General features: G+C 40.9%; 1 protein-coding gene and 1 pseudogene across 1 annotated transcript; one reads left to right on the forward strand and one right to left on the reverse strand.

Moving 5' to 3' along the window:
* Positions 1–16,274: 16,274 nt before the first annotated feature.
* Positions 16,275–39,208, forward strand: SLC6A14 (solute carrier family 6 member 14). The gene is made up of 14 exons (XM_049644219.1): positions 16,275–16,429; positions 17,382–17,547; positions 21,328–21,459; positions 22,991–23,152; positions 24,178–24,313; positions 25,774–25,906; positions 27,980–28,120; positions 31,315–31,543; positions 32,937–33,062; positions 34,251–34,369; positions 34,797–34,896; positions 35,156–35,265; positions 37,488–37,655; positions 38,599–39,208. Exons 1-14 carry the CDS (start codon positions 16,382–16,384, stop codon positions 38,743–38,745), a joined length of 1,917 nt encoding a protein of 638 aa, XP_049500176.1. The 5' UTR covers positions 16,275–16,381; the 3' UTR covers positions 38,746–39,208.
* A 27,156-nt stretch (positions 39,209–66,364) lies between these two features.
* Positions 66,365–67,559, reverse strand: LOC125931927 (glyceraldehyde-3-phosphate dehydrogenase-like; annotated as a pseudogene).
* Between the last annotated feature and the right edge of the window lie 4,530 nt (positions 67,560–72,089).

Consider the following 72,089-nt stretch of genomic DNA (forward strand, 5'->3'; position numbering starts at 1 on the left):
ACAATTTATTCAAAGAAACAAGAAACAGACACATGAAGAGCCAACCGCGCCTTTTACGGGAAGTGGAAAGACGGAGATGCTCTGAAAGAAGTTGATTCATACATCAGACTAGCTCTGACCTCATATTTAGTAACTTAATCCATGATGTACAGATACTCAAATTCTGCCCCCAGATATTTATGTGGAACTCTTAAGACATCAGCAAGAGTTACAGTAAGGGTGTCTGAGGATAAATCTTCTTTCCAAGCAACATAAAATAAGTAAGTGAACATCTCCGGATAGACTAATAGATGACATTACAGTTGCAGCCACTGGGTTTAAGTCATTCCATCTTACAGGGGTTTCAAGGTCACGTACTTTACATGGCTGTGCTGTGCTATTAGGTGGCTGTATTTAGACTTCTAATGTGCTCCACAATCACTTATTGATTCGTCTTCAGAATGTTCCTGTGGTTGTAACAGCCCATGGTAGGACGTTTGGGCTGGAAATGGAACCGAATGTAGTATGGGGTACTAGGGGGAGGATGAAGAGTAGTGGTGAAGTGGAGACGGCTTTAAACCTGGAAACAAGCATTCCATTGATTTCGAATCACCCTTCTAGGAATCTATCCTGAGGAAATAATCCTTAACGATGTATTTAGACACAGATGCTTACCCAAACATCATTTATAGCAATGAAAACTTGAAAAATTATAAATCACCGAGAATAGGTCAAATAAATTGCCGAACCCATGCGATGGGAGGCTATGGAGCCATTTTACTTTTTATTATTATTATTTTTTAATATGAAATTTATTGTCAACTTGGTTTCCATACAACACCCAGTGCTCATCCTAACAGGTGCCCTCCTCCATGCCCATCACCCACCCTCCCCTTCCTCCCACCCCCCATCCACCCTCAGTTTGTTCTCAGTTTTTAAGAGTCTCTTATGCTTTGGCTCCCTCCCTCTCTAACCTCTTTTTGTTTTCTTCCCCTTCCCCATGGACTTCTGTTAAGTTTCTCAGGATCCACATAAGAGTGAAAACACATGGTATCTGTCTTTCTCTCTATGACTTATTTCACTTAGCATCACACTCTCCAGTTCCATCCACGTCGCTACAAAAGGCCAGATTTCGTTCTTTCTCATTGCCACGTAGTACTCCATTGTGTATATAAACCACAATTTCTGTATCCATTCGTCAGTTGATGGAGCCATTTTAAAAGATGTTAACAGGGGCGCCTGGGTGGCTCGGTGGGTTAAGCGTCTGACTTCGGCTCTGGTCATGATCTCACGGTTCGTGGGTTTGAGCCCCAGGTCGGGCTCTGTGCTGACAGCTCAGAGCCTGGAAACTGCTTTGGATTCAGTGTCTCCCTCTCTCTCTGCCCCTCCCCTGCTCATGATCTCTCTCTCTCTCTCTGTCTCTCAAAAATGGGTAAACATTAAAAAAAATTTAAAACAAAGATGTTAACAGAAGATGCTCAAAATAAAATACAAGGTGCCAAAACTGGCTCTAAAACTTTTTTAAATAATAGCAAACTGATTTTGTTGTATATACATACATATAGACGTATGGACATTTACAGATATATAAAGCATACGATCGAACAACAGTGGTTTCATCTGGGTGGAGGTATTACAGATAATTTTTGTTTTACTCTATACTTTTCTTATTCTGTGATTTTCTTAAACAAAAATATCCCTTTTACAATCAGTAGGTACACTAAATACTATCTGCGGTACAGTTTTGGTGTATTTAACGATGGGGCAATTTTACCTCAACCCTGAGGGGTGGGCCTGCTGGTCCGTCAGGAAAGAAGAGGGCCAAATGTGTGAGCTGTCCAGCCTTGGAGAAAAATCTGGAGCAACAACCTCTTTAAGGGCCTAATTAACAAGTAAGCTGTGTCTAGCTAATTTAAATAATAGGCCTGTGTACCTGCAATTGACCTAAGCTGCGTATAGTTTATAGCTTCAAATTGCCAAGCTCTGTACGTAGTTGTGCAGTTCAGGGGACCGACTGAGCATGTGTGAGCAGTAGATGTGGCCCCGAGGGTGGAGATAAGGGGGAAAGAAAGAGGAAAGACTGTGGGCCATAGGGCACGGAGTTCAGAAAAGAACCACCCTCTCCGGCTGCTACGCAGGCATTGCTTTGGATGATGGCGGCAGAAAGTCCCCAAGCAGGGAACTGCCCGTGTGAGACTTGTAGCCCTATTTCCTGAGATTCATAATTACTGCAAAGTTGGGGGGGGGTGGAGTATAGTAAACAGTGTCAAAACTTCTATATTCTATTTTCTTCATTTTTTAAAGCAAATTTTAGGGGCGCCTGGTGGCTCAGTCAGTTAAGCATCCGACTTCGGCTCAGGTCATGATCTCACCGTTCCTGAGTTCGAGCCCTGCGTTGGGCCCTGTGCTGACAGCTCGGAGCTTGGAGCCTGCTTCGGATTCTGTGTCTCCCTCTCTCTCTGCCCCTCCCCTGCTCATGCTCATGCTTTCTCTCTCTCTCTCTCTCTCTCTCTCTCTCTCTCTCTCAAAAATAAATAAATAAACTTTCAAAAACCCCAAATTTTAGACCAACTTTAAGGACCGGCAGCAGAAGAATGGAGGTTTAGGCTACAGTTCAAAGAGAATCCCAGGCTTAGAGCTACACACACCACTCTCTTTCCTCCCTGCGACCTCACAGAGCAGAGAACCATCTGAATTGAACCGTGTTTTTTTGTTTTTCTTTAAAAGAATTTTTTTTTTTTTGGTTATTTGCATGGGCAGCCATATTGGGGCAAGAACGTGAAGGTAAGGGAGGAATTTGCAGGTTTACTCTGGGAATGGGTTTAGGGTAGTCAGGCAAAGTCCCTAAAGACCCACTGGTATGTTCAGAACTAAACTGCACTGAATTTATTGTTACTTCCATTTCTCTGTCCCTTTCCATTTTTCCATTTGCCTCTGCAGTAGGTACGAGAAGACAAAATCAAAGATAGATTATGAAATAGACTCAGCAAGCGTAGTTTTTCTCTGATTATAAAAAATACACACGATAACTTGGAATATAAGTTATTAATAATCTCGCCGCCTGGAGCAAACACCCTCCACTATTTTAGCATTATTTTTTCCAGACTTATTCCAATCTATTTGGTGGATATGTTTACGTTTTTGTATGTCATTATTCTACGACAGACATTTTCTTGGTTGAATAGTATGAAATTTACTTGAACATTCACAAACGTTTAGGTACTCAGTGCGTTATTAGTTTTTCTCAATTATGCTAAATTTTTGTTTACGTCTTTGTTTCCTTGGGCTCCATTTCTAGAATTAAGAAATACCGAGTCAAAGTATAGGAACGTTCTTCAAACGTTTGATACGTGTTGCCAAACTGCCTTTCAGAAGTTTGCGCAAATTTACAGTCCCATCAACTACGCAAATGAATGTGAATCTGCGTTTTCAAACCACAGGAAGTGACACAAATACCATCAGACCTTCTATTCTGATGACAGCCGAAGAAATAAAAACGGAACCCTACTTTGGTCACTCCTCAGCCTTATTTCGTGGGCGGGGACCGCCGGTTTGCCCTTCTTCACTTGGAGATATCCTTCCGTAGGCTAGAGGTGCGGGATGGTGAAGATTGGATACAAAATGAAACTTGAATTAATTCTCAAAGCACTTTGGAAAATGCTCAAGTGGTTCCGTTCTTGATGATAACGCTGAAGGCTCCCTCTTACCTACAGGATGGAATCCAGATTCAAGGATCTTTACTGGCTCAGCAAGCACTAAATATTCATTGAGCCTGTTACGCTCCAGGCCTCCCGACACACGGGTGGACAAGACAAGGTGCCTCCACGAATTTTGCGGTCTGGAAATTCTACTGAATTGAACCAACCACTTCTTCCACTCTCCCTCCCCAACACAAAATCTTGTGCTCTAGTCAGACCTGCTTTATGCCCCTTCTTGCCTGATGACAGTTCTCTTGTCCCATAAGCACTAATCCTGGCCGTCAAGCCTTATCCCCAGCTATTCCTATCATCTGAGCGCTTAAATCTGTGTTCACAATTGACGGCTCATTGTCTCCTTCAACTCCCTAATACCCTCGTGAGAAAAGACCCCAAGCTCAATTATGCAAGCTTGCCCACAGCACCCAGGGTAGTGGATGCAGTCGGTAACCCTTTCTTTACCAGAACTTGGCTTTCGTCAGCAAGATGAAATCCTGAGTAAGGCTGCTCTATCTTGGACCAACTCTGCCTGAGAGTCTTCGTGTCAGTCTGGCTGCAAGAATAAGGCAGAGCCTCTGAAGTCAGTGTTAGAGTGGGGGGATGGGGGTGGGGGTGGGGGCTCCACCAACTGGCAGGGGCCTGAGAATCAGGGAACCAGAGCCGGTTCCTGGATCTGCCCCTCGCATAGGGGACCTTTGAGAAATTATGTGTATAAAGCTGTATGTATGAAGTGGTATAGTTTTCCCCTTTTCTTTGGATTTCTTTTTTTTTTTAATTCAGATGTAATTGACATATAGCATGTTTGTTTCATGTGTCCAATGTAATGATTTAATATTTGCATATATTGTGAAGTGATCACCACAATAAGACCCCTTTCTTCTTTTTTTTAAAAAAAGTTTTTAATGTTGGTTTACTATTGAGAGAGAGAGAGACAGAGCATGATCACGGGAGGGGCAGAGAGAGGGGGACACATAGAATCCGAAGCAGACCCCAGGCTCCGAGCTGTCAGCACAGAGCCCGACGCAGGGCTCGAACTCACGAACTGTGAGATCACGACCTGAGCCGAAGTCGGAGGCTTAACTGCCTGAGCCACCCAGGTGGCACCCCAAGACCTCTTTCTTCTTAAAGAGGAAGAGGAGGGGAGGCACCTGGGTGGCTCAGTCGGTTGAGCTTCCAACTCTTGGTTTCAACTCTGGTCATGATCCCACAGTTTGTGAGTTCAGGGCCTGCGTCGGGCTCCACGCTGACAGCCCAGAGCCTGCTTGGGATGCTTTCTCTCCCTCTCTCTCTGCCCCTCTCCCCCCACCCTCTCAAAAATAAATAAAATACTTTTTAAAAAAAAAAAAAAAGAAGAGGAGGAGTGTTCCAACGGCAAGGTAGGGTGGAGAAGACTCCGAGATAACTGCTTGCCAGAAATTGCAGGTTTGGCAAAAGGAAGACCTCGCCATGTTGTCTTTTCTTTCAACCTCTGCGTATCTAGTGGACCGTCTCATCTGTCCCTTATGATGCTTTGAGCAGTAGGAGAAGATAACAGAAGAGACATGGCAGGGCAAAGAGAGGAGATGTCAGTGGAACGGCCTGAACTCCCAGTTTGGCATGGAAAGTGTGTATGTGTTTCCCATTGGTCTAATGGATGCCACCAAAGGCAGCCAGGCTGGAGTCATCTTGCCAGGATGCTACCCAAGAGGGCTGCTGGCGGATGAAGGTTTTCCCAGCAGTCAGAGGCTCCGAAGTATGCTACAGACGCTGGCTTGGAAGAGATCGCAAGAGGAGAGTGCAAGGAGGGGCCACACATCCATACAGTTCCAGAAGGGCTCACACACGCCTGCGATTTGGATACCTGCCTCGTAGAGGGCATTGATGGCCAGCCGTTCATAGTGAAGGAAGCGTGGCAGCTAAATACAGAGTATACCAGGAGCTCTTCCCATCTCCAACCCTGCAGGGGAGAAAGGGACTCTGAAAAGAGAGGGGAGGAATAAGAGCCAGTTGTATTTCCTTACTGCTCTAAGTCCCTGAAGCTGAAGTCTGGCTGTTCCTGAGGGGAGAAAGAAGATGAAGAAGAAATTGGCAGTGAATTGCAGTTAGAAAAAAAAAAGTTAACATTTATTTATTTTGGAGAGACAGAGCCATGCGCAGGGAAGGAGCAGAGAGAGAGAGACCCAGAATCCAAAGCAGGCTCCAGCCTCTGAGCTGTCAGCACAGAGCCCGACGCGGGGCTCGAACTCACAAACTGTGGGATCATGACCTGAGCCGAAGTCGGTCGCTTAACCAACTGAGCCACCCAGATGCCCTATGAGTTGGAGCATTAAAATGGGTTGGACTAGGTGGAATTTTTAATACCAAAGTATTAAAGTGACCAAAGAGCTGTGATATATGCCTGAGGAGTCGGGGATTTTTTCCTCGTGTGTCCTTTGCTTTTTTTTGTTTTGTTTTGTTTTGTTTTGTTTTGAGCCATAATTGACACACAGCATGTTAGTTTCAGGTGTACAATATAACGCTTCGATATTTGTATATATTCCCAAATGATGACCGTTGTAAGTCTAGTTAATGTCGGTCACCACACATAGTTAAAATTTTCTGTGCCAGGAACTTTTAAGATTTATTCTCGGCGCAACTTTCAAACATGCAATTCTGTATTATTAACCATAGTCACCATGCTATATATTATATTCCATGAATTATTAATTTTATACCTGAACATTTGTATCTTTGGACTCCCTTCACCCTTTTTGTCTACCCCCTCCACCTCCCAACTTGTAGCGGCCTCCAATCTGTTCTCTGAATCTAGGAGCTTGCTTCGTAGGTTCCACATACAAGTGACGTCATGATGTCATACAGCATTTCTTTTTCTCTGTCTGACTTATTTCACTTAGCATAATGTCTTTGAGGCCTATCCGTGTCCATTTGCGGCAAATGGCACAATTGTATTTTTTTGAAATGTTTCTTTGGTTTTCTTTATTTTTTCGAGAGAGAGGTACAGAGCGATGAGGGGAGCGGCAGAGAGAGAGGAAGACAGAGAATCCCAAGCAGGCTCTGTGCTGTCAGCGCAGAGCCCGATGTGGGGCTTGAATTCCTGAACCTGAGATCATGACCTGGGCTGAAGCCAAGAGGCAGGTGCCTCACTGACTGGGCCACCCATTGACCCCACAATCTCATTCTTTTTATGGCTGAATAACATTCCATTGCATATATATATATATATATATATATATATACACCAGACTTTCATTATCCATTTGTCCACAAGATTGTTGCCAAATCTTGGTGACTATAAATAATGCCACAGTGAACATGAGGGTACAGATATCTTTTTGAGTTAGTTTTTGATTTCTGTGGATAGAGATCCAAAAGTGAAATTGATAGTTTTGTTTTTATCTTTATTTTTTGAATAAACTCCACACTGCTTTCCAAAGTGGCATCACTTTACATTTCCACCAAATAGGTTCTCTTGTCTCCACATCTTTGCCAACACTTATTTCTTGCCTTTTTGACAATAGCCATTCGAATAGGTGTGAGGTGACATCTCACTTCGGTTGTGATTTGCGTTTCCCTGATGATTAATGATGTTGAGCATCTAATCAGGTGTTAGTCATCTGTATGTCTTCTGTGGAAAAATGCCTATTTAGGTTTTCTGTCCATTTGTAAATTGGATTGTTTGATTGTTGGTTGGTTGGTTATTGAGTTGTAGGAGCTCTTTATATATGTTGGATATTAACCCCTTAACAGATGATTTGCAGGTATCTTCTCCCTGTCAGTATGGTGTGTTTTTGCTTTGTTGATGGGTTCCTTTGCCGTGCAGAGGCATTTTAGTCTGATGTAGTCCCACTTGTTTATTTTGCTTTTCTTTGCTTTGCTTTTTCAAAAAATTTTTTCTAAACATTTATTTATTTTTGAGAGACAGAGAGAGAGCGAGCGAGTGGGAGAGGGGCAGAGAGAGAAGAAGACACAGAATCCGGAGCAGGCTTCAGGTTCTGAGCAAGCTGTCAGCAGACAGCCCGACGAGGAGGCTCAAACCCAAGAACCGTGAGATCATGACCTGAGCTGAAGTTGGACGCTCAACCGACTGAGCCACCCAGGTGCCCCTCTTTTGTTTGCTTTTGATGTGAGGTCTAAACTGTCATCACCAAGACCGATGTCAAGCAACTTACCACTTATGTTTTTTCCTTGGAGTTTTCTGGTTTGGGGTCTTATATTCAAGTCTTCAATCTATTTTGAGTTAATTTTCGTGTAGGATATAAGTTAGTGGTCCAGTTTCATTCTTTTGCATGTGGTTGCCCAGTTTTCCCAGCACCGCTTGCTGGAGGGACTGTTTTCTTCCCCCCATCGCATATTCTTGCCTCCTTTGTCATAAATCAGTTGACCACTTATGCACGGGTTTATTTCTGGACTTTCTATTCTGTTGCATCGATCTATGTGTTTATTTTTATATCAATACCATACTATTTTGATTACTATAGCTTTCTTATATAGTTGAAATCAGGGGTTCTGGTGCCTCTAGCTTTGTTTTTCATTCTCAAGATGACTTTGGCTCTTCAGGGTCTTGTGCGGTTCCCCACAAATTCTAGGATGTTTTGTTCTCTTTCTGTGAAAAAATGCCATTGGAATTTTGACAAGGATTGCACTGAATCTGTAGATGATTTCGGGTAGCATGGAGATTTTGGCAATATTCATTCTTCTCATCCATAACCGGGAAATATCTTTCCGTTTGTTTGTATCTTCTTCAATTTTTTTTTTTTTTTAATCAACGTCTTACAGTTTTCAGTGTACAGAACTTGTCCGTCCTTGATTGCATTTATCCCTAGGTATTTTATTCTCTTGGAGGCAATTGTACCTGGGAACTTTTTCTTGGCTTCTCTTTCTGGTAGGATGTCATTAGCATACAGGAAAGCAACAGAGTTTTGGATATTGATTCGTTTATCCTGCAACTGCACTGAAGTGTTTTATTAGTTCTAACAATTCTGAGGGGGAGTCGTTAGGGTTTTTTATATATGATACCATGTCACCTGTAAATGGGGACGGTTTTACTCCTGAGGTGTTTCTAAGGTTCAGGAAATGGAGATTCAACACACCGTGGTTCAAGGGAGTAATCGGGGGGGGGAAGAAAAAGCTACGTGTGTACCCAACACAGTTCAATAAACTGGATAGCAATATGATTATGTGTTCTATGTCTTAAAGGATATGTTAGTCAGAACGGGTAATAGGATTTAGTATCTCTATCAGGAGATGTTGCCATTGTTTCTAGCCCTACGGATTTTTTTTTTTTTTTTTTTTGCAGCACGATGTTCTGAAACTACAACGCGAGAGTTTTTCGGTTAACCGTATAGAAAAATAAGACAAAAAAGAAAAAGAAAAAGAAGGCTAATACGCATAGTACCTACTTCACCCGATACACCTCACTGGCATGAGCAGCTCAAATTGGGAAAATGATTTAAGGGAAAAGCATGACGTAAGAGGTTGTGTTTTCATTTTTCCTGCACTTTTCAATGCTATTTCCCGGTAAGTCTTAATCATATAGCTCTCTTCATTTCTAGACACAAAAGATCTAAACAAGTGAGTCAGTCCGTAACCCACACGGAGGCACTAGCTGGTGTTGGGTAATTACGAAACAGGTGTATCACTGCTCCTAAGCCCCAAAACAACCGCATCCCAAAACACGGGGTCGTGGGCGACCTGAAATCCTGACCACCAGGGGCCGGTTGCTGCGCCCTGATGTTAATAACTGTAAGAAAACTGACGATAGAGCCGGCCTCCATTTTATCTATAAGCCCTTCCTCCCTTGGTATCGGCAGGGGCCTGGTTGCATACTCTGGTCTCTGAATGTAGGTAAGCCCGGGGAACTGATCCAATTGGCTTATGCACTGAGTCACCCCTCCTCTCAGTGATGAATACTGATTAACCTTTTTTTGTGTTTTAAAGAGAGACTGCCTGAGAAGGGAGGGGTCCAGGGAGGGAGACTGCCAAGAGTGAGAATACGATTTATATGAAGGACTGGGTTAGGCGTGAGAAAGGGTGAAGGATGCAGTCACAGAAATAAACAGCAAAAGGGTGGAACGCTGGGAAGAGAGAAAGAAGTTGGTGAACAATCAAGAAAGGCTGCGGTGGGAAGGAGAAGCCTCAAAGAAGGATCGGTGGGGGACAGCTCGGATTTGGTTAACAGAACTGGCGTTTCCCGGCTCCGTGACCCTGGACAAGTGATTTCACCCCTCTGTGCCCGTTTATGAATCTATAATAAAAGTGGGGATAAGAATAGCACCTATTGGGTAGAGTTGTTACAAAGATTGAAAAGCGCGTTCGCAAAGTGCGTGGCGTATGGCAGCTGCTCAAACACGGGGTAGCTGATATTATTACCGTTGTAGGTGGTTATTGTTGTTATTCTTAGAGGCGGCGACGTTGTTAGTGGCGGTATTATCGGACGGTAATACAACATAAACAGATCAGTTGCCATGCTATTCATCAGTAAAAGAGAGTGCACAGGGGCGCCTGCGTGGCTCAGTCAGTTCAGCGGCTGACTCTGGGTTTGGGGCTCCGGTCACGATCTCACAGTCCGTGAGCTCGAGCCCCGCATCGGGCTCTGCGCTAAAAACTCCGAGCCTGCTTGGGATTGCTCTCTCCCTCTCTCTCTCTCTCTCTCTCTGCCCCTCAGCGGCTGGCTCTCTGTCTCGCTCGAAAAATAAATACATACACATTTACAAAAATAAAAGAGAGTGCAGAGACGAAGAGGACCTCAGCTGGCTCTCCAGATGTCAGTTTTAGCAAAAGAAGCTAGAACGTCACTGTGTTGGCGAGGGAGGGAGAGAATGGCATTATGTTGTTCACATATGAGACATTCTATCGCATGTCGCTTTTTAAAATGATTTTTTAATGTTTGTTTATTTATTTTTAATTTTTGTTTTTAACGTTTATTTTTAAGAGACAGAGACGGAGGGCGAGGGGGGGAGGAGCAGAGAGGGAGACACAGAATCCGAAGCAGGCTCCAGCTTCTGAGCTGTTAGCACAGAGCCCGAGTGTGGGCTCGAACTCGGGAACGACGAGATGGTGACCTGAGCCCAGGTCGGACGCTTAACAGGCTGAGCCACCCAGGCGCCCCGTGAAGTGATTTTTTTTTTTTTAAGGCTTGCTTTTATTTAAGAAGTTAACAAGAGCAATTGTTCTGTGGCTTAAATGAAGGGAACGATTTCCTTACGTGGGAAAGCAAAAGATCGGGCACCTGGATCTTTTTATAAAGGGCCTTCATGTGTAAGAGTTATAGCACAGTTTATTATTGTAATAATACAGTTTATCCTTGTAAATGCAAACTGAGAGCAAGCCTAAATATTTCTCTCCTTTAACGCTTCATTACAATAGTATCAGAGAAGTGGCTCAAATTAAAATGTTTGTTCACGGTTGCTAACAATTTAAAGAGTACTTCTGGTGGCTACAGTCAATGTTTCAGGGCGATAGAAAGAATGAATACATCGTATAAAATAAGAATGTTAAAACAATTCACATTAGCTCTATTGCCTAGTTTGATTCACGTATCTCTTACATTAAGGATTGGTTTGGGTAAAGATACATCTTTTTTTTTTTTTTTAATGTTGATTTATTTTTGAGACCGAGAGAGACAGAGCATGAACGGGGGAGTGTCAGAGAGAGAGGGAGACACAGAATCCGAAACAGGCTCGGGGCTCTGAGCTGTCAGCAGAGAGCCCCACGTGGGGCTCGAACTCACGGACCGTGAGATCATGACCTGAGCCAAAGTCGGACGCTCAACCGACTGAGCCACCCATGCGCCCCTAAAGATACATCTTTTTAAAAAGCGGCATTGGTTCCCTAGGCTCCAAATCCTGTGTGTTTGTGACAGCGAGAGCATTGAATGTCTTTCTTTGTCTCGAAGTTCTAGCTACTGAAATCCAGCCCTCAGCCCTGCACACTCAGAACTGATTAGCCTCACTGTGAGTCAGTTGAATGCAAGTGTCCCGATGGTGACTCGTGCAAATTGACAATGTGAGACTCACTTGGGAAGGCGTCACCAATGTCTAAGTCAGACTTCTCTTTCAAGGAGGCCATACGGGAAAAGCTCATTCAATCTTACTGAAAATGGCGTTAAAGAGTTTCCTTCTCTGTGAACCGCTCTACCAGGGTCAAATGATGCCTGATTGTACAACATCAGCATTCATGCTAATGCAGTACGTCGTCCAACGTGGCAGGAGCCCCACGGATAAAGCATCGTCTAACATCTAGTGGTCGTGCTCCTGTGGTAAGGTCGTTTGGGAGCACAGACATCAGAGTCGGAGAGTCTGTGTTCAAATATCAGACCTGTCACTTAGTAGCTGTGTAACTTTGACAAGGACCTTCTTGTTTTCAATCTTCATTTATTTTTGAGAGAGAGAGAGCAGGGGAGGAGCAGAGAGAGAGAGAGAGAGAGAGAGAGGAAGACACAGAATCCGAAGCAGGCCCCAGGCTCTGAGCTGTCAGCACAACTTCGGCTCAGGGCACGATCTCGCAGTCCGTGAGTTCGAGCCCCGCGTCGGGCTCTGTGCTGACGGCTCGGAGCCTGGAGCCTGTTTCGGATTCTGGGTCTCCCTCTCTCTCTCTGCCCCTCCCCCGCTTGTGCTCTGTCCCTCTCTCTCAATTATAAATAAACATTAACAAAAGAAAGCACTCATAGGAAATTGCACATAAGAGCTGTTGTTTCCTTTCAAGGTCCTCTGGCACGGTACCCTCTAATATTCTATAGGAACAGAATGCGTATTTTCTCTGTCCCTCCACTAGTTTTTCCAGCTCGAGAACCATTATCCCCTTGGCTGGCAGCAAGGACGTCTGTGCAATTGTCTTTCCTAAGTAAGTCTTGCTTCCTAGAGTTGAAAAGACCCTTTTCAAAGAAGTAAGTTATTAATTATTTTTTAATTTGTTTCGACGACAGATAGAGTCTGATTTTTTAATGACGTGGTTAATGTCTGAAACTGTAGACTTTAAAGGGATAACTCATATGCACACATTTACTATGATAGGATTTTTTAAAATACAGCTTTATTTCTTTTTCCCGTCAATAGACTAGTAGGGTTCCTTTTCTTCGACTTTCAGCTGGTGAAGTTCAATGTGTGGTTGCTCAATAAGGCATTGGGTTTGTGAGATCATTCGAAGGCCTTGTGAACCGTGCGAATTTTTCACATCCAGAGAGCTAGAAGAAGGCTTTAGGTAATGAGTCTCCTTTGTTCTTCGTGACTAAAAACAATATTGAAGGGACTTCCATGAATAATGACATAAATTGAATCTTAGTCATAAGGGAAAAGAGTGTGGACAAATCAGTTATAAGATGATCTTTAGTTGCTGGTGACTTACTAAATAAATCTTTACATTGCTCTCGGGGCGCCTGGGCAGTTCAGTCAGTTGAGCGCCTGACTTCAGCTCAGGTCATGATCTCAGGGTTCGTGGGTTCAAGCCCCGCGTCGGGCTCTGTGATGACAGCTCGGAGCCTGGAGCCTGCTTCGGATTCAGTGTTTCCCCCTCTCTCTGGCCCTCCCCTGCTTGTGCTCTGTCTGTCTCTGTCTCCCAAAAATAAATGAAAGTTAAAAAAAATTTAAAAGAAATGGCTGTCAATGCTGTTTTTCTTTTTTTAAAGCTAAGCGGATTCGTGGCCGCAGTGTGGGTATCCTTGGAAGAGATGACCCACAGTTAGAAGTCCAGCATCGCACACCTCGGTGCATGGAGATAGTTAAGTATAATTTTGAGGTGTTTTGCACAACTAAAGTAGAGTGTACTATGTGTCATTTGCAAGTTAACAATCACTTTACTATTGCCTACTAGATCATGGCTTTGGCCTAGATCTCAAGGCACATAAATGGCCACACTTTCTCTCTCCAACCCTCTTTCTTATTATCCTATCAATGAACAGAGTCTTTCCATGTTCTCCCGTGAATGCTCGAATAAAAAAAAATCATAAACACAATTTATCAGTTCATAAAGCAGAACCCAAAGAAAAGGAAATGCAGTCCTGATATTTCACGCTCTCTTGGGGATGGGTTGTGGACCAGTTGTCCTTTCCCTTTTTTTTTTTTTTTTTGGCCACGGAGTTATTCCGTGGCCTCCCTGAGTCAAATGTTCTAATAAGCATTTACTGAGTTGCCTGTCTGTGTCAGGTTTTGTGCTAGGTGTTGGGAATACAGGGATGATTAAGACAGGTTCTTTGACCTTCCTCAGAGAAGTGGCAGTCGCAAAGGCTGTAGGCAAATAATTCCACACAGCGTAAATAGAGTATACGGTAGGTAGCGTAGGCCTACCAAGAGGCACCCAAACCCGGTCCGCCGTAACAGAGGTGCAACCATTGTGGAAAGATCTGGAGGAAGTGACATCTAAGCAGAGTCTCAAAGGATGAGTAGTAGTTAGCCAAATGAGGAGGGCGGGAATTTCCAGAAGGAGAAGTAGCATGAGCAAAGGCACAGAGGTGTGAAACAACATGTATGCGCACGCACAGGAAAGGACACACAAGCTTAAGAGTCTGGGGCGGTGGATGGCAAGAGTTGCACGACAATGGAAACATTTCCCCCAAACAAACAAACAAAAACCAAACGATACATTCTCCAAAATACCTTCTGTTTTATTTTTGTAATGTTTGTTTTATTTATTTGTGTGTGTGTGTGTGTGTGTGTGTGTATGTGTGTGAGAGAGACAGAGAGAGAGAGAGAGAGAGAGAGAGAGCATGAGTGGGTTAGGGGCAGAGAGAGAGGGAGACACAGAATCCGAAGCAGGTTCCAGGCTCTGAGCTGTCAGCACAAAGCCCACGCAGGGCTTGAACTCACGAACCTCGAGATCATGACCTGAGCCGAAGTCGGCCGCTTAACCAATTGAGCCCCTAGGCGCCCCTAAAATACTTTATTTTATTTTATTTTATTTTATTTTATTGTAATGTTTATTTATTTTTGAGAGAGAGAGAGCGAGTGGGGGAGGGACAGAGAGAGAGGTCGAGACAGAATCTGAGCCACCCAGTCGCCCCCCCCCTTTTTTTTAAATACCTTCTATTTTAAAGTTTATGCCTTGATGCTCTAAACTGTCATTAGAAGCTCCTCTACTGCATAAGAGGCAGGGAGAATTGGGGGCTACTTCCTCTGCATCCCCCCCTACTCCTGCCTCGATATCCCCATAATGTATCTATCCTTAAGACTCCTATTCTCCTTCTCTTCCCACAGTCGCCATCTGTTTCATTGTCCCTTGCTGGGTGCCTTTAATTTCTACGAGATGTTGATCGTTTGGGAAATGCTATTAGATTTGCCTTTCAGTTCATCCTTTTACAGAGAGGGTTATATGTCCCTTTTCCTCTCCTCTCTTCTATATCTGAGACGGGAGAATAATCCCTTCATTTTAGCCTTTAGGCCACACCTAGTAGCGTGCATATAATAGGTAGTATATAATACTAATAGGTGTGCGCACACGCGTGTGCACACGCGTGCGCGCGCGCGTGCACACACACACACACACACACACACCAGCCTGTGCCACGTTCAAGACAAAGTCAGGTGGAATTCATTGATGGCTTCTCATTACTACCTTCTCGCTTCCCTCGTGAACTTTCCTCTGCTTTACCTGCCCAGATTCCTCAGGGTGTATTTCTGCTGCAAATGGGAAATTCATGTCGGTCAACGGAGGACAAGGAACAAAGGAGCCGCACACACCGTACAGAATCTGACCCTCTGCTGGTTCCTCTGAGGGCACCGATTCACACTGTTCCATGCAACTGCCACCATCTTGTAACCCGAGTCCGATTAAATACTCTACGCGTTTTGATGACGAGGTGCCACGCTGGTAGACAGCACTATGATAATTCTTTTCCTCCCTGGCCAAGCTGGGATGCTTTCTCATAGTTTACTCTCTAAGGCCCTACTCTTGCAGAGTGGAGTCCTTTGTTGGGGCTAGAATTTCCCAGAAACCCGCTTGATAATTTGTTTTTGTTTGGCCTCTTTGAAATACTACACAAAGCCATCCCTGTAAAGGGCAACGCTGTCCCGAAGGCTGAGAAAGGTCCCCGAGACTTCGGCTCCAGGTTGCTCCTTTCAGGCAGAGCCAGCTGAGTAATCTTATCTCAGGTGGCTGCTTTTCAAGGTGCCCGATTCAGGAGCCTTTGCCTCCGGGAGCAGCGTTTGCCCCAGGAGATCAAGTGCTTTCTAGTGAGGGGAAAACTTTGAGAAATCCCAGGGCCCAGGACGATATGGTCTGTTCAGAAGAATCTTGGGGAACAGAATGGGCCCCCAGACGGTGTCCTTCTTCCCCTTCTCTACCCCCACCCCCGCACGCCAGTGGAGATCAGCATGTGGCATCGGGACAGAGACCAGACTAAGAGAGGAGGCTAGGAGGAAGCAGGGAACCCGGGAAAGGAGGTGAGATTGCGAAGGCACCTGCTGGGCTCTGAGTCAAAGGCTGTCAGTCACTTGGGCTCAGGCTGCTCCCTGCTCCGCCGCTCGCTCACAGCCCAGCCCTTTCCCCGGGCCAGGGCAGGGGATTGCTACACGCCAGCTTACCTGGGGAAAAACCAGAGCCTCACTTTGGTCCCTTCCGGTAATTGACACGACAGGGCGCCCTGAAAGGGGAGGGGAGAGCTCCCTCCATAAATGGTCCCACCCCTGGGCAAGGTGGCTCGCTCAGGCAGGTAGCAACGGGGGAGTGTGCACCTGTCAGCAGTCAAGCTCAGCCGCACTGCGAGACGAGGTGGAGCGAGCAGAGGGAGTGAGTCAACCATGGACAAGTTGAAGTGCCCGAGCTTCTTCAAGTGCAGAGGGAAGGAGGTAGGAGTCTGGAAGCGGCGGGAGGTGTGGGGGGCCGGGGAAGGAAAAACTTCAGGGGAAGCAGTCCCTGTATTTGCCGTCTGTGGCTGTTCCTTATTCTCCACGTTTCTCTTCAACTGCCTTCAAGTGTGCCTGAGATGTCCCCATAGAGTACGGGAAAAATAGAACAGGTCTTACTGGGGTCGCCAGAAGACTTAAGATCACCTCAACCTGTGCTTTGGGCACGCCCACAGAATCCTGTTTTCTGTCCCTCTCCGGACTCTGTCCATATGCTGGAGGGAAATGAGGAAATGCACTGTCCTTATCTGACCTGAGGAAACTTCTATACCCTAGAGCAGCTAACAGGTTGGGAGAATTTGTCTAGGAATATTATACTGTGGCTTTCAGAAAAGCACTGATTTTACTCTCCAAGGCAAGGAGAGAAGTTAAACTTCCCTTAACTCCAAACATCCCAAACTATCAGCTCATGGGAAAGAGAGTCTGTAAATTCTTTTCGTTTGTCTGTTTTAGTGGAAGCTAAATTGGATCCTTCTTCTCAAAGATCCCATACAATCTCCAGGGTGTTCATTTTACCTAATTCATCTTTAAGGCTTTTGTATTTGAAACCTTATTGATTCGTCCACCTTCTTTTGCCCTTCATGCTGGGTACCCCGTGTAACCTTTCCATCAACATTTGGATGATCTTACCCCCAAAAGGAGTAAACATCTCCACCTAAAGAGGTTTTTTTTTTTTTTCATTTTAAGAGGTAAATGTTGTAAAGTAAAAACAGCCATTAGCAGAAATGTCCTCAACCTTTGAAAAGTGTTTCCCTCGGCTATGGCTTTCTGGGTTCATCCTGTCTGTCTGTCTGTCTTTGAGTGTGTGTGTGTGTGTGTGTGTGTGTGTGTAATTATGCTTCTGTGGACTTTTAATAGCATAAAGACAAACTCTTGATATCGTCTCTTCTACCAGAAAGTGACAGCTTCATCTGAGAATTTCCATGTTGGTGAAAATGACGAGAATCAGGACCGTGGTAACTGGTCCAAAAAATCGGATTATCTTCTATCTATGGTTGGATATGCAGTGGGCCTGGGAAATGTGTGGAGATTCCCCTATTTGACCTACAACAATGGCGGAGGTATTTCTCACCCCCACCCCCCAACTTCTTTCCCTTCTAGTTTAAATGGGGTGCTGTGTGGCCTCTGAGGCTATTTTGAGAACTGAGGAAAGGCAGGTGATAGTTTGAGTTAGTGGGAAGATGGGGAATAAGCATACTTCATTCATCATCAGACTACGAGTTGCTAGCTCAAGTTGGGCAGGTGGCAACTTCTGAGTTTCTGATTTAAATGTGTTTGGCTTAATGTAAGGCTGAATCTAGACGAAAGGCGGGGAATTCTCATTCTAAAGCAAAGTTCAAATACACTGTTTGCTGGAATAGCGTGAGGCATTCCGTTCTGGAAACACGAGTGTGGAAGGAGTTGGTTAAAAAATAAAGGTTTAGGGGCGTCTGGGTGGCTCAGTCGGTTAAGTGGCCGACTTCGGCTCAGGTCATGATCTCACAGCTTGTGAGTTCGAGCCCCGCGTCGGGCTCTGTGCTGACAGCTCGGAGCCTGGAGCCTGTTTCAGATTCTGTGTCTCCCTCTCTCTGACCCTCCCCCGTTCATGCTCTGTCTCTCTCTCTGTCTCAAAAATAAAATAAAACGTTAAAAAAAATTTTTTAAAAAATAAATAAATAAAAAATAAAGGTTTAGTATTTTAAGTTGCAATATTCAGTTACATGTATTCCAGACTGGATGGGCCATGTAAAAGATCCTTCCAAAATGCAATGAGAATTTAGTTCAAGACCAGATGTTCAATTTCTGCCAAATGATACTGTTTATACCTATAGATCATTAGGGAAGACTCAATTAGAACCGAAAGAATAAAATAACTCTGAGGTGACACACAGAGGGAAACAAAATGAATTGCACAATTCTCTAGTAATGTCGAAACAACTTTTCACTTACACCATATTTTATTTACTTGTAATTACAGGTTCTATTAGAAGTGTAGAGGTTCCATGCCCTTAGATTTCATAATTGGGAACCAGTGAAACTGTGCCACTATAATTATTTTTCTTGGTATAATAGGATTTTGTGTGGTGATGTTTCAATCTCATATTCCTTGTTAATTGGTTGCATTAGAACATTCATATGGGCCTTTGGAGCCTCAAGAAGCAAGGTCTGTTTATCAAACACTTCAAGTGTTGGTGGCATAAACTCCCCTCTCCGGAGCCTACGTTGTTGAGTCACGGGCTTGGTCTAAGTTTGAACTTGAAAATGAGTTAGGAATACAATCATTTTGGCGTCTAAGTCCTCTGGTCACACGTAGTGAAGAGCGTACAGACTCCTGTCTAGCCTCTGGTGTTCAGGTTCAGAAATTCCCCGTGACTTGACATCATACATAGGCCCAGTAGTTGCCATGCATTTCCAGGAACTATGTTAAACAAGGTCAAATAGAGAGTTTTAAACGTAGGCCCCCAAATGCTATTAGTGTATATGCTATCTTCTTCGCCCTCATTTCCTCCAAATATTAATATATCACATCAGCTCTCAGTTTTTAGAGATCGTATCGTTTGGGTAACGGGGATCTAGGCTCTTTCGACTGCTTTTTTGCTCTTCTGTCCAAGGGTAGGAGAGGAACAGGAAATTCAGATTTGTCAGGGATTAATGATCAGAGTTTTACATATGGTCAGGTTTGGAAAACCATTGCTAAAATCTCGACTCATTGTCATCTGTAGATTCTTCTTACCAGTTTATGAAAAAGAGGTATCATACGACCTTAGGGTCTAGGTCAGCAGCGTTAACAATTTGTGGCCACTGTATTTTATTCATAATCTACCAGTTGTGGTTGTTATTAATAAAAAAAATAATATAATAAGTAAAAAGCTATATATACCACTGAGGAAAATAATCCTTTTTTTTTTGAAAAAAATATAATGGGCTAGTAAAATTTACCTTATTATTGTATTTGGACAGGGATATTTTGTATTCCTTCTCTTTATATTTATCATTGGTGGGACTTAAACTTCTATTAGTCATAGTAATGATGCCACGTGCATTGCAACATCTATAAAAACATATTTGTCTCTATGTTCTAGTGACTAGTGACTTGTACATAACAAGTATTTTATTGTCTCATTATTTTTAATAGAATAAATTTTGAGGGTTGGGAAAATGTAATCCCCAGGTATGATGTTACAATATCGTAATATGAAAGATACATGAGGAAAACAGTGTAACATGGGTGCATGAAACGTACATAATTCAAAAACCCATTTTTTTATTCACTGATCCCCATGTTTTCTTACTAAACTTTGTTAAGACTTCTAGAGTGCTTGATCAATAAATTTAATACTTTGTCCCTGCTTCAGCCTACAATCTGGCAAATGTTCAAATGAGCAATATTATGCCCCAGGTGTGGGCAGAATAAAAGTAAAATAATAAAAGTTTTATTTTATTTATTTAAAAAAATTTTTTTTAATGTTTATTTATTTTTGAGACAGAGAGACAGAGCATGGACGGGGGAGGGTCAGAGAGAGAGGGAGACACAGAATCCGAAGCAGGCTCCAGGCTCTGAGCTGTTCGCACAGAGCCCGACGCGGGGCTCGAGCTCACGGAGCGTGAGATCATGACCTGAGCCGAAGTCGGACGCTCAACTGACTGAGCCACCCAGGCGCCCCTAAAATAATAAAAGTTTTAACTTACAGTGCCAAAAAGGATCTGGATACTCTAACGGTAGGAGATTTAGTCTGTATAAAATAAAAAAAGTTGGGGCGTCTGGGTGGCTCAGTCGGTTGAGCATCCAACTTTGGCTCAGTTCATGATCCCACAGTTTGTCTGTTCGAGCCCCACGTCGGGCTCCGTGCTGACAGTTCTGAGCCTGCTTCTGATCCTCTGTCCCCCTCTCTCTGGCCCTCCCCTGCTCATTTTCTCTCTCTCTCTCCCTCCCTCGAAAATGAATGAACATTAAAAGAAATAAGAATAAAATAGAAAAGTTAACTATGAGTAGACCTCAAACCTTCAGAATCTTTTACCAAAAACAGGACATTTCTTATTGAGGAAAGACTCTTACGACTCTCTGGGGAATAATATCCTTAGTTGCAAACACTTCTGCTCTAAAACACATTTAGCATTTGCACCCGAAGTCTTAAAAAAAAAAAATAGACTACTTATTTAGAAAGGACAAAGGAGGGAAACTAACTTTGAACATCTACGATGTGTGTGCCATCTTGCCAAGTGTTTTCACATAGGCTCTGTAATCGAACCCTTGCCACATACTGATGAGTTATTCTTGTCCTCCCCATATATGAGGAACCCAAGGTCCGGAGGTTAGGTAAATTGCCCCAGGTCTCATAACTAGCACATGGTGGAATCAGGGTATAAACCAAGGTGTATCTGGCTCCAAAGCCTGTGATCATTCACCTCCTCTGGATCGCTTTTTATAGGCTATAGTTTTTTATTTTTATTTATTTTTATTTTTAGAGACAGGGAGAAAGAGAGAGAGAGCAAGCTGGGGGAGGGGGGGGAGGGGCAGAGGGGCTCGATCCCCAGCAGTGACATCATGACCTGAGCAGAAATCAAGCGGTGCGGATGCTCAACCCCCTGAGCCACCCAGGCGCCCCTTTAGGCTATTGTTTTTAATGACCCCAGCAGCGTCTTTAGGTAACACTAGACTCCCATTTCGCAGATGAGGAGGTCAAGGTTTAGAGCATCAACTACTCTCTCACAGAGAGTAGTAAATCTGGGGACTAAACCCCGTCAGGACCGATACAGGACCCACTGTATCAGAATGCTTTCAGAGTGTTATGTTGGTTGTCAAACGGTCATCGAGGTTTTCGTGACATAATGGCGCTTTGGTTCTATTTTGCATGTTTCAGGTGCCTTCTTGATACCTTATGCGATCATGCTCGCGCTGGCTGGTTTACCCTTGTTCTTTCTGGAGTGTTCACTGGGACAATTTGCTAGCTTAGGTCCAGTTTCAGTTTGGAGGATTCTTCCATTGTTTCAAGGTTGGTATCACAACGTTTTCCCTATGGTGCTTATTGGCCTATTTGGCGTATAGAGCTGTCCCCACTATGTGGCGTTAAAATGTTTCCAATTTGGACATGGGAAAGGCAAAAGAGGCATCCGTTTTTTTCCCTCTGAACGTTTGCCAGCATAGAATTTACAGACCAAATGTTAATTTGGAGTTCTGTTTCTCTCGGGCTGACGGTATGGAAGGGACCGGGCGGGGGGGGGGGGGGGGGAGGATACTAGAGGGTGTTTAAGGGTGTCATTATTCTCCTATTTTCACCTTTTAAATTCCTCTGGCACACAATTGTAGTCGTGTTGCGTATTAACTTCCCGGGAAGTTTTTCAAAGTGCCTTGATTGTCATTTAGCATCAAACAGCCCTCCTGCCTGAAGATTAGTTTCAATTGCTGCAAACTATTTGCAAAAGCCTCAATGCAGCGTCAAAAATAAATTGATAGTGAGGTGCATAGAACAGTTGTGCTGGAATATTGAGGAAGCCACCGCAGAAGCTAGTCTTGAGCGTTCGAGTTCTATTCAATGTTACACGGCAGTTTGACACCGGAGAGTTCAAGAAACTTCGGAAGTTTAAATTCAGATGGGTACGGAGTTGTTGAATGTTCTTTACATGTACTTGGAGAAATCCTGTGCATTGGTTCGGAGGCTTTGTCTTCCACTTGTTAAAATAGTGTTTGTTGGTTGGTTTTGAATGTTTATTTAATTATTTATTTTTGAGAGAAAGAGAATGAGCAGGGGAGGGGTGGAGAGACAGGGAGACAGAATCCCAAGCAGGCTCCTCGCTGTCAGCCCAGAGCCCGATGTGGGGCTTGAACCCACGAACCGTGAGATCATGACCTGAGCTGAAATCAACAGTCAGATGCTTAACCCAGCCGCCCAGGTGCCTCTGTTTGTTTTTAAGGATAGGACCCACCGTGACAAGAATTTTCTGACTGAATAAGAGAGTCATGGCCATGGGTGATTGCTCATGTGAACTTGATGGATGAATAGAGGTTCTGCCCTTGATCTTAGTACCATTTTCTAATTAACTGAAAAACCGGTCTGAGAAAGCCAATCACCAACATAATTTTAAATTTGAGAAGAAAGCTATTTAGACAGTAGACTGCCTCCCCCCTCCTGCTCAAAACAAGGAAAGGCAAAGAAAATGTCTGAACCAGCCTTCTCATTTTAAAATAGATTTGGGGAGGGGCGCCTGGGTGGCTCAGTCGGTTGAGTGTCTGACTTCAGCTCAGGTCATGATCTCGAGGTCTGTGAGTTCGAGTCCTGCATCGGGCTCTGTGCTGACAGCTCAGAGGCTGGAGCCTGTTTCAGATTCTGTGTCTCCCCCTCTCTGCCCCGTCCCCGCCATGCTCTGTCTCTCTCTGTCTCTCAAAAATGAATAAACGTTAAAAAAATATATAAAATAAAATAAAATAAATAAAATAGATTTGGGGACATTGAGATGCAGTTTTCTTAACGAATTAGCAAAAGAAATTTCACTTTTTTAAAAAATTTTAATTGTTCTCTTTTCCAGGTGTGGGAATTACGATGGTCCTGATATCCATTTTTGTGACAATCTATTACAATGTCATCATTGCCTATAGTCTTTTCTACATGTTTGCTTCTTTTCAAAGTGAGCTACCATGGAAAAATTGTTCGGTTTGGGCAGATGATAACTGTAGCAGGTCGCCTATAGGTAAGCTACATTTATTTTTTAAAAAATTTGTGAACTGAGCGTTGTTCTTCTATATTTTCTAATAAGCTTAAAGGGTTACATTATTTTCTAACCAATTTAGGTGCAATTCAAAGTGAGCCATGGGTTATTGATGAAAGCAGAATAAAGCCTGGATAACTTGAAAATTGATTGGTGCAATCCGTTCATTTCTGAGGGCAGCCAGTAAAAACTAAGCCATCATTTGGAGTGGGCAGGAGAGAAGGAAGAAAATGGGAAAGTGGGAGAGAAAAGCTCTACCCATGATAGCACTATAGTGAAGCCTTGGATTGCGAGTAACTTGTCCTGCGGGCGTTCCACAAGACGAGCAAACATTTCCGATAAGTTTTAACTTGATAAACGAGCGGCGTCTTGCCATACGAGTTGTACGTGGCACCGAGTGTCACGTGATCACAGCTGAGCCAACGGTTCTCGAAATTCGCTCTGGTATACGAGTGCTTGGGATTACAAGCATGTTTCCGGAACGAGTGCTGCTCGCAAACCAAGATTTGTATTGTGTTTCAGCAGCTGGAGAATGTCCGTCGTCTCCATCGTGTGTTGCTGGTCTTTGGGATCACGTGATATTGAGACTGTAGGCTATTACTACTGGGATTGCCTATGTCTATCAAAGAATAAAGTGATAAAGCTTTCATGCTTCTTAGCCATTTAAAGGTATCACTTATCTATATAGGTTCAATAAGTCTACATCCTAAAAATTCCTTAGAGCACTAAATCCCATCTGAAATGATTGTTACTTTATGGCAGTTATTACTATAAACACAATCCTAGTAAAGGGGCAGACATTTTCATACTCACCCCAAGCTTAGTATTAGAGAAGACTTAAGATGCCGAGCACTCAGGGTTTATTCCATTTGTAAGATTTCTCCTCTGCCCTCACCAAGTAACAATCTAAACAGTTTACTTTACCATTCATACTTTTTTTTTCCAGGAAAATACTTTTCTAAAACTAAGTACGTGTGTCTGTGTGTGCTCTTCTTTATAATTTTTAGTTACTCATTGTAATGTGAGTACGATGGGGGACATCATCCGAGTAAATAAAAGCTGGTTAAGCACCCACAATTTGACCTGCATCAATGGAAGTGAGGCTTATCAGCCAGGACAGCTTCCCAGTGAACAATATTGGGAGTAAGTATGTTAGACGATCTACTTTTTTTTTTTTTCAGTGTTGATTTATTTTGAGAGAGAGAGAGAGTGAGCATGAGCAGGGGAGGGGCGGAGAGAGAGGGAGAGAGAATCCCAAGCAGGCTCCGTGCCGCCAGCTTAGAGACCGACGCGGGGCTTGAACTTGCAAACCGTGAGACGGTGACCTGAGCCAAAACCAAAGGCCAGACGCTTAACCGACTGGGTCACCCAGGTGCCCCAGAAGATCTGCTTCTTAAACAGAGGTGACGTAAAATTTTTTGTAAATAACAGTAAAATAGTGATCAGCTCTTTCCTTACCTCATGTTAGTAGGACAAAAAGGGGAATCAGAACAAATTATGCTGCATTTGACTCAAATGCTTACCCAGCCTGTGTGAGAAGTAGTAACCTGCAAAATCAGCTCATAGTCAATAAATGGTCATTTAAAAATTCCTTATTAAATGAGCAGAATACTGTCAGCAATGGTTTATTCATTGCTTTTTAGGTCTAAGTTAGGGCATTGCTTTGAAGAAAAAAATACTCACATTTTGGACTACAATGAGCAAATTCTAATAATAAACAGCTGGGTGATGAGTAATATTTGGAGTAAAATTGCTATTTATTTAAGGCTGAAATTCTTCATTGTCTATTTTACTTATAATTGTCATTACATGGTAAAAATAGATATGTGAGATTATATATATTATTATATATATGTTATGTATATATTATAGAGAAATATATATATATATATTTACTTGTATTAATTTTAAATGATCTCTTCTTACTCTCCTTACTTCTACCTACCTTTGACCCTTACCAAACTTCCTTGAATAACGCTGTAATGAGTTCTTCCTCACCGATGTGTTAATGCTCTGTGGCCCTTTTAAAATTTGGATCTTAAAATGTTCCCAAACATAAAGCAAAGAATTAAAATCCTAGATCCACGCACGTCTCTAACAGAAATCATTGAATGTTACAGAAAGCCTTTGAAAAAGGCATACAAATGGGGACCGGTCTAGGTTTGATGCTAACTAAAAGCGCGATGAATAATTGAATATAATTTTCGGGGTTTTCTTCATCATTTTACTTGGAGAAAAAATACGGTGACGAGTGAAAGAAATAACCTGATGTAAGGTTATTATTATTATTATTTTTTTTTTTTTTTTACATAAAGGAGCTTTGAAATACGAGGGGGGAAACCATAGCTACAGGAACTAGTAGATGTTTTATTCGAGGGTTTGGAACTCTGCACTGGCCACAGTTAACGCTCACATGCACAGCCTAGCTTTTCATTGCACTACGTTTGCCCCTCTTTACAATGGTATCGATAAAAACGTCCCATGACGTTGATGTATTGAGATAGAGTACTCATGGAACATCCTCCTGGGTGACGGATGTTGCAGAATTCGATGTAGTAGGACCAGCGATTCTGTGTTCATAAGAAGGACTTGTGTGCTTTCAGCAAAGTGGCGCTCCAGCGGTCAAGTGGAATGGACGAGACTGGGGTAATTGTGTGGTACTTAGCACTTTGTCTTCTTCTGGCTTGGCTCATAGTCGGAGCAGCGCTATTTAAAGGAATCAAGTCTTCTGGCAAGGTAATTCGGAAAACACATTAGATAGTGATGTAGCTCTTTTCCAACTTCGTTGAAGTTCAGTGGCAAGCATAATCAAATGCATGTTTTTTCTATAACGGGAACAATTCAAATGCGTGAAAAGCTTTCTAAGGAGGCGGCCTGGCTATAAGAAAATACATAAGATCCCCGCTATCGGTATAAATAAAACAAGCAAAAACTAGTACTAGAGTCTGACAATGACAGCTGACCCTTGAACAAGTCTGGGGTGGGGGGCACCAACACCCCCCCCCCGTGCAGTTGAAAATCCTACTATTGTTGACCAGAAGCCTTACTGATAGCGTAGCCAATTAACACCTACTTTTGTACGTTATGTGTATATTTTTAATGTTCATTTATTTTTGAGAGAGAGAGAGAGACAGAGCGTGAGCGGGGGAGGGGCAGAGAGAGGGAGACACAGAATCTGAAACAGGCTCCAGGCTCTGAGCTGTCAGCACAGAGCCCGACGCGGGGCTCGAACTCACCAACGGTGAGATCATGACCTGAGCTGAAGTTGGACCCTTCACCGACTGAGCCACCCGGGCGCCCTGTTACATATATTATATACTGTATTCTTACAATAAAGTAAGCTAGAGAAAAGAAAATGTTCTTAAGAAAATTGCAAGAGAAAATACATTCACGGTACTGGATTTATCGAAAACAATCCTCATATAAGTGGACCCGTGCAGTTCAAACCTGTGTTGTTCAAGGGTCAGCTGTACCCAGAAGTTGGACCCTGCTAGTCAAGACAGCATTCTGAGGCTTGGGCATATATTTTTAAATTGTCTGTCCTATTATATAAATAAGCATCTTGAATGGAATTATGTATTGCAGTGTTGGGTTTGGAAAAGTCTAGATCCTTGTTAGATAGGATTAGCATCAGGAAATTCTACAGCTTCCCCAGAATGACTCAGAACCCTCTTTTTGTCCTCTTCTGAAAAAACCATTAGTGTTGTCCCTCTGTATGGTTTTATGTTTTAAACTTTCAGAGAGCATCTTGGCAACTTCAGGGAACAACGTGAAATTTTCTCCATGAACAGTTGTGCAGCACCCAGAGAAGTGAATATTTATGTGTTTGTAACTGCTAGGCCGAAACCTCCTAAAGATGGACGACAGGCATAACTGTGGACTCTCTCGAGTCCGGAATATCTAGACTATCTAGACTATGTCTAGAATGTCTAGCACGTTCAGTTAACGTAAACTTATAATGAGATGCCACTAGATCACGCAAATACTGTGCCCCTCAGAGAGTCTGAAACCTGTGGCTCCTTTTTGACGTTAGTATTGAAATAATCCCTGAAAGGCCATTTGCCTAGGCAGTTCATTTTTATTGGTCTCGGGCTGGCTTTAAATCGTCTCCCCGGGCCTATTGTCAAACATAGGACATCTATGGATCAAAGAAATCATCCACATTGACGAAAAGCCAGCCTCAGAGGCAATCTGCTCATCTGGAACCATGTGTTATCTAGGCTACGAGCAGCGCACTTGTATCTGTGCTATCAAATCTCTTGATGGCGGCTTTAAGGATAATAATACCAAGGGTTCAGTGTTCGCTCTAATCAGCCTTCATGAGATTTGGCCATCTCGTGGGAGATTATGTTCCTTCTCCTTGGGGAGTGGAACCCCCAAGGGAGAACGGAACCCTTCTCCTTCTCCCATCGCAGGGTTTAAGACCATTTCCCTTCCCATCTCAATGTAGTAATTTACCAAGAAGCAATACTCTGTCTCCTCAGACATTTAAAAAGACATATTTAGGAAAGCAGTCCACCTAGATTCCAAGTTGCTACTGCTGAGGTCTCGTGTATTCACAACGTGAACCCAGGAAATATTGCTTCATACATCGGAGTGTTTTGAAAATGGATCATTTGAGAGCGGGGAGAACAGAAAGACAAAACAATGGCAACTTTGGTATGGCTATCGCCAGATTCATTAGTAACTTACGAAGTCTTTGATACTGTATTTTGCTGATCTCGACTGGCTAATAACTTTGTTTGCATACAATTCAATACCACGGCTGAAAAATCTAACTTCTTAACCTCTGGTTGTTTTTCTTGGTAGGTGGTATATTTTACAGCCATTTTCCCCTATGTCGTCCTACTCATCCTGTTAATTCGAGGTGCGACTCTGGAGGGCGCGTCGAAAGGCATTTCATACTATATTGGAGCACAGTCAAACTTTACCAAACTTCGGGAAGCTGAGGTAAGACTTCACTTGGATTTCAAATTATCCGAGGAGGTAAACCTTAAAAGCAAACACTGAATAGGAGTGTCGTAATGGAGTGGTTGGCAAAAGAGTACGCAGTTAAGATTATTAGTGTTTCCGTCCATAAGGAAGTGCTTTGTTATTGGAAGTGAGATCATCATTTTGAGAGGTAAGATTTTAAAAGCCATTTTATGCATATAGCTGATTCTGTACGACCAGAAGGGTCTGGGGCCTATTGATCTGAAAGGGAACATTTCACGCGAGATGCCTACCTACAAGTTGCCGAGTAGGACCGTGAGACTTCTTGGATACACTAGATTTCAAGATTACAGCCGCGAGTTTAATGGTCTAATGTGCATTTTAATTGTCTTCCAAGTTAATATCCCCAAATTAAAATCGAAGTGTACCTAATGGATTATGCTGTTACAACACAAATTTGAAGTGAACGAAGCATTCCATAAACAAGGCTGTTATAAACCTAAACATGTGCCATGAATGTGAATTGGGTAAACCCTCTTTTAGCTCTCGTCCATTGCCAGAGAGTGGCTGTGTGTACCAGCAGTTTGCTATTTTCTAAATACTTCCAATCTGGATATTTAATTATTTGTTGTAGAATCTTTCTGGTAATCCAGTCAAATTTATCAGTTTTTAGTCATGGAAATCTATGTATCCTTTGCCTTTTTTGAAAATTGAGATGTCAGTCTCTGGCCTTTGGTTTCCTGTGCCCAAATAATTTTCCCTCAATAATTAACCACAACGGCCTTACGTGCTTTTAGAATTATGAACTTTTATTGTTTTAGTCTTGGAGATGTAGCTTGATGTGTCCGCAGGCCATTTGTTTATCTCTTCATTTATCTTGAGTCTCACGTCTTTTAACCTTGTTTGTTAATATCTTCCCAACTCAAGGGCCATTTTTGATGATGAATAAGAAACAAATAAAATGGAAGTTGGTACTCATCATTTTCTCTCTGTTAGGTTGTTAGACAAGATAAAATATTAATTAATGCGCTTTCAAAATGGTAAACTGCTATCTAAACATTGGCAATGATTTTAATCACTGCTGTTAGGTTACATTGTGCTATTATAGATGGCAACATTTTCCCTAAGAAGTGGACCCTCCATTTTCCTTAAGCTTCATAACTTTGAGCACCGATGAAAAGCCCCTTTGATATTCTTTAAGAGACGTTTACAAGCCTGAAAAATGTATGTGATTATTTCATATTGGTCTGTGTTTCATTGTCTCTATTACCTTTAAAATATCAGACCTAAACCTAAAGCTCCTTGTGAAACATACAGTTGAACCCCCCTTCTTCCTCGCCCCCCCATACAAACAGTACCTTCACTCTTTCTTTGGGTTTGCTGGTAACGAGAATTATTTCTTAGATTTTTTTTTTTATTTCTCATAATCTGTATTCTGAGCCTGGGATCACAAATATGCATATTTTTTCCTTTTCTTTGGCCATCTGAACTCTGTTGCAGTCTTTAGGAGAGCAGAGAACCATACACGTCCATAGCTAGAAGACTCTTCTGGTCTTCAGTGATGATTTTGCTAACTCCTTCATTTTATAGTGATGAAATTGAAACCCAGAAAGAGTCACATTTAGTTAAGTTTACACAGCCAGCTGGTGCATCTTGAATTAAGGTTTTCGAATCCCAAAATCAGTAATTTTGTAGATAGCTATGACATTGATAGGTATGATTATAACTATGTTTGGAATTTTGCTTCACTCTTATTTGCAACCTTAGGTACACATCATGGTATATCCTCTGGCATTTTTATAGAACCCAGACCTGCCACACTCATTTCTAAGATCCCCTTAATTCACATATGCATACAAAATGTGTCAAGTAAAAGCAGCTGAGAGATCAACATAACCACGTTGTTCATCTCTTAAAATGTACAGCTGCCTAAGAAATGAGCATTTCGTTTCTAATGATTTTGTTAGAATAAGTGAAATAACCATTATATACCATCTATGTATCTATGTATCTATCTATCTATGTATGTATCTATCTATCATCTATCTGTCTTATCCTGTCTACCCATCCATCTATCCATCCGTCCATCCATCCATCCATCCATCCATTTTGCTTTCTACTGGCTTCCTGCCATTATAAAGTAATTATAATATAATAATAATCTAACATCAAGCTCTATTCTGAAGACCTAGTAATATTTTACTCCCTAACCACTTTTATTCCTATTGGAAATAGATTACATACTTTTCAAGGGGGGAATTAGAGTTTTTAATTTCCATAAAAGAAACCAAGTATCAATTTATGATTATTTTCCTTAATAACAATAATAGCTACCATTGAGCACCCTAATTGCTTTACAGATACTATCTTAGTACATTCTCACACATCATCCCTAGGACATCAATAATAATAATTGTATATATTTTGTTCTTTTGATTTATTTTATCATCATCATCATCATCATCTTCATCACCATCTCCATTTTACCGATGAACAAACAGGCTTAAAAACGTTATATAGGGGCGCCTGGGTGGCTCAGTCGGTTAAGCGTCCGACTTCGGCTCAGGTCATGATCTCACACTCTGTGAGTTCGAGCCCCGTGTCGGGCTCTGTGCTGACGGCTCGGAGCCTGGAGCCTGCTTCGGATTCGGTGTCTCCCTCTCTCTCTGCCCCTCCCCCGCTTGCACTCTGTCTCTCTTTCTCTCTCTCTCTCAAAAATAAACATTAAAAATATGTTTACAAGTGTTCAAAACCATGTACCTTTAACTAAACCATATGAATCTGTCAATATGTTTTCAGTTTTGACTCACAAAATTGAAATTGCATTTGGTTCAAATTGATAATGGAGAAATCTCATACAACACTGAATGAAAAAAGGCAAGTTGTGCAAGTCTCCAAGGCATTAAGAAAACTTTGCTGTAAACTCCGCTAAATACCGTGTTGTTTGGGTAGACACATTTATCTAGTTAAAAAATATAAAGGAGAACAAGTCAGGATAGCAGTTACCACTGGAAGTTGAAGGGTGATGTCAGAAAAGGGTGCTTGGAGGCTTTCGAACACTGGTAACTTTTTCCTTTTTAAGCTGGGCAGTGGGTAGTTGGCGTTTACTTCCTGACTACTCATATTCACTCATTTGTATATATAAACATATTTTACAGAAGTGTAACATTTAAAGTGCATGTTTTGAAATACTAAATTGCTTTTTCTTATAGGTTTGGAAAGACGCGGCCACTCAAATATTTTACTCCCTTTCGGTGGCTTGGGGCGGCTTAGTTGCTCTATCATCTTACAATAAGTTCAATAACAACTGCTTCTCAGATGCTATTGTAGTTTGTTTGACAAATTGCCTCACCAGCGTGTTCGCCGGATTTGCTATTTTTTCTATATTGGGACACATGGCTCATATATCGGGAAAGGAGGTCTCTCAAGTTGTAAAATCAGGTATGTAACGCTATATATTAATAACTTTGATCAATTCAGTGCAGCTCATTTAGGAAACACTAATACATTTTATAGCAATTTACTGAAAGCACTCAAGCAGGATTTAGGGCGTTGCATTTTCTTTCTCATTTCATCTTAGGTAATTTGATTGTTTTAATGATGTGGTACTTCTCGGATGATCTCAGAAAACAGGACTATATTAGGGAACAGTTGTTTAAGAAGACATTTTTATTGAATTCTGTTTAGTCCTTAACATGAACTACTTATTGTACAATTACAAGTATCAGGCATCATGCGTGCCTTTACATGCGTTATCTTCGTGTATGTGTCTGTATATATACATGTGTGTGTTCATATATATAGGACTGTATGAGTGCAAGGACAGTATTGTGTCTGAACTTTTAAGACACATCAGATCTCGTATAGATAGAAACCCAAGTGACTTTGAGTGTCCAGCTTTAAAGGAACCTGATTAATGAACTTCCTAACTTTAAAGCCATTAGCTAGGGATGCTTAATTATCTGGCTGAGATTCTCAGGAAAAGAATTCTAGGGTCCTTAGTAGTAGGAATTCCTCCTTAAATTTTTATTTATGGCTAGCATTTGATGGAGAGGCCAATGCAGGAGAATAGAATGTTAGGACTAGAAGGGACCTTTATGGATAATCTAATGTCCAGCTCCTCACTTCCAGAGGAGGGACGGACAGTGACACAGTACAGGCTCGCAGCTAATTCTCCTGAGTGCAAGGCCAGTCCTCTGGGAGTCTGGAGAAACTCAACATACTTAAAACGAAGTACCACCTACTTGGAAGAAATTTAAAAGCCCCTCTAAAATTAATACACATCAAATATGAAATAAGAGTCAGTTTCTAGTTTAGTTACATACAATCTTGCAAGTGTCCGTATACTAATTAAAATGCCACTACAAATAGTGATTCCGGGTGAACATTTGGAGAGACGGCCGAAGACTAGAAAGGTAGTTCCATAAACATATCTTTCTCGATAGCGTAATTCTTTCAGACTTTCTAGGCTAAGGCGACTTCCTTTAGATTCCTGGAGTGTAAGACCGTCGTTATTCTTCACGAATCTTTAAAAACACGAAATTTGGCTAAACAAAATCGTTGAAATAGTTAAGATTTCTTATGTGAGACATGTGCCGCTTAGAAAATTTTTCTCACTAGCGTAATTCTTGTCACGTGCTCGCGTTATCTCGTCGACTGAACGACCAAGTCAAATATTTTTAAAAGTGGAAATGAAATAGTTGCTCAAGAATGTATACCATGGATCGGGTTGCCAAATTGAAATGAAAGTTTTCTAGTATCTTATGTTGAAAATGTCCAAATATGTGAACTGTTTGGCAACTAATTTAAATTCCACGTCATACATTTTTCTTAGGTTTTGATCTGGCGTTCATTGCTTATCCAGAAGCTCTAGCCCAACTCCCAGGTGGGCCATTTTGGTCCATATTATTTTTCTTCATGCTTTTGACTTTGGGTCTCGACTCTCAGTTTGCATCCATTGGTAAGTAATCCTTCCAGGGTTAGCATATCCCTCTTATATTTTACTCATGTTTCCCCTGCTTGAAAATATCCTTTTCCTATCCTTGTTGTCCTCGTCAGCTTTTACTCTTAGAGTCTGCAAATTCTTTTTAACTTAATTTTAAATACAGAAAAATACGAAGTACTCACGCCGTAGACACCCGAAAGGAACAGGCGTTTAATACCTTATATTTGCTTCAGAAATGAAATTGAAGCTCCCTGTGTTTCTGTCCCGAATACGATTCACATTTCCCAGAAGCTTCCTAGAAGCAACCGTCACCACGGATTATGTGTGGCACTCAGTCCATATTTGTAGACGCTGCATATGTATCCATAAATAACACCTAAATAAAATTTTGTCACATAAACGTGAAGTCTCATAGCATACGTGTCACCCTGACGGCTGTTTTTTTTACATGTATTGTGAACCTTTGTTGACACGTGCTCATGTAGATCTAGTTAATTCACAATCTGTCCCCATAATGATGGCCATTTGGATTATTTCCACTTTTAAAACTCACGCACGCTACTGCAGTGATTACTCTGGCACATGGCTCTGCGTACACATGGGGATTTTCCCTAGGGTACACAGCTAGAAATTCTGGAACAGTCTTCATCGTATCACTCTTACATAAAATATTTTAATAGTCAACTCTGTACAGTATAAAGTCTGGCTTTCTCTAGTTGACTTTCAAAGCCCTTGAACATTTTAAACCTGCATCTTAATCCTTTCGGTCATACAACCTTCTATTTTTAGCCAGGATTGTTTCACGAACCCATTTATTTCTTAAACCTGGAAGGCCTTTCTGTCTCCATGGTATTTATTCAAATATTCACCTTATTTAAAAGTTCTAGAATTCTTCCTTCCCTATAACCCTCTTGCAAACTACTTCAGCCCCAGAGATCTGTTACCTTGTAGTTACCACCAACGAAAAGCCTTAAAAAACAGACTAGAACCAACAAATGAAGAGGGCCGCGTTCGGTTTTTTATCAGAACCAAGTGGTGACTGCAAAGAGAAAGGACACTATGGATTTTTAAAAGCCGGGAGTAGGACCCAGAGTATAGTCTCTTCATATATTTGTAAATGTGATTAATAGAAGTGGAATTCTTGGGTTAAAATTATCGGCAAGTGAGTTGACATTAACCCGCCATTTTTCTCCCCTTCTGAAGAAACGATTACAACAACGATCCAAGATTTATTTCCCAAAGTGATGAAGAAAATGAGGGTTCCTATAACTTTGGGTTGCTGCTTGGTGCTGTTTCTCCTTGGTCTCGTCTGTGTGACTCAGGTATACTATAGTATTTTTACACAGACAAATCATTCGTTGGAATGTACTTCATAATCTACATGAGGAAACAAAGGTTTAAGAGGATGTTCCGTGACAAGTCTAAGTCTGCCTTGGATCAAGGGTTTCTGAGTTTTAGCCCAGTTTTTTTCCCCATTATAGCACAATTTCAATGGTCAGTCTATTTTGAAGAGGGGAGGAGACCCAATAATGGACAACTTCCCCAATTACAATGAAGTCACATATCCCTTTTGAGATATTTAAAGCCACATTTGTCTTTACATTTGAAAATGTTCCTGTTTCACATCTTAGCACAGGTGAAACCAAGGAGCATTTGTGAAAATCAAATGAATAGATTCACTTTAAAGACTTCGTCAGTCATAAAAATAATTAAAATATACTTAGAGGGGATTTGGTATTCTTTTTGTAGGCTGGAATTTACTGGGTTCATCTGATTGACCACTTCTGTGCTGGATGGGGCATTTTGATTGCGGCTATACTGGAAATAATAGGAATCATCTGGATTTACGGTAAACAGTAACTACAGAATTACCTACACATTTCATTACAGTAATTTAGTTTGGTTCCTTTTCATTATGTTTACCGTAATAGTAGAGTATAATATAACTGGGAAAATTGATAATGAAGCAACTTGTAGTTAAAAGCGTATACTCCATTGCTGCAGTATAGGAAAATGTTTAGATAGAAAGATAATTTGGGGCCACAATGATTAAAGGAAGAAAATGTGAGCAAGGGCTGAACGCACTTTTTTTTTTAATTTTTTTTAAGGTGGGAACAGATTCATTGAAGATATAGAAATGATGATTGGAGCAAAAAGGTGGATATTCTGGCTTTGGTGGAGAGCTTGCTGGTTTGTCATTACACCTCTTCTTCTGATTGTAAGTATTAATATGCCATGAATTTGGTATCAATAATATATATATTATTATCTATATAAATGTTATATATATATATATAACATGAATTATATATATAACATATATATAACAATATGAATTATTCTTCAAGTTTATTTCTAATATAAACTTGAAGAATAATTCATATCGGAGACAATAAAGCAAACTAATGTCATAAATTAATGGCTTCCAACTTTTGCTTTATGACTGGCACCTGCAAGCGGCCTAAATTAAAACGCCTTTGCAGTATTGCTTTTGAGGCTATAGGTTTAAACATTTACCATTTGAGAAAAAGAACAGGCTCCTATAGACTTACAGATCTTACATATTTAAAAATTCTCAATAGAATAAGTAAAAATGGTTCATTTGCTCGTTCGCTAAAAATATGCCGAGTCATCTACAATGTTCCTAACCTCTCTGCTAAGACGCAGGCTCTTGTCTTCAAGGAATGCGATCTAAATACACAAATTGCTAAGAAGCAACACTCAGATTTTAATGCATAATTTTTCTCTGTATGGGAAGGTATTTACGATCTGAAATTGCTAAAAGAAACTCACCGCTGTCAACAGAGGCAATGGTTCATGTTAAATTCAACAATGGGTACTATTTAAGAAACCGAGGGAAAGCAAAAGATATCTTACTGGACAGACACGGCATATAAACAGGAAACCTTTGAAGAACAGTTCAGCACAGTAAATGACTGATTGACAAAAACATTTCACAGGATGGAGGATTACTGTCTTGGTAGAGATGGGGAGGTGGCAAAAATTCATAAGGGGACATCTGTTGGTTCTCACTGCCTTCATGCATTCAATAATTTGATCCAGAATTTGCTTCACATCTGAAATATTATGTTTGTTTTAGAGGGTGTTAAGATTTATTTATTTACTTACTTACTTAATTTATTTACATTTCATAAGGTCAGTTTCAAGCAGCGAGAAGTTTGGGACTGGATGTACTGAATCAAGATATTTCAGACGCCCCATATTCTAGCTAAACGATTTGGGCTGTGCTACTAAATATTGTTTTCCTCATTTGACAAGTCTCCATAATCACATAAGCCCTTTATCAATTTAGAAGACCTCACTATACTTTTTAGCCAGCTAGTTTTCATTGATTACACAGCTTTGACAATGGGATTTAATTTCAAATGCAAAAGTATTAATATTAAGGGTTATACATTACCATCTATTTTGTATAAAGTCATGTGAGGTCATGGATACTCTCCAGGATCCCTCATCCATTCTCTTGTAGTTATGTAAAAAATCATGGCAACTGGGAAATACATTTAAATTACTTAAATGAATGGAATTAATCTATTTAATTTTAATATGAAACTTGAATATCTATTTGATAAAGATTCTCACATTCTATTTCTCCACTGCTTTTAGTAAAACAAAGACAGCTAAATCTAGAGAAACTAGGAGGTGACTCTGGCTTTTGTTTATTTAGTTTTGTTTGCTTTACAGATTTCTAAAGAGTTAGATTTAATGTGGCAACATGTCTAGATTTTTTTAAAGGTTTTTTTTTTTTTTTTAACTTGACCTCAACTTCAGTCTTTTCACTGTTAAGATTCCGATTTCACTGTTTTGCCCATACACACATTGAGCTTGTTCTTCTCTGCCAGAGAGGCTGCAGGTGACGTGTGCTTTGGTAAATATGTACCAAATGTGTGTGAATGCGTGTGTGTTTCAGGTGTGGAGCAAGGACTGCCCTGTGCAGTGGGAGATAATAGAAACAATTGCTAAGCAAGGGAGCAAAGCCTGTTCACTAAAGGGTACTCTACATTCTCCTATACGCTGGCTAGCTTATGGCACAGAATAAAACCATACTATTATAAATTAAAGTTAAAAGGTCAAGGACAGAAATGTTCAGGTATTATTTTACTTTCAGCCTGATATATTTCCTGGGCATTGAAAAACATGTGGCACAAGTATTTGCACCTTTTGCACAGATACGGAGGTGCTCGTTTTGGAAGAATCTATTCAAAGTCAAATGCAAGTTACTTAGATTGGTTCATTTAGAATTATCTTCTGGCTGGTTACTGGGTTATTTTAGTCGCTTGAGTGTATCTTCATTGTGATTGCTTTTGATGGATTATTTCCAAGGAAGGGGATCAAATGCCTCACAGTTAGTGCAACAGAAATCACTAGTGCAATAAAGTCTAATCTTTAGCATTGTTTGTTCGTACTTTATTTTCACAGGCAATTTTGATCTGGTCATTGGTGAAATTTCATAGGCCTAATTATGCCAAAATTCCATACCCTGACTGGGGAGTTGCTCTAGGCTGGTGTATGATTATTTTCTGCATTATTTGGATTCCAATTATGGCCGTCGTAAAAATAATTCAAGCTGAAGGAACTATCTTGCAAGTAAGCACATTTATATCATTTATTCTTTAAATAGAGTACTTATGATCCACATGAAGATGACTCATACGGTGGTAAGAGGGGATTATGAGCCTTTAGGCTACTTCTATGCCTGATACAATCATCTGACTACTGTGTACATAACATTGCTTTTTATTTATATACCTGTGTGTCTTGTACTAGATTATAAGCTCCTTTAGGGAGGAGTCCTATGTTGCTTGCTGCTGTATCCTCAGGCCCTATGAAGAGTGTTCGGCACGTACAAGTTATGCCATTTATACTTGTGCTGAGTTGTCCCTGAAGATGACACAAGGCACATGACCTTTTTGCTTTAGATCTACGATCTTCACTTTAAAAGCATTGTCCGGTTATAACGCATGTCCTAATAGCGTGTGCAGACTTGAAAAAGCCTGGTAAATGATCTCGAACCCCATCTAGACCCTGAGTGATCCCTCTTGCACGGAGGCCCAGGGGGATGGGGTTGATTATGACATCTCACTAGGACCATGACTGGGACAAATGTCAGGAGTCAGGTTTTAAATAATTTCCCAAGCCCATCCAGATCAACGGTTTGACCCCGGGGTTCCCTTTCTTTGGTTCCAGGCATACACTGGATTAAATCCTCACCTGACTCTCACTCTCAGGGAAGGACAGCAATGTCAGAGAATTCAGTGGTGGAATAATGGGCTCATACACTTCCTTTTAAAATCATTTGTAGGCTCGGTTATTTTTGTTTTGTAGTCAATGTAATTCTATTCACAACTAGTTAACTTTGAGTATCATTTTTTCTTAGCACACCATATTAAGAATTTTGATGATCGCTTTTGACTTTTCTGCGGTTCCCGTGTCATTTTGCTTAGCGAGGAAACTTAATATTCTGCAAAGGAAATATGGTTTGATATTTGATACGGTCTAAAACGTGCCTTTTTTTTTTTTTTCTTTTCAGCGCATTGTAAGCTGTTGTAGACCAGCTTCTAACTGGGGTCCGTACCTGGAACGACATCGTGGGGAGAGATACAAAGACATGATAGGTCCTAAAAAAGAGACTGGCCATGAAATACCTACTGTCAGCGGCAGTAGAAAACCAGAATGAGATCTAATTTTTTAAACAGACGTGGTCATGTAAAGTGATAGCTTTAGAATCAAGGAAAATTTTATTTATTTGTACGTTAATTGAGTAGAAAAATGTACATACTATGTCCATAATAGTATAAACTTGTTTTCCCACCTAAGCAGGAATGTGATATAATGTGAATCTACTAATACTTAACAATGTGATTATTATATTTCTTTTTAGATCATCTATCTGTATAACACATATGCAGCTGTCTCTATTTCACAATAACACTTTTGTAAATATTACCATAATATTTTTCTAACATGCTGAAGACTTTATTTTGAGCCGGTTATTTAGAAAATTGTTATATTTTCTATTATACAAGTTTTAAAAAATTGTTTGCTATATTTTCTTAGTATACAAGCTTTCTTTTCCATAAAGCTGGGGAAAATAAAATCAGTATATTTAAAAGAAAGTATTAAAGTTGAAGGCCTTATTTAACTATAAATGCTATACATATATGCGAAAAATGGACTGTGTATATGAGCACTGTAGTTTAATACAATGGCTTCGATCAAATCTAAGACCTTACGATTGTAATATATAGTTAAGAGATGAAGCAAAATGATGTTTGTCTTATTTGAGTAAGTTACTATGTACACGTGGTAACTTATTTACATACTTATAGGAGATAAATCTGTCAAACTTGTCAAGAATGAAGGAAGGCAATTAGAAAGTCCTATGTCCCAGTTTCCTTACAGAAGATAATGAAAACAGATCATTGGCAGGTTCATACATCGATCAGGTATTACTGACCCCTGGTTTAAGCCTCACAGCCTGGGATGATGAACATTGCTGAAATATGCAAGAAACTTTTCAGCTATTCTTAAAGGTTCTTAACTAGGGCTTCAGAGAACATTTAAAACTGACATTATACATAGTATCTTTCTACGTGTATGTGTACATGCATTTTTCTGGGGAGAGAATCTACAGCTTTCAACAGAATACCAAAGGGATCTGTGGTTCAAAAAAGTTTAAGAACCGCATCACTATTTCTTCTGGCTTTTTGTTGTTGGCAAGTGAAGAAGGAAAGGAATCATTTTACGCCTTAATTTCGGATACATTTTAAATTCCTTTTCCTCTACTTTTCTACTGAAGATTAAGGGAGGAAGAGATTAAGGTATTAAATTTAGACTGGTAACTTATTTGGGGGGAAGGGGCAGGAAGTAGGTAAACAGATAGGCTTATGATTGAAAAGTCTCAGGGAGCTATGTACAAATATATAACATAAGCTTGTGTTCGGTATTTTAAGGATTTTCTTTGAGGGTACGTCAAGTGCTGTTAGTGAACTTCAACAGGTTAATTCCTCAGTTACACTGGATTTTATAAAATATTGGAAATAGATGGCTGATGAGAGTTTAGAAATACTTTTTCTTATTCTTAGTCCATATTACACTACATGCATCCCATCATCATATTTTGGTGCCATCGGAGGAGTCAATTTTTCACCACATAGAAAAACGCGTGCCATTTTCTATAGGTGAATCTTGCAATTCAGGGAAGCGTTAGGCACATTTCTAAGGAAATGATACCAAATTGGTGGGGGAGAGGGTGATGGGGAGGCAATCCCTTTCAAGAGCTGACTGCAAGGAGTAAAGAGTTTGTGTGACTATCTTTGCAAGTGTATAAAACGAGATCTTAACAGTGCCTGGCAAATTTCAGGGTGCTCAATGACAGCTCCTGTTAACACAGATTCAACAGTGGTGAGGGAGTATCCCATAGAATAGAGTTCCATCAGATCCTACTTCCTTTTTGGTTTTAATTTTTTTTAATGTTTATTTATTTTTGAGAGAGACAGAGTGCGAGCAGGGGTGGGGCAGAGGGAGAGGGACAGAATCCGAAGCAGGCTCCAGGCTCTGAGCTGCACAGAACCCGATGCGGGGCTTGAACTCACGAACCACAAGGTAATGACCTGAGCTGAAGTCCGAGGCTTAACCAACGAGGCTTAACCAAGCCACCCAGGCGCCCCAAGATCCCATTTTCTTTAGTGCAAAAAGACATTTGCAATATTTTCTTGTACACCAAAACTCTTTTTCACATGTGAATGCAATTAAAATCACTATATCTTAACTATATTTTTACGGTAGCTTATTTTTTTTAAAGCAAACCTTTGGAACTGTTATTCTCTATTGTGCTCTCATTCCTTGCCCAGTACAACATTTGTATATTTTATATAAATATATAATAAACATTTATACATATTAAATAACATATTTACATATATATAATATATATATAAATGTATACATATATAAAACATGTAATCAATTCTTTAAATGTCAGTAAAAGCAAATTGATAAATGTCTGGATTTTGTACCTGACTTGGCAACCCCTCCCCTTCTAAACAACAATTCATTTGGTATGAATACATATAATCAAATGAATTCACTCAAAATGCCTTTAATGACTGCCTTCACTCTCATTACATTCTCTAAGCCTGTCAGTGGATTTACAGTTAGCTAATGTACCATTTAAACCCTTGATAATTAGGAAATGTTCCAATTCAGCCAGCTTGTATTCCACGATCCTGAGGTTTATCAATATTCGCTTCTGCATGGCTATCGTGTGTGGGGAATTAATTAAGATACCATGAGAGATGCTGTCGACTGAAAGATTCTTATCAGTATTGCTCTTAGTTGACCCAGTAGAAGAGGTTGCTCTTACTAGTGCAAGAGAAGTCGAATTGGATGACATTTCACCAACGCTGCTCTGTAAGGGAAGGAAATTATACATATGTAGGTTACTGAGTCTAGTAATTTCCAAATACAGCTGATGTTTGAACATGGTGGGAGGTTAAAGACATTGATTCCCTGGGCAGTCAAAAACCCACATGGAACTTTTGACTCCCCCCAAACTTAACTACTAATAGCCTATTGTTGACCAGAAGCCTTACAGACAACGTAGTCGATTAACACGTATTTTGTGTCTGTATTACATACTGTATTTTTACAATAAAGTAAGCTAGAGAAAAGAAAATGTTATTAAGAAATTGTAGGGGGGGCGCCTGGGTGGCTCAGTCAGTTAAGCATCTGCCTTCGGCTCAGGTCATGATCTCACGGTCCGTGAGTTGGAGCCCCACATCTGGCTCTCTGCTGTCGGGGCAGAGCCCCCAATGGATCCTGTGTCCCCCTCTCTTTCTGCCCCTCCTCTGCTTGCTCGCGTGCATCTGCTCTCTCAAAAATAAACAGAAAACTTTTAAAAAATTAAAAAAAAAAGAAAATAGTAAGGAAGGGGAAATACATTTATAGTAGTGTACTGTATCAAAAGAAAATCAGAGTATAAAGACCCACGAAGTTCAAACCTATGTTGTTCAAGGGTCAACTTGAACTATCAAATAAGATGCTTAGTCTTGGGTACCAAAATGAACTGACTGTCCCCCCCTAAGTGATTGAAAATCCGTTGAACAACAACACTGATTTGGAAATACGCTCTTCCCAAAGACTGAAAAAAAAAAAAATTTGTATGAAGTAGCCTGTTAATATCAAAATGTTGTATTTTGGGCTTACATTTCCTGGACAGTCCAGTAGGTTTATACTTGGACCCTGATCCTTATCTCAGAGGACCACTAAAGCCCTAAAGTCATTTGCAACTTTAAATATCACCAGGAAACCCACAGTTTGAACGGAATTATTTGCCAACGCCCAAAAACCTGTCCTAAAGATGGCTGAAACCAGGGGAGAAAGAGGCAAACCAACCTAAGGGGAAGTAGAAGCTAGAGAAGGAATAGATTCTTAAAATAGGAGGCGATGGCGGAGCGTGGGCCCTTTCAGCTCTGCTTTTCAAGTGGATGAAACGCTGACCACGTTACTTAGTGACTTGGGACTTTTTCCAACAGACCACGGCTGTCGAATGGTTGGTCAAGAAGAGGGAAGTGCGGGGGTACACATCCGGGGCTCTTCGAAGAATGAGGCGACCTCCCCTTCCTCTTAGTTTACTGTTTTAGTATCTTTCTATTCACAAACACCTCCCTCCCCCTCCACGGACCACCTGACTGCATCCAATTCCAATTTCTCTTACACGCTTTACCCGAAAGCGGCTCTTCCAGACGACAAGCAGGAAAGCGAACACGATAAAACTCAGTAGAAGCAACAGCATGCTCATGTTTTCTCTTCGGCCTCTCCTCCCCTCTAGGCCACGGAGGCACAAGACTGGCAGTTGGGAAGCAGGGGACCCTAGTCGTCCCCCCGAGTATGGAAGCCGCGGGCCACGATGCTAACTAAGCGTCCCACACCGCCAGGCGCAACTGGGAGTCGCCTCAGCCTTTGGCTTCACGTAGTCTAACCGGCAATTGTGAGTCTGCCGCCCTCACAATTGAGCGCTTCCGCGAGGGCGCTACGTCACAATCTGATGACGTCAAACCCGGAAGCAGGCGGCACCTGCCATGGCCTACCCGGTGGTGGCGTCAGGTTGTTGGCGAGGGCCGCGAGAGGCAACGGGGGGCGTTTGGGATTTCCGGGCAGCTGAAACATGGTAGAAACACAAGACGCCAAACTGATGAAACACGAGTTTTAAACAGTGCTCGTCCCTCCTTTTCTTTCTCGCTTAAGACAGGTTTGTCTCCGCTGCAAGCCACTCCGTTCATTTCAAAAGCGAGTCCGGAAAGATTTGGAGGTACTGTGAGAAGCAGTTACCCACAAACTGTATAAGTCTTTGCCAGAAACCGCCTCCACACTCCCATTGCTATTTTAGGAGTCGTTCCAACCCTAGCCACATTGGGCTAATTATGTGCCCTTGCGTTACCGTACCGTCTAAAAAGTAATTCCAGGGACATCTTCCCATGTAATTCTTACAATAACTTCGTGCTATGGGAATTTTTTCAGACTGTGCCCACTTCAGAAGTGCAGAAGCAGGTTCAGACATGAAGTAAACTCATTGGGAACCAGGAGCGAAAGCAGGACTTGAATCCATAGAGCTGAGTCCTGAGATAGCCACCCCCATTCGCTCGCCCTCATCCGGATCCTCAGGACCTCTGCCCGTACTTGCTGACTTGTGAGCATCAAGTGTTTCATATTTCCCACTCAAGGAATTGAACAGTATATTCCGATTGATATTAGTGCGAGCAGATAGGGAGAGAAATTACCTGACAGGAAATGCACAAGAAATTCGGGTAGATATACAAGATGACAACGAATGAAACACTCAGAGCTAAAGGCAATAGCCGGGGTCATCTCACGATGAGTGTCACCCTCCAACCCCTAACTGCTTGGGGAATAACTCGCATCTTCATATAGATAGGAAGGAGAGGAACTATACACTTTTCACCTTCAACGTATTTCCCAGTTATGGTTTCAAAGCTTTACTTCTTCAAAGCCCATGTCAAGGGTGGGCACCGTGATGTATTCTGGGGAAACGAATAGGAGCAAAAATAAGGTCTCTGTTCACCTGCGTTTCATCAAATAAAATGGAGTGTAGCCCAATAACATTGTCTCTGACCAAAGCATTTTGAATTTTGATCCTACTGGAATCCAAGGGAACGCTTCGAAGCACTTACAAAATATTCCCATAAAGCACATTACAGTCCTGTTGCTAGTCATTGATTTTTTTTTTTCATTTATTTTGTATTGCGGTAAAATATACAAAACAGAGAATTTCACGTTTTAACGAACTTTTTAAATCCTTTTTTTTTTTTTTTTAATGTTTACTTATTCTTGAGAGACAGAAAGACAAGAGCATGAGCAGGGGAGGAGCAGAGAGAGACAGGGAGACACAGACTCCGAAGCAGGCTCCAGACTCCGAGCCGTCAGCACAGAGCCCGACTCGGGACTCAAACTCACAAACCGTGAGATCATGACCTGAGCCGAAGTCAGACGCTCAACCGACTGAGCCACCCACGTGCCTCACGTTTTAAACAATTTTCAGCGTGCACTTCTGTGGCTGTAAGTACACTCGATCCCCACCATCTCTTTTTCATCTTCCCCAACTGAAAATCTATACTCATTAAACGCTAATTGCCTATTGTCCCCTCCATCCAGCCCCTCGAAACCACCATTTTACCTTCTGTCCCTCCAAATTTAGGTAGCATAGCTACCACATGGGAGTAGAGTGAGTAGACGAGTAGAGTGACACAACACTTGTCATGTTGTGCCTGGCTTATTTCACTTAACATAATGTCCTCAAGTTCCATCCATGTTGGGGCATGTGTCAGAATTTCTTTCCATTTAAGGCTGGCGAATGTTTCACAGTTTGTTTACCCATTTATCCACTGATGGACACTATGTCGCCTCCACCTTTTGGTCCTTGTAAATAATGCTGCTATTAACATGGGTTATTTGTATGTTTTAGATAACAGTCCTTCATCAGATACGGCTTTTGCAAATATCCGTCCCCGGTCAAATGGCTTGTATTTTCACTTTTTTTTTGACAAGGTCTTTCACAGAACAGAAATGTTTAGTATTAAGAAAATCCAGCTTATCAATTCTTTCTTTCATGCGTAGGGCCTTTGGGGTTAAATCTAAAAAGTCATCGCCGAATCCAGGGTCATCTAGATCTCTTCAAATTCACAATCCTTGGTTTAGGTTTTTTCCCCCCTATTTTGATATTCTCTACTGCCTTCATTTCTGCTCTAATATCTATTATTTTCATCTTTCTGCCAACATTGAATTTAGTCTGTTCTTTTTCTAGCTCTGTTATAGTTCCTAAGAATAGGTGACGGCATGTTTCTCTCAAGTTCACGTGAAACATTCTTCGGATAGGCCATATATGTCAGGTCACAAAACACGTCTTAATAAATGTAAAAACAACGAATCATACAAAGTATCTTTTCTAATCACAGTGGGTGAAACCGGAAATTAACAGCAGAAGGAAAACCGGCAAATTCACAAACACGTGGCAATTAAACGACAGGCTGTTAAACAACCAATGGGTCAAAGAAGAAATTAGAAAGGAAATCAGGAAATATCTTGGTACAAATGCACATGAAAATACAGTATACCAAAGTTTGCGAGATGCAGCGAAATCAGTGCTGAGCAGGAAATTTATGGGCTTTAGTGCTTTCTTTTTAAAAAAGGACTTAGGGGCACCTGGGTGGCTCAGTTCACGATCTTGTGGCTCGTGAATGCGAACCCCGCCTCGGGCTCGCGGCTGTCAGCCTGTCAGTGCAGAGCCCACTGCAGACCCTCTGTTCCCTTCTCTCTGCCCCTTCCCCACTTGCTCTCTCCCCAAAATAAATAAATATTAGAAAAACAGATTTCAAATACATTTTAAAAAGACTTAAATCAACAACTTAACTTTACACTCCCTTTTGATTACTAGCTGCATGAAATACCTTTTTCCATCTTTTTACTGTCAATCTCTGCATGTGCTTACATCTAAAATTCCTCCCTTTGGGGCGCCTGGGTGGCTCCGTCGGTCGAGCTTCCGACTTCGGCTCAGGTCGTGATCTCACCGTCTGTGAGTTCGAGCCCCGCGTCGGGCTCTGCGCTGACAGCTCGGAGCCTGGAGCCTGCTTCGGATTCTGTCTCCCTTCTCTCTCTGCCCCTAACCCACTCACATTCTGTCTCTGTCTCTCTCAAAAATAAATAAACATCTAAACAAATTAAAAAATAAAATAAAACTGCTCCCTTTTAGGCAACATATACTTGGATTCTGTTTTTAATCCATTCTGCCAATATATAGCTTTTGATTGGGGTGTGTATTTACATTTCAAGTAATTACTGGTGTAAGCATTTACTTCTAGCACTTTATTTATTTTTTTTTGTTTTCTGTATCTCTTAAAGCTTTTTTTGCCCCTCCTTTTCTCCATTATTGCCGACTTATCTTCAGTTCATTTTTTTGTAGCGACACATTTTGATTGTTTTCTTATTTCCTTTTGTAGATATTCAATAGGTATTTTATTGTGGTTATATATAACCACATAGAACATCCTAAAGTTATGATCATCTGTCTTAAATTGATACCAAAATTAATTTCAATTGCATACATAAGCTTCACTCTTTTATAACTCTGCTTCCTGCTGCCGCTTTATGTTATCGATGTCACAAATTACATCTTTAGATGTTGGATACCCACTTACATAGGTGTATAATTACTTTTCACGATTGTGCCTGTGTAAATCCTGTAGAAAATAGCAAAGCAGAATTACAAACCAAAATTGCTATAATACTGTTTTGGTGTGTGTGTGTGTGTGTGTGTGTGTGTGTGTGTGTGTGTTTTACATTTGCCCATGCATTTGCTTTTACCAGAAATCTTTATGTTTTCACGTGGCTTTGAGTTACCATCTAGTGTCCTTTTATTTCAACTTAAGGATTCCTTTTAGTATTTCTTTTTAACATTACTATTGGTGATGAACTCTTTCAGATTTTGTTTGGATATGTTTTCACTTCTCCCTTATTCTTTATTTAAAAAAAAAAACACGTTTATTTTGTTTTTTGAGGGAGATAGAGCATGGCTGGGGGAGGGGCAGAGAGACGAGGAGCACAGAATCTGAAGTAGGCTCTGTGCTAAAAGCAGAAAGCCTGATGTCGGGGCTCAAACTCACGAACCGTGAGATCAGGACCTGAGCCAAAGTTGGATGCTTAACCGACTGAGCCACCCAGGTGCCCCGTTTTTTTGTTGTTGTTGTTTGTTTGTTTGTTTGTTTGTTTTGTCCCTGATTATTGACAGACATCTTTGCTGGATGTGGAATTCTCAGTTGACAGTTCATTTCTTTCAGAAAATATAAAGATTTCTTTTAGAAAATATAAAGATTGAGTCTTTTTTTGAACCCCCCCCGTAAGTTTTTTTTTTTTTTAAGCTTATTTATTTTTGAGACAGAGAGAGACAGAGCATGAACGGGGGAGGGGCAGAAGGAGAGGGAGACACAGAACCAGAAACAGGCTCCAGGCTCCGAGCCATCAGCCCAGAGCCCGACGCGGGGCTCGAACTCACAGACCTCGAGATCGTGACCTGAGCTGAAGTCAGATGCTTAACCGACTGAGCCACCCAGGCGCCCCCCCAGTAAGTTTTTCAATTCAGTTATTGTCTTTTACAGTCTCAGAACCTGATACTTTATTATTTCTATCTTTGTTGATATTCTCATTTTGTTTATATCTTTTCCCCGCATTCCTGTAGGTTTTGTCCATGTTTCTCTTTAGCTCTTTGAACATAGTTAAGATAGGTTTTTAAAAGTCTTTGTGTAGATGCTCCTTCAGGAATGATTACTGTGGATTTACTTTGTTTCTGTGAATTGGCCATGTTTTCTTGTTTCTTTGTATGCTTTTTGATACCTTGTGGAAAATCCGGCATTTTAGAAAAATGCCCACCGCTTCTCATCTTTAAAGACCGACATAGAGGACCTTCACCATTTAGAGCCCCCCCCCCCCCCCCCCCCCCCGCCTCCTCCTCCCTGAGTCTTAGGATCAGCTCAGGGTCTTTTCTGGGCATGTGTTCTTTTGTGGGTCTGTGTGTGTGCTTTTTTAATTTTTGGTTTTTATTTCCCAACTGCTTTTATTATTTATTCATTTAGTTTGTTTATTTATTTATAAAGTTTATTTATTTATTTTAAGAGGGGGGAGGGGCAGAACCTAACACGGCTCGAACTCATGAATCATCGTGAGATCATGACCCGAGCCGAAAACCAAGAGTTGGATGTTACCCAGGCGCCCCTTCCCAGCTGCTTTTAAGTGTCTCAGTTTTCCAAGCTGTCTCCTTCTAGCTTCTCGTTGAGGCCTTAGAAGTTCCACTGTATTCCTCTACTTACAATCTCTTGCTCCCAGGCACGTCGGGTCTGCAGTCCCCCTGTAGTGTTCACGTGCCGAGATAGATACTCTCCATTGTCTTGTATGACTTCCAGACTGAGATCCAAAATTTTCTACTGTTCCTGTTGTAACAGGAATCGGTCTGCTATTTTTCAACCATGCCCCCATCAGGGAGGGGTGAAGCAAGAGTGAGCCAAAAGGCTGCAAAAGGCTGCAGAATTTCCCCCTGTTTTTATTGTGCTTTTTTCTTGATTGGACAATTACTTGGTTGGTATAGATCTTTCAGTGGTTTATAGAGCTTCTATAAAGCTATTTTAGTCAAGCTATCATTGTTTGATAGTTCCATGTGGAAAAGAGGGTAGAAGTCTGGAATTTTCTAGTCCGCTATCTTGTTGATATCACGCACTAACAATTGATTTTTTTTTAAATTTTTTTTAATGTTTTTCTTTTTTTTTTTTTTTTGAGACAGAGAGAGACAGAGCATGAGCAGGGGAGGGGCAGAGAGAGAAGGAGACACAGAATCCGAAGCAGGCTCCAGGCTCTGAGCTGTCAGCACAGAGCCCGACGCGGGGCTCAAACTCACGGACCGTGAGATCATGACTGGAGCCGAAGTCAGACGCCCAACTGACTGAGCCACCCGGGTGCCCCAACAATTGATTTTTAAAATATGACCACCGGTAGAAATAATTAAAAGTATAGAGCCTCTCCACCTGTGAGACACTGACAAAAACAAACTCAAATAATGGAATGAATGAATACATGTGGCCATGTATTATTAACTTTCAATTTTGTTACCTCCTATTCATGACATGCCAAATTTTCTTTTCTTTCCTTTTCCATTCATCATTAGTAACTTAAGAACCACCTCCTTTGTTTCCATACTTCAGCAAATAACTATTTTTCTAAGGTATGAACTTAGAATTGTCACTCATCTGACTTACTGTTTCAACCAGCTATGGTCATTTTTTTGTATGTATGTGTCAAATTGAGGTTTCCTGACTCTTTACCATTTCCCAACCCTGTTAGATTTTTACTGTGGTAATTTTATACATATCTGGAGCGGGCGTTCACTCACTTCTCTCTTTTTTTCTTCCTCTTCTCTTTTTCCCTTTTGGGAAATATTGATGTTTAATTGATCAAAAATTTGTTCTGTCATTATGTGAGCACTACAGAAATATGTGAGATAAACAATCAAGAACCTCCAAACAAAATGTAAATTTAAGCGTATGTCTTTTGTTCCATTGAGTATGTTGGCTTCTGGAGTTTTCCTTTCTTCTCGCTAAAACTGTAAGCCAGATGAAAAAAATTAACTGTGACTTCAGACATTGGCATAGGTTGGTAGGTAACAAAACAAGCTGAAAAATGAGACACTCAGTTTTGGGGATGACTTCAAGAGTAAAGAGTTTTATGAATTGTATCAGAAAATAGTTCATGTTATATTCTAAATAAGTAGATGACACTTTGGACAAATCGCAGTCAGTTCCTTTCAGTTTAATGACAATTTTTTTTGTCTTCTCCCTGATTTCACCATTATGTAAAAATAATAAAGATGTGATATTCTAGATAGTTCAAGAATGTAGTTTATGCAGGTTTAAAATATTTAAATTTGCTGCTTTGTTTTATAGATCAAATAAATTGTTATTATTGTCTCCACAAATACTTTTAAATTACTAATAGATAAAATTTTGCGAACTAAATGAATTTCTAATGATGCGTATATTTTAAAAAGCATATTCTTGTGAATTTTTATGATGCCACAAATTATAAAGACTTAATGTGTTGGCTTAGATTATAAATTCCATAGCTTTAGTGAACTTTATGCCCTTAAATTCATATTAAATCGAGCTAATTAGTAAATATTCTTTGGCTCTCTGAACAATTTCTAAGCAAGAAAAGTGCATAAAGCATTGGTCAGTAAACAGAATTTTTCATTTGCTCTTGTTCCTTATTTCTATAACAGCTATAAATTAATAGGATAAAGAAAGTCTTTGGATAGTATTAATATGTATGTTTATTATTACTTTAAAATTTTATAAGTAATATGAAATGTATGATGGTGATAAAAAGAGCTAGACAGTTCTTGACTTCCTGCCTTCTAGTTTTCTCTGTAAGGAAAGAAGTTTTTGTTTTTGTTTTTGAGAAAGAGAGAGAGAGAGAGAGAGAGAGATAAAGAAAGAGAGAGAGAACATGGGGAGGGGCAAAGGGAGAGAGAGAATCTCAAGCAGTCTCCGCACCCAGCAGAGCCCGACATGGGGCTTGATCTCATGGCCATGAGTCCAGATCAAGAGTTGGACGCATGACTGACTGAGCCACCCAGGCTCCCCAGAAAGAAGTTTTAATGGTTGATTCTAGTAAAGATAAATGGTTGAGTTTAGACTAGGTAGCATGGTTAGAGAGGAATGAACACATATGAGATCATGTATATAATTTATTTATTTATTAGAAAAATTATTACAGTTTTATTAAGATGATAAATTCAACATTCCTTGCACAGTGTTTTATTTAATATGCTTGTAAAGTTAATTAGATTTTAAAAATAAGATCAGAAGTGTCACATTATCATGTAACTATACATTTATATAGGTATAAACACATTCGTATAATGCTATGCTAGGATTAGAAATAAAGGTGGTTTATGAGTCCTTTACTGGAAATTATTACATTAAAATATACAGAAAATAACTAAATCATAATAATAACTAAATAACTAAATCATCTTTTTTTTAAATTTTTTTTAACGTTTATTTTTTATTTTTGAGACAGAGAGAGACAGAGCATGAACAGGGGAGGAGCAGAGAGAGAGGGAGACACAGAATCTGAAACAGGCTCCAGGCTCTGAGCTGTCAGCACAGAGCCCGACGCGGGGCTCGAACCCACAGACCGTGAGATCATGACCTGAGCCGAAGTCGGACGCTTAACCGACCAAGCCACCCAGGCGCCCCTAAATCATCTTTTTAAAAGTTCTTTATTTGGGGAAAAAAGTTAAGTTCTTAATAATTATTGTTGATTATTACTGTGTTTCCAAAATATTAGCTACAAATGTTTCAAGATTTGTACATCTTGTCCATTGGCAGGAATGTGCTTATGCAACGGTCTCTGTTATTTAACTTAATGGTCATATATCTATATGATGACTTCTCTCCCCTTGTAAGCATTTTACTTTTTATGCTAGCATAAATGAAAATCCACCCCAATTCCCCCCCCCCAAAAAAAATCTTGGTTTGTGCTATGAAATGATGTTTCTGACTATTCTGTTATCTTTGAGAACAATTGTGGATGAAAATAAAAATTTGTATTTGCCTGTTTGTGCCTTTTCCTATTTATAGATGCAAGAAGGGTATTATAAACAGTACAGAAAGGTGCCTTCCAGGTCTTTCTGTTTGCTAACGACTATTTCTCCTCTGGGTCCCTAACAACATGAGTTCAGTTTGACACTGTGTAGAACATATGCGTTTCCAAGTAGCTATTCCTTTATAATGAAGATCTCATCCTTTTGGCTATTGTTTAAGTACTGTGACTACCAGAAACTTGGTGAAATGTGAAATATTATTGATTTTCTGGATTTTAAGAAATACGAAAGGTTGGGGCGCCTGGGTGGCTCAGTCAGTTAAGCGTCCAACTTCAGCTCAGGTCATGATCTCGCGGTCTGTGAGTTCGAGCCCCGCGTCAGGCTCTGGGCTGATGGCTCAGAGCCTGGAACCTGTTTCCGATTCTGTGTCTCCCTCTCTCTCTGCCCCTCCCCTGTTCATGCTCTGTCTCTCTCTGTCTCAAAAATAAATAAACGTTAAAAAAAAAAAAGAAAAAAAAAAGAAATACAAAAGGTTACTGATATTTTAGTCCTGTTAGTACTTGTGAAAATATCTCAGAAAGGATACGTTTGATATTATGAAGTGTGATGGTAGGCATTAGACACAGGCAGGTTGTTGGCATTGATACAGATGCATTATACATATAAGGTTTCAATAATGGGATAACTGCCTCTTGGTGTAATGGGAAAATGTAAACCCTTTAGGAGGGAACAAGTCAAGTAAGTGTGGTTTAGAAGGATGGTTGAGAGATGAGAGGTTTTGTGTGTGTGTGTGTGTGTGTGTGTGAGAGAGAGAGAGAGAGAGAGAGGCAGCTCAAATTGTCCCAAATAAGGGAAAGATAGGAAATGAACAACAATACTCTGCTTCTTAGTTAATTACTATTAACAAGCTAACCTGGTGCAGTCTTATAAGTTCTATTTTGTAAAGCTACGTGGTTCAGATAGGAATTACAGAGGACTATCTTATTGTTGGGATATGATGGAAAAAAGTGTGTTTCGATCTTGATTTCCCATCAGAATGAGGCTTATCTCATATGCTTACAGAAGGCGGTTATTTATTTATTTATTTTTAATGTTATTTATATTCAAGTTAGCTAACATACAGTGTAGTCTTGGCTTTAGGAGGAGAACCCAGCAATTCATCTCTTACGTAGGACACCCAGTGCTCATCCCGAAAAGTGTCCTCCTTAATGCCCATCGCTCATTTAGCTCATCTCCCCACCCGCCTCCCCTCCAGCAACCCTCAGTTTGTCTTCTGTCTTTAAGAGTCTCTTCTGGTTTGCCTCCCTCTCTGTTTTTACCTTATTTTTCCTTCCCTTCCCCTGTGTTCATCTGTTGTGTTTCTCAAATTCCACATATGAGTGAAATCATATGATATTTTTCTCTGACTGACTTATTGTGGTTTTAAAGTCCATGGGCTGGTCCTTTGCCACTTCATTTTTACATAGGAGAAGATTAATCCCCCGACCAATGAGCTGAAACCCGTAGGGAAGGAGGTTGTGAAAACTTTTGTTCACTCCGCAGTTTAGAGAGAAGACTTAAAAGTCTTCTCCCTCCTGAGACTTGACTTTATGCTAAGATGTGCTCGACATCAATTTTTTAATACCTGGATTACGTTAGTTACTTGATGGGGTTCTGCAGGTGGAAGGGGGTAAAATGAGAAAATAGGTTTAATAGAGTTGTGTGAGGGTAAAGGAGTAGGAGAGAATGACAGGGGAAAAAAGGATACTGAGGACATTACGTGTAAATTTTATTACAATTATCCCCAAGTCTTGACATATACATCATACAACATTAAACTTGAAAATACCAGATTCCTCGGCCACTCGGACGTTATTGTAAAATATCTGTGGGCAACTTGGTGAGTGTTTCCACGGCCAGTGTTTGAATGTATGCGATTTTTCGTTCGATCATTGACAGGGGAAGCTGGTATCATTTAATTGCTTTGCTTAAGGTCTCAGAATTGGTTCGCTGGGAACCAGGTCTCCTGATTTGGGGTCCTCTCATTTGCTTATCCCCAAATAGAGAAGAATCACGAGTTAGATAGTCTATGGTATGAATTTTCTGTTCCTGCATTGAAAAGATTAACAAATGGTGATATATTGGCAGCTGTTTACTATATACGTTAAATCTATATAATATATATAATGTCAGGTCGAATGACAGATAATTCATTATCTCTCTAGCTGTGAAATTGACAGAGGGAATATCAAATGATACTAAGACATTGTTTATATAATTTAAGTGTTTGCCCCTTTTTAGTTGTACTATGGACATTCTGTCATCGCTCAGGAGTTTCTCTTGGGTATGCTACCATATTTAACCACCTCTGTAACAATGTCATACATTTTATTTTTTTGAGAAAGAGAGACAGAGACAAAGAGAGCAGGGAAGGAGCAGAGAGAGGGAGAGAGAGAATCCCAAGCAGGCCCCACACTGTCAGCACAGAGCCCCACGTGGGGCTTGAACTCACAGACCGTGAGATCATGACCCGAGCCGGTGAAGAGTTGGAGGCTTAACTGACTGAGCCACCTGGGCACCCCAACAATGTCCTACATCTTTCTAAAAAAATATTTTTTAACGTTTATTTATTTTTGAGACAGAGAGAGACAGAGCATGAACGGGGGAGGGTCAGAGAGAGGGAGACACAGAATCTGAAACAGGCTTTGGGCCCCAAGTTGTCAGCAGAGTCCAATGAGGAGCTCGAACTCACCAACCACGAGATCATGATCTGAGCTGAAGTCAGAGGCTTAACCTACTGAGCCCCCCAGGCGCCCCTTCATTTAGGTTTAGATTCAGGTGTAGCTGAGATCCAAAATAATAACTTAGCAAAAATAAAACAGTTGATTAAGAGGCAGGCAGTCCAGGGGCACCTGGGTGGCTCAGTCGGTTACGCGTCCGCCTTCAGCTCGGGTCATGATCTCACTGTCCGTGAGTTCGAGCCCCGCGTCGGGCTCTGTGCTGACAGCTCAGAGCCCGGAGCCTGTTTCGGATTCTGTGTCTCCCTCTCTCTGACCCTCCCCCGTTCATGCTCTGTCTCTCTCTGTCTCAAAAAGAAATAAAAACATTAAAAAGAAATTTTAAAAAAGAGGCAGGCAGTCCAGCATGAGTTGGGGATTCATAAATGTCTTGGGAACCCAAGTTTTTTATATTCTGTTGATTTGTCATCTTCAACATATATTTTCTACATTATGATCCAAGATGGCTGCCGAACTGCTCTGATTTACCAGGCTGGTGGAAAAGGTGTGACAAGACATGTGTCCTCTCTTTTAAAGACATTTTCCCAGGGGCACCTGGGTGACTCAGTTCGTTGAGAGTCCAACTTCAGCTCAGGTCATGATTTTGTGGTTCGTGAGTTCAAGCCCCACATTGGGCTGGCCATGCTAAAGCTACTGTCAACGTGGAACCTGCTTCGGATCCTCTGCCCCCCCCCCTTTCTGCCCCTCCCCCGCTCATGCGTGCGCTCTCACTCTCTCTCTTTCTCTGTCTCTCTGTCTCTCTCCTTCTCTCAAAAATAAACGTTTAAAAAAAAAAAGACATTTTCCCAGAAGTTACACGTGTTACTGCCACTTTCATTTTACTGGCCAGAATGTGGATACATGGCCAAATCTAGCTGCAAAGGTGGCTAAAAAATATAGTCTTTATGTTGGCTACCAATATACTTAACCAAAATTTATGATTATGTTACTAAAGAGAGGGAGAAGAGCTATCAAAGGATGTCTCTCAGTCTCTGAAGAACCTTCTAGAAGAGGGGATTTAGATTTTGTTTCAAGGTACCAACCCATCCTTGCACCCATGAGCCACAAATGAACTCCATCATATGTGAGGACTTGTCTGATATTTGAAGACCAGGTAAAATGAAGGGGAGAATAGCAATCTGACTTGTTCAGAATACCACCCATCCACTTTGCCTTAATTGTCTAGAAATGGCTCTTCCTTCTCTATCGTTCTCCTGGAACAAGGCCAGACTGGATCAGACCTATTCAAGGCCACGTGACTGGAACCTACTGCATTAACTATTTTGATTTTGATTTTTTGAACTTATTTATTTTATTGTGAGAGAGAGAGAGAGGCAGAGAGAATCCCAAGCAGGCTCTGCACCATCAGCAGAGGGCCTGACTCGGGGCTCAAACTCATGACCTGTGAGACTGTGACCTGAGCCCAAATCAAGAGTTGGACGCTGAACCAGCTGAAGCACCCGGGCGCCCCTGATTTTTTTCCTTACTAATATATATAATTCCGTGCTCACTGCTATAAAAGCAGAACATTCATTTGATGAAATTAAGACATACTTTAGAGAAACTAATTTAAACTGATACAAAAATGAACTAAGAAACATACGCTGAATTTTTCCTTTCTGATCATGCATTTTCTAATCACACATTTCATCAACAGAGGGCATTGTAGATTCATTTCATTTTTTGGTTGCTCTATACTTTTCAATCACAGCTTCTTTTCATTTGGAAATGCACCATAATATCCAGGGTCAAATAAATAAGTGGAATGTGGTATTTGCGAAATATTCCACAGATCATTGATCTATGACACCGTAATCCAGAAGTCACTACATAAAAATTACCAGAATATATTTTGCTAGGTCATGGTTGTGAAAATTAATCATATTTGAGTTAAAAGTATTAGACCACCCCTGTTGTTCTAATATAGGCAAAATAAAAAGATTACATAATCTGAGCGACGATGCTGAAATTTGGTATTTAATTTTCAGTGACATCGTTTTACTTTAAGTGACATTTAGAGCTTATTGTGAGTGACCTTTAGATCTGTAATATGTTCTGGAAAGTATTGAGGGACTTGGAAGAGAAATTGCTTTTAGCTTTTTTACTAAGAGAATGAGCTACACATCTATCTCGAATTGAGACTAAAGATTCATTATGTCTATCTCCGAAACTTTGAAATGCCCACTTGAAAGTTTTCTTAAAATATAATTTACAGCCTTGTTATAACTTGTAGTGTTAGAAAAGTGTGGACATTTTTGATAATTGTTCTTAATATCAGTGGGGGATTTAAGTACAACACACTATCTTTCTAGTCACACCTATGCTTCAGTTGTCTAAAATAGACCAGTTTTTTTTTGAGGTGTGTGTGTGTGTGTGTGTGTGTGTGTGTGTTAAGTGATACTCTAGAAGAGCTTTATTGAGCAAAATACAGAATAAATCAGAAAAAAAGAAATTTTCCAAACAATACTATAATAGGTAAGAGGATACTGTTTGTTACATTTATTCAACAAACATTTACTGAATATCTACTCTATGCCAGGGACCATTCTAGACAGTAGAAATCCGGTCATGAACAAAACAGACAAAAATCCTTCTTGCAGCTTATATTCTATTGGGAAGCTATATTCCAAATCCCAGACTCATTATTTATGTTTTCTTTTCATATTTTTATGGAATAGCCAGTCATTTTGTAAAAAAAAAAAAAAAAAAAAAAATCACATCCTGGTAAAAGAGAGAAGTCTCCTGAACACATTTTTTGAAGCTAATCTAACCCTGATACAAAATCTTACCAGATATATAGCACATAGAAATTAAAGACCGATTTACTTAAAAAAAAAAAAAGCTAACATAAAGCACTAGGCCAACAAAATATGGACAGTATTAAAAAGAAAATACTATCATCAAGTACAATTTATTCCTGAAGGTCAGGGTGACAACATCAGGAAATCTCTTACTATGTCATATCCATCGGGCAAAAGAAAACTAAGTTACTAAACTATCTCAATATATGGCCCAAAGGGGCATTTGCTAAATTTCAACGCCCATTTCTGGAGTAACACAGCTAAGCATTACTTTTTTAAAAGCCTATGCATGAAAGAATAGGTTTTAGTATTATGATATTCAGATGAAAACAATAACCATCATCATCTGTAACAGTGACATACTAGAGGCTTTATACTAAAAACTAAGAACAAGACAAGTATGCTTCATCATTACAATTGTTTAGCAATGGCATAGATATTTCAGTGAATGCAGTTAGAAATATCTGCGGAGAAAATCTAGAAGATTCTGCATTAAAACTCTTAAAACTCATGAGAGAGTTTAGTCAAATGCTTGAATACAAAGGAAATGAACAGACTGAAGAGCTTTCTCACATATTGCTAATAACTAGTTAGAAAATATAGTAGAGACAGAAAACCACTTCAAATGGCAACATCATATGCAAAATAACCAGAAACAAACAATTAAAAATTGGCTGGAGAGAATTACAAAACTGCACTGGGAAAGATACAAGATTTACGTAAACGTGGAAGAATAACATGTTCCTGGATAGGAAGACTAAACAGTATAAACACGCCAAGTTTTCCAAAATTCAGATGTAAGTTTATTGTAATTCAGATCAAAATCCCAATAGGATTTTTGAAACTTGAGAAAAGGATTTTAACACTCGTCTGGAAGTTTTAAAACACGAGACAGCCAAGAAAGTTTTGAACAACAAAAATAAAGAAAGGATATTTGCTTACATAAAAATGTATCAAAGAAACACTTTGAAAACAACGTGATGTTCGAACGGGAAGATGTCGACATGGAAAGAGAACTGGGAAACTCTGAACAAAGATGAATATTTTGATAGAAAATTGATAAGGACGTAAAAAAGAAGAGAAACAATTGACCAAAATTTTGTAATAATAGTAATGCCCAACCTAATTAGCAATCAAAGAAACAAAAATTAAAATGAGGTATATATGTTTGACCAATATTTTTAAGATACCAATCCTCAGTGATGAGTGTGGCTACTCATTTTACTGACATGGATGCAAATTAACCCAAATGTTCTGAAAGGCAATATGGCAAAATATGTATCAAAAGCCTTAAAATATTAATATAATTGTAATTCCACACCAGAAATCTATCCTAAGAAGCTATTTAGGGGTGCCTAGTTGGCTTGGTTGGTAGAGCATGTAACTCTTGATCTCACGGTTGTGAGTTTGAGCCCCATGTTGGGTGTAGAGATCACTTAAAATAAAAGCTTTTTTAAAAAAATAGACTATTCAGAGATGGGGCCAAAGATGCACATCAGAAATGGCCACCATTTCTTGTTTATAAGAAATAAATAGTGAATAATAATAGTGATATAATAGTGAATAAATAAGTAGTGAAAAAATTGGAAGGAATTGAAATGTCTATATATCAAATGCCCACATGCTTACTATATGATGTTACATGAAGAAATTAGTAGGTAAAATTTCATGATCCTGATTTGGTACACATACACACACACACACACAAACACACACAGGATAGACAATAAGAACCCAAGGGAGAAAAACAGAGGGACTCTAAGAAATGTGTTACAAGCTTAACAATGGTAAACTCTGGATGATGGGATTAGGAGAGATTTTATGTTCTTTCCAATAATCTGGACCCTGAAAACCCACCACCCAGTTTCTTTTTTTTTAGTGTTTATTTATTATTTTGAGAGAGCGTGAGCGGGGGAGGGGCAGAGAGAGAGGGAGACACAGAATCCAGAGCAGGCTCCGGGCTCCGAGCTGTCGGCACAGAGCCCGACGCGGGGCTCAACCCCACTAACCGCGAGATCGTGACCTGAGCTGAAGTTGGACCCTTAACCCATTGAGCCACCCAGGTGCCCCTTGAGTCTTTTTTAAAGAATAAAGCTTACGGATGCAGTTGCAGCCCAGTTTTTACCCTGAACCTATTCCAATATGCTTTCCTTTCCTAGAATAACCACTATCTTAAAGTTAGTTCCTTCCATGTCTCATTTTATGTTAATACAGCAAAATGTTCCCATATACCATTTATAGTGTATTACTGTTGTGAAAATTAATAAAGCTAACCTAATTCAAAATGGAGTTGGGAAGCAATGAAAGAAGATTTCTCACTCCTATACCATTCCGCACAACTTTCTTTACGTACCCAGCAGGAAGAAGAAAGATTTTCTCTTTGCCTAGCAACAAGGTAGCTAATGAGAAATCACCACAACCCTGAACTTTCCATCTCCTCCAATGAGCTTTTGTTCAAAATAACCCCTCAACTTCCACCTTTACTCTACGAAAACAAGCTCTCCTCCTTAGCTCTTTGAACTTGACTATGGTTTGCCTTAATGTGCATGCCCAGGACAGCAGTTCCCCTGTTATTGCCAATTAAACTCACTTTTGCCAGTTCAATAACTGCCTATTTTCTTTTTAAGATTGATACTCTGTTGTGTGGTTCTCAAAACTTACAAACATTTTACTATTATATATGAATTCTTTCGTAACTTGCTTTATTATTCATTTTGATTAGGGATGGATCCATATTGGCCTCGTTCATTTATTTTACCGTTGAATAGAATTCCATTACGTAAAAAAATTTCTTTCCAGAATTGTTTCAACAACTGCATTCCAACTGCCCAGCATTTGAGAGAACCTGTTTTTCTACATCCTTGCCTAAATTTACACTGTCATATTTAGAGTTTTGTCAACTTGTTGGCTGTGAAAGATATTTATTTAAATTTGTATTTCTTGATTATTATTGAGATTGAACATCCTTTCATATGTTTGTTGATTCTTCATATTTCTGCTCTGTGAATTATTTGTCCATATTCTTTGACCATCTTTTCACTGCTTTTTTCCAAAAACAAATACATAGGAGTTCCTTATGGATTCTTGATCCCCTATGTGATTTTGGCTTATATGTATTGGAAATGTCTTCTCCCAGTCATACATTCTAATTTACCCTTGACTTTGGTCATACAGAAAAATGTAAATTATTACATATTCAAATTTTGGTCTTTTACTTTATACTTTTAGCTTTGGTTTCTTGTATTAGAAAGCCATTGACATCTCCAAGTCATAAAGATATTCTCCTACATTTTGTCTAAAAGTTTTGTTTTTTTCGATATTTCAGTCTTCCTCCCCTCCTTTCTTCCTTCCTTTCTTCCTCCCTTCCTTCCTCCCTCCCTCCCTTCCTCCCTTCCTTCTTTCCTTCCTTCTTTCCTTCCTTCCTCCCTTCCTTCCTTCTTTCCTTCCTTCTTTCCTTCCTTCCTCCCTTCCTTCCTTCTTTCCTTCCTTCTTTCCTTCCTTCCTTCCTCCCTTCCTTCCTCCCTCCCTTCCTCCCTCCCTTCCTTCCTCCCTTCCTTCCTTCTTTCCTTCCTTCTTTCCTTCCTTCCTTCCTTCCTTCTTCCCTTCCTTCCTCCTTTCCTTCCTTCTTTCCTTCCTTCCTTCCTTCCTTCCTTCCTTCCTTCCTTCTTCCAAGGTTTTATTTAAATTCAAGCTAGTTAACATACAATGTAGCACATTTAGGTCTTTAAATCCACCTGGAATTGGTTTTTATTATTATGTGATGTAGAGATCCAATTTTATTTTTCTTCCTATATATACTCAATTGATACCAAGGCAATTTATTTTTTTTAATTTTTTTAATGTTTATTTATTTATTTTTTATAACAGAGAGAGACAGAGCATGAACGGGGGAGGGTCAGAGAGAGGGAGACACAGAATCCGAAGCAGGCTCCAGGCTCTGAGCTGTCAGCACAGAGCCCGACGCAGGGCTTAAACTCATGGACCACGAGATCATGACCTGAGCCGAAGTCAGACGCTCAACCGACTGAGCCACCCAGGCGCCCGGATACCAAGGCAATTTATTAAAACCTTATACTCTTCTAACTAATTTTAATGTCATCTCTATTACATACTAAATTGTACGTGCACATACATTTGGCTTCATTCGGTTTCATTGGTCTGATCTCTTCATTTTGCCAATATCACACTATTTAATTACTGTAACTTTATAGCAAATTCCTATATGTAGTATTTTTGTGATTATTCAATTACAATATATATAACCATTTCCTTTATCTTTTCTTTGAATCATCCATTAAGAAAAAATGTAAATTCTATTTTTTTATTTTTACAAATCTGGTTTTTAAAGAGCATTCTGTGCTTTTTTTCATGGTTTTTATTTATTTTGAGAGAGAGACAGAGAGCCAGCAGGGGAGGGGCAGAGAGAGAGGGAGACACAGAATCCCAAGCAGGTTCCAAGTACAGAACCCAATGCGGGCCTTGAACTCACAAACTGCGAGATATGACCTGAGCCGAAGTCAGATGCTTAACAGACTGAGCCACCCAGGCGCCCCTTTAAAGGAAACTTTTCATTTTATTTATTAATTTTTAAGTTTTTACTTATTTATTTTTTGAGAGAAGGAGAGTGAGAGAGTGAGCACGAGTGGGGGAGGGGCAGAAAAAGGAGAGAGAGAATCCCAACCAGGCTCTTTGCTCTCAGCACACAGCCTGATGGGGAGCTCGAACCCATGAACTGTAAGATCATGACCTGAGCCAAAACCAAGAGTCAGATGCTTAACTGACTGAGCTACCCAGGTACTCTCTTCTATTACCATTCTGAGGGAAGTGTAGAAATCTTACCTCATTTGAGGTGCCTGGGTGGCTCAGTCAGTTGAACATCCAACTTCAGTTTGGTCGTGATCTTGAGGTCCGTGAGTTTGAGCCCTGCGTCGGGCTCTGTGCTGACAGCTCAGAGCCTGGAGCCTGCTTCAGATTCTGTGTCTCCCTCTCTCTCTGACCCTCCCCCATTCATGCTCTGTCTCTCTCACTCTCAAAAATGAATAAATGTTAAAAAATATTTTAAATAAAAAAGAAATCTCACCTCACTTTATGTCCCAGTTCTGTCCCCGTTTTATAATATAGTTGTCTTAAATATTTCTACTGCATACATTTAGTTTTTTTTTTAATGTTTATTTATGAGTGAGAGAGAGAGAGAGCACCAGCCAGGGAGAGGAAGAGAGAAAGAGAGAGAGGGACAGAGGGTCTGAAGCGGACTCTGTGCTGACAGCAGAGAGCTTGATGTGGGGCTTGAACTCACAAATTGTGATATCATGACCTGAGCCGAAGTCAGACGCTTAACCCACTGAGCCACCCAGATGCCCTTCTACTGCATACATTTAAAACCACATCAGACAGTGGTATACCTTTCTTAAACCAGCAAATGTAATTTGGAAAACTCAGAAAAAAAGCCCGTTGTATTTACCCATACTTTTGCTTGCCACGTTCTTTCTCCTTTCTTGGCATTTCCAAGTTCTCCCTTTTATCACTTCCTTTTTGTTTAGAGAACAACTTTTGGCCATTCTTTTAGGGTGTGTTTCTTAGCAGCAAATTCTCTTAGTTTGTCTTTCATCTGAGAATGCTGGATTTTCTCTTTATTCCTGAAGGGTACTTTTGGTGGGGATATATTCATGGGGATGCCAATTTTTTCCTTTCAGATAATTCTAACATCTCTCTCGTCTGGACATTGACATCTACTGATTGCCTTTTCTCATTCTGTTTGAGATCTGATTGTCTATTGACAATCTGATTGTTTGAATGATTGTCTATTGAAAGCTGGATATTTCCATATTATCTCATGAGACTCTGGATCTTGTTGAAATCTTCATGTTTTGTTTGGTTTTGCTTGCTTACGTTCTCTTCTTTTCTGACACTCCTCAGAATGAGCTGCCTCATTCCCACAAGGTGGAGGAGAAATAAAGGTTCCCAGCTTGGTTTCCACCGACACCAGAGTTTTGGAGTCGGGCGAACTCATTTCTGTTGGAAAGAAGTGGACTTCCAGCTCTCCATGTGGTCTCCACGGATACCATGGGTGGGGGAGGGGGGTCACTTCCCCCTCCCCCCCCCCCCCCCCCCCCCCCCCCCCCCCCGCCATGGTATCCTCTGATCCCAAGGGGGGTGGGGCTCATTACCAAGTAGTGGGGATGAAAGTTCCTGCTTTTAATTTGGCTTTCTCTGAACCACCTAATAATCGGGGCTGTTAGAGAACCTTGTTGCAGCTTTGTGAGAGTGGATGTCTAAGTTGCCCCTTTGGCTTTTCTTTCATGGGTAGGAGTCAGGTTACAGCTCTTTCTGTGCTGAGTGCAGTGGACTGGTTTTTGTCTTGTTAAGCTCTCCCCTTCCTGGTTCTTTGGCTAGAGAGGATAAGTCTTGTTGAAGCTTGCTTTTTTTTTTTTTTTTTTTTTTTTTTGTCTTCTCCTGTTGATATTCGTGGGATGAAGATATATTTTCTTCAGACAGTTCCCTGTCTGGGAAGTCACCAATGTATCATTCCTTGGTCCCAAAAGTCCATAGTTGATTTGCTTTCTTTTCCACCTTGCAGAGTCTTTCTACGTCTGTTTTTTATATATAAGGCCCAGTATTTTTGGTTTTACTTAGCAGGAAGAATAGGGAAAACACATCTCCATCTTCCAGGAAGTAGAAGTCCCAACTTGTTGTTTGTTTGTTTTCGGTGGGGTCCACACCTAGCGTGGAGCCCAATGAGGGGCGTGAACTCACGTCTCGGAAATCAAGACATGAGCTGAGGTCAAGAGTGGGAAGCTTAAGCAACAGAGCCACCCAGGCGCCGCCCCCCTCCCCCAACTTGTTTTTAAACTTCCCCAAAGTGTTCCTTGTAGTATACATTCCACAAGCAATGCCTCTTCAGCCCTACTCACATATATGCCCACTTCTTCGTTCATCATTGCCTTTTGTGTTTCCATTACTTCCTTCAAGGTTCAGCCTTTTCCTCATTTTAGTATAGTCTTGGGTCACATTTTCAGTAAGCATTCATGAGTGGTAAACTCTTCCAATGTTTGTCTGAAAATGTCTTTTTTCACATTCATTCTTGGATATTTAGCTGCCCTAGGTAGGCAGCTATTTTCCCTTAGCTGTTGGATGATAGATGTTCACTGTCTTCTGGCCCGCGTTGTTGGTATGAAATCTGTTGTCTGCGTGATCGCCATTTTATTGGGGGGGGGGCAGAATATAGATCTTTCCTTAGATTACTTGTAGTCTTTTTCTTTGCATTTGTCATTCTATAGCTTTCCTCCCTTGTTTCCACACGCCACTTTATTTTTTTAACTTTACTTATTTATTTTTGAGAGAGAGAGCACGTAAGTGGGGAGGGGCAGAGGAAGAGGGAGAGAAAGAGAGGATCGTAAGCCTTTTTTTAGAATATTTACTTATCTATTTTGAGAGAGAGAGTGCACAAGCAGAGAGAGAGAGAGAGAGAGAGAGAGAGAGAGAGAGAATCCCACGCAGGCTTTGTGCCAAAATCAAGAGTGGGATGCTTAAGCAACCGAGCCCCCCAGGCGCCCCTCCAACATGTCACTTTAATTCGATTTATCTTGATGGCAGCTTTGCTCTTTCAATCTAAGTATTCATGTCTTCCTTAAATTCTCTTCTTTTTTCACTATTGTTCCTCTCCACTTCCTATTTCCTTCTTTTGGAATGCTTGTTAGATATGTCATTCACACTTCTATGTTTCTTAATCTCTCCGTAAGATTTTCTACCTAAATTCTGAATCAGCTTAGTTTTTTAATTCTGTGACCTTACTTTCATGTCTAGAATTTTTATTGGATGATTCTGATGCCTTTTTTTTTTTATTCCCCCGCTCCCACCCCCGTGGCTCTATTCCCTTTAATATCATTAATCATTTTAAATATATTTATTTTTAGGGTTCTTTTCTTTGGTATTGTTCTTTTATCTCTGGTTTACTGTGTGCTATATATGCAGAACTTCTTAAGGATAGGTTACCTATGGGGCGCTTGGGTGGCTCAGTTGGTTAAGCATCGGACTCTTGATTTCGGCTCAGGTCAGGATCTCGGGTTCGTGAGATCGAACCCCGGGTCAGGCTCTGTGCTGGCATCGCGGAGCCTGCTTTGGGATTCTCTGTCTCTCTCTGTCTCTCTCTCTCTCTCTCTCTGTCCTTCCCCTCCTCTCAAAAGTAAATAAATAAACATTGTTTAAAAAAGGATAGGTTGTATACTTCTGTGATTTGTATGATGTGTCTACTCTACGAGTGTGCACCCACACATGCCTGCTTCTTATTGAGGCAGGATTTTTTTTTTCCTGTAGGAGTCCCTGGCTCCCTAGTTTCTGAAGATAGCTCTAAAAATAATTTTTGCGTTTGCATCTGCTAGAGACGCGAGCGATTTCACATAAGGGGAAACAGTTTTCGATGTTAAGTTTTCCTTTGCCTTCCGGCACTACGTGTGCACTGTAAACTCAGGTGGTATAGGGGCATTTGTCACAAACTTAAGGCTTTTATTTCTCATGGTATACCGATTTTGCCTGTTCCCCACCCAGAGACGAAGGGAGAGTCATGTTTCCTTGAAGCTTCCCTGGGCCATCTGGCAGAGGTATGTTTTCCCTAGTCCTCTAGTCACAAGGTGCAGCTTACTTATCGCTCTTCCTCAGTTGGAGCTATCTGCCTTAGGCAAGTACAAGGTCATGATTCCCTTCCCTGCAAGGGCCTTAAAAGCCTACTCCAAAGTTATCAAGGTGTATGACTAGTTCAGATAGCCCTTAGGTCACCATAATACCAGCTAATTTGGGGCGCCTGGGTGGCTCAGTCGGTTAAGCGTCTGACTTCAGCCAGGTCACGATCTCGCGGTCCGTGAGTTCGAGCCCCGCGTCAGGCTCTGGGCTGATGGCTCGGAGCCTGGAGCCTGTTTCCGATTCTGTGTCTCCCTCTCTCTCTGCCCCTCCCCCGTTCATGCTCTGTCTCTCTCTGTCCCAAAAATAAATAAAAAACATTGAAAAAAAAATTTAAAAAAAAAATACCAGCTAATTTACTTATCATTTTTGTTTTGAGTTCTTTTCTTGGTTTTTTTTTTTTTTTTTTTTTTTTTTTTTTGGCTGGGTATGGTATGCTTTATTGATGGTACATGACAAGATGGGGCTCTCCAAGCCCCTCCGCTTCTTCAGGGGGTCTGGGATGGAAACTGTGTAGAGGTCTGGAGAGTCTCAGCGTGTTGGGGGATGATTTGGGGCAAGGACTCCCCAGAAGCTGAGGGACTCTCTTTTCCTCTTGCTCTTGCGGGGGCTGGTGGCCTAGGGGGCCCTTACTCCTTGGAGGCCATGTGGACTATCAGGTTCACCACCTGGTTCCTGTAGCCAAAATTCATTGTCATACAAGGAAATGAGCTTGACAAAGTAGTCATTGGAGGCAATGCAAACCCCAGTGTCGAAGATGGAAGAGTGGGTGTCACTGTTAAAGTCACAGGAGACAACCTGGTCCTCAGTATGGCCTAGGATGCCCTTGAAGGCGCCCTCCAATGCCTGCTTCACCACCTTCTTGATGTCGCTGAATTTTGCAGCTCCAGGCGGCAAGTGAGATCCACAACTGACACGTTGGGGGTGGGGACACAGAAAGTCATGCCAATGAGCTTCCCATTTAGCTCAGAGATGATCTTGCCTAGAGCCTTGGTGGTGCCAGCAGAAGCAGGGATGATGTTCTGGGTGGCTCCTCAGACATCATGCCACAGTTTCCCAGAGGGGCCATCCACGGTCTTCTGGGGTACAGTGATGGCATGGACTGTGGTCCATGATGCCAAAGTCATCATGGATGACGCTGGCCAGAGGGCCCAAGCGCTTGGTGGTATAGGAGGCATTGCTGACAATCTTCAGGGAGTTGTCATACTTCTCATGGTTCATGCCCATCACAAACATCAACAGAAGGGGCAGAGATGATGACCCTCTTTGCCCCATCCTTCAAGTGAGCCCCAGCCCTCTCCATGGTGGTGAAGACCCCAGTGGACTCCACAACATACTCAGCACCAGCATCACCCCATTTGACGTTGATGGGATCTAGCCTCTAGAAGATGGAGATGGGCTTTCCGTTGATGACGAGTCTCCTGTTCTCAGCCTTGACTGTGCCGTGGGTAGAATCATATTGGAGAATATAGACCATGTAGTTGAGGTCGATGAAGGGGTCATTGATGGGGACAATATCCGCTTTGCCAGAGTTAAAAGCAGCCCCGGCGACCAGGTGCCCAATATGGCCAAATCGGTTTAGTCCAACCTTTGCCATCGTGTCTCGGGACGAGCTGGCACCACTCCAGAAAATGTGGCTTCTGTTTTACAGGGAGAAGCAGAGAGCTTGAGTTCTTTTTATACTTCTGTCAGCTGGGAACTTTTCTTTCAAGATCCATTATGATTATTAAAATAGCTATATTTTTATTCAGGGTTTTTATGTCCTTAGAACAGAGTTTGGTGTTAGGTCAGTTTGCTATGCTGACGAAACTACTGCATACGTTACTTTTTGTAGTTTAAGAGGCCACTGTTCTCAAGTATTTCAGATAACGATGATTCCATGCAACGCTGGGAAGGTATGTTTGGTAGGCGTTTCTTCTTGCTTTAATGATCATTTACTAGGAGATGTGTCTGTTTTACCATTTCACAGAAAATAAAAGGAGCCCTTTCTGATTCAGTCTGAAACATATGAACCTACAAATGTATACTCCACTACAAACACTGCAGATAAACCTTACGGCTTTTAGGGATCTAATATTCAGACCAGCAGAGGGCATGTTTGACTACATTCCTCATTATCACTTTTCTATAATGAACACATGTCACATATCATGTGTATCTTTGTTTGAGTGAGATAACCCGTGATTTGCTTTCACATTTCTCAAGCGTAGGCCATTTATTTTCCCCGGGGGGGAGCTAATTTAGTTCAAATTACGCCTGGTCGGCCGCCTGGGTGGCTCAGTTGGTTGGGCATCCGACTCTGCATTTCAGCTCAGGTCATGATCTCACAGTACACGTGTTCGAGCGCTGCATTGGGCTCTGTGCGGACAGCTTGGAGCCTGCTTGGGATTCCCTCTCTCCCTCTCTCTCTCTGCCCTTCTGCTTTCTCTCTCTCTCTCAAAACAAACAAACAAACAAACTTTCTGAGATTGTTCATCTCCACTCAATGGCCTGGAGATTTAAAATCATTGGTGTGTCAAACCAGGCACCCTTGCAAGCTGGAGAAATCAAAGAAGCAAGCAAATAGAGTGAGACACTGGACAGAATGACGGGGGTAAGTCACAGAAAGGAGACCCAGTATGGGTGATTCGTTCATCAAAAGATTGTGAATTCTTTGTTTTTAGTTCTTTGTTGTTGTTGTTGTTTATTTATTCTTGAGAGAGAGAGACAGAGACAGAGTGCAAGTGGGGAAGGGGAAGAAAGAGAGGGAGACGCAGAATCCCAAGCAGGCTCCGGGCTCTGAGCTGTCAGCACAGAACCTGATGCGGGGCTCGAACTCATAAGCTGGGAGATCATGACCTGAGCTGAAGTCGGATGCTTAACCAACTGAGCCACCCAGGCGCCCCAAAGGATTTTGGATTCTGTCTCAGATGGAACTGAAACCGCCCCAAGCAATCTTGAGGTGCGAGGATGAGGGCGAGCCCACCGTTCCCATTGTTTGGAAAGCACGGTCTCTACAAAATATCAGATCATGCTTCACACGCGTTAAGTTCTACAGGTTTGACATGATTCAGTGGTCCTCCTCTGGATAGCAGAGGAGAAGCTGAACCCGACAAAGGTAGAGTGAAGGCCCTGACCCAAGTCACATAATCAGTTTGAAAGGAACTGCTGTCCTCCTGTTTCCCCGTGAATGTAGCCTTGTAATCATAGGAGAACAGACTGAATGTGAAAAGTGGTTTAAAATATGGGTATTTTCAACTTTGGAGAAAAACCCATTTCAACAAAATTACAGTCATTTCACTTGAAAGGATATTCCTGCTTATGATTATTACTGAATTTTGTACATGTGATAAGGTGCTAGGTCTTACGTTTCGCTTTATTTATTCAGGTTTAAGAAATGGCGGTGGCTGGCTGAATGCAGAGAAATAGGAACCACACCATAAGACGAACTAGATTTTTTTCTTCCCATTACATCCTATTTATTTCTTGGTCGCTTTCAGTCCGAAAGCTGATAATGGGGACTATTATTCTGGCCTCTATTTGAAGATCAGCCTATAGCTTGGCATCCTACCGTTGTTAGTGTTCCTTGAATTTTATTCCAAATTATATTGCACACATTCAGCAGAGAGGCTATTAAAATTACACGCGGAGGAGAGCAGTCAAGCTTTAAATAAGTAAATAAATACATAAATAAATAAATAATGCAATTCTACCAATTGATAAGAAAATCTGGTGAAATTAAATGTTGGGCAAAAACTCATAACACTCCACAAACAGTAACAAAACTATCTTTCTAGCAAGTTCTTCACTTGAATTCAGCTATGAGTTACATTGATTGGATGCCCATTGCTACCTTTTTTTGAATCAACTTCACCGCATGGAAAGTTTAGAGATGTATGTGAATACAAAGTTTTACCCTTTTGGTTGTAGTAATATTATGCGCACGTGGGTGCATGTGTGTATGATTACAACATGAACGAACTTGATAGTCAAATTTTAAGTCTTAAATCCCCTGAAGGATTTTTCAGTCTGTCTATGACTCTGGCATATTTCTTTAGTTACCAGGTAGGCACAGTTACATTGTAGAAAAAGCATAGATCTTTCCAGCCAGAGAATCAGTACTCAAAGCCTCTTGGTTTCAATGACCGTCTTCATGAGCTCAGACCAGTTTTTTAATATCACTAGAACTCCGTAAAGTGGGGGAATGAACATCCACTTCCTGAGTCCTCTAATTGGTAGGCCTTGCTGTTTCTATAAGCCAAGCCTCTGTCTACTCTGCTGCATGATTTGAGAGATTCAGCGATGATTGTCCTCTAAATATTTCTCCTATGGGTATTGCTGTAGAATTTAAAAATTCCCTATCGTGTTTCCATATGGGTTATTGAAGGTGTATTTAAAACCATTGGTTTTTCTGAGCAGAGTAAAACTTTTGAAGCCATGATTAGATCGTCAAAGTTAAATTGATTGAAATGTTTTTCTGTCACCTAAAACCCTGATATTCAAAGTGCTGTCTCCACACTAGCAGGTGTGAGTATCGCTAAGGAGCTTGTTAGAAATGTAGAACCACAGGCTTCAAACGAGTCCTACCGAATGACAGCATGCATTTTAATAAGAAACCAGTGAGACGTATGCACATTACAGGTCGAGGAGCACTGGGGCACCTGGGTGGCTCAGTCAGTTAAGCGTCCGACTCTTGATTTCAGCTCAGGTCATGATCTCACGGGGCTGGGACCGAGCCCCACGTCAGGCTCTGCACTGGGCATGGAACCTGCTTGGGATTCTCCCCCGCCCCCGCCCCTCCCCAACTTGTGCATGCATGCACTTTCTCCCTCTCTTTCAAAATAAACGAATAAATAAATAAATAAGGTTGGGAAGCACTTATCTTTATGACTCCTGAAGAAATGGGATAACTTTTAACGTGGGAAAGTGGCTTGCTTAAGTCGGGGCAGGAGAGAAAAAGGTGACCATGGTAGAGGACCTTGTACGTCAGATGATAGCAGGAAGACAAACACACCAAGGAGACGAGGCAGAAAGAAGGTTCCAGAGGAGACATGCAACTTATTTCACAATCCCTAAAGAAACGTATCCTTCATGACAAGGACAATTGGTAATCAGACAAAGCAAACAAACAAACAAACAGAGCAACAGAGAGCTTCAATGCTATAAGCACTTTTTTTCCTTTTTATTTAAATCTTTATTAATTCAAAAGAAAAACTTCTAGGGTAATAAAACTTCTTAGAGGCTTTGGAACCATAAGCAAATGCACATGTTAGCTCACGTTCTTCCTACAAAGCATAAAATACTTGATCATTTCTAGGACAAAATAAATCTATAATAATCTAGATCTAACCTACGACCTATCTATAAATCTGGGGCATATGTTGCTTTGAAAGCCTTAGTCCTGAAAACTGGCTTCGCGTCCTATTTGTCAAAAGGTACTTGATTGCATCCGGTCAACGAAACATAGGTCTTTGCATAAACCAAAATATTTTTGAAGTTTTAATAATCATACCGCTAATTGTAAAGCAGGACCATTTGTTTTCTTCTTTGAATTTTCATCCACAGTGTCGGTGAATTCACTGGCTGAGAACCAGTTAAAAATCATCAAACTTTAGAAGTGACCCTTGGAAAGTCTACTTGAAGAAATCCCAAGAAGTCCCTGCTCCAATGCTGTGTTCTCAGGGATTCACAGCATGGCATGATCAGCACTGTCTCTAGAGAAGTTATATCATTCTCCTTTACTATTTGAAAACGGGTGGATTAAAAGTCAGCCTGGGAAGTAAGATTGAGTGAATGACAAAAAATAGTATAGATTTTCCATTCGTGAAAATAGTGTATATTGAAGCCATATGAGTTCATATACCTATATATCTAATATCTATAGCTAAATGTACATTCACGGAAAGCCTAGATTGCCGATGGATACTTCAAGAACTTTTGGAGTTAAGGGGGAGATGTCCTGATACCAGTACCTTCACAGGCAATTTTGCTCTTTGCAGAATAGTGAAATTTGTTTCATTCTCTTCGCAAATATGTCTTGTACCACCTACTTTGCCCAGAGAACTAAATGGAGCATTACAGTGGGTATAAAGAATCTAAGAAAACGCCTTGATGTGATTATGGTCTAGTAAGGGAGACAAGACATTCT

This window comes from Panthera uncia, chromosome X (assembly GCF_023721935.1).
Source record: "Panthera uncia isolate 11264 chromosome X, Puncia_PCG_1.0, whole genome shotgun sequence".
Lineage (NCBI taxonomy): Eukaryota > Metazoa > Chordata > Mammalia > Carnivora > Felidae > Panthera > Panthera uncia.

Coding starts and splice junctions, on each gene's coding strand:
- SLC6A14 (XM_049644219.1), top strand. CDS start 16,382: ATGGACAAGTTGAAGTGCCCGAGCTTCTTCAAGTGCAGAGGGAAGGAG. Junction 16,430..17,381: donor TCAAGTGCAGAGGGAAGGAG/GTAGGAGTCTGG, acceptor CTCTTCTACCAG/AAAGTGACAGCTTCATCTGA. Junction 34,370..34,796: donor GTCTCGTCTGTGTGACTCAG/GTATACTATAGT, acceptor TTCTTTTTGTAG/GCTGGAATTTACTGGGTTCA.